The 68357-nt window shown below is 63.7% G+C and overlaps 2 protein-coding genes across 4 annotated transcripts; one reads left to right on the forward strand and one right to left on the reverse strand.

The window, feature by feature from the left end:
- The first annotated feature begins 241 nt into the window (after positions 1–241).
- Positions 242–15026, forward strand: NR1D1 (nuclear receptor subfamily 1 group D member 1). 2 transcript variants are annotated; one of them, XM_030541316.1, is made up of 8 exons: positions 242–1299; positions 7000–7332; positions 7694–7782; positions 8851–8995; positions 9781–10153; positions 10803–10988; positions 11494–11704; positions 12154–15026. In XM_030541316.1, the coding sequence occupies exons 1-8, from the start codon at positions 833–835 to the stop codon at positions 12351–12353; spliced, it is 2004 nt and encodes a 667-aa protein (XP_030397176.1). In that variant the 5' UTR covers positions 242–832; the 3' UTR covers positions 12354–15026. The 2 variants fall into 2 exon arrangements, with proteins under 2 accessions (XP_030397176.1, XP_030397177.1); XM_030541317.1 differs by having other exon boundaries at positions 1180–1299; positions 9525–10153.
- Positions 15027–20046: 5020 nt separating this feature from the next.
- Positions 20047–39757, reverse strand: THRA (thyroid hormone receptor alpha). Of its 2 annotated transcripts, XM_030541319.1 has the most exons (9): positions 39669–39757; positions 31072–31321; positions 27890–27951; positions 26225–26325; positions 25584–25731; positions 25056–25261; positions 23447–23593; positions 22919–23177; positions 20047–20809 (listed from the first exon to the last, which is right to left on the reverse strand). In XM_030541319.1, exons 2-9 carry the CDS (start codon positions 31122–31124, stop codon positions 20559–20561), a joined length of 1227 nt encoding a protein of 408 aa, XP_030397179.1. In that variant the 5' UTR covers positions 31125–31321; positions 39669–39757; the 3' UTR covers positions 20047–20558. The 2 variants fall into 2 exon arrangements, with proteins under 2 accessions (XP_030397179.1, XP_030397178.1); XM_030541318.1 differs by lacking the exons at positions 31072–31321; positions 39669–39757 and having other exon boundaries at positions 27890–28150.
- Between the last annotated feature and the right edge of the window lie 28600 nt (positions 39758–68357).

The raw sequence follows: 68357 nt of genomic DNA on the forward strand, positions 1-68357 counted from the left end.
AATTCCACCCAGGACAGGGAAAGGTCCGAGGGCTCGGGGAGGGGGGGCACGTTGGCACTCAGGGACCCCAGAGAGTCCTGTCCTGTGATTCAGGAACCTACAGAAGGAGCAAATCAGAGAACTGCTGGGTCCTGACCCTTCAAGGACTGTAGCAATGACGATTATTATCCACAGCAGGACCGTTTCATCAGCTGGACAACAAACAACTTGTTCTTCAGGTGCTAGCCCTTATTTCCCAAGGACCGGCCTGTTGAAATGTGCCAAAGAACCAAAGGAACAACCGTTAACGCTCCCTGACCTACATCAGCGCTGCAGCGGTGTTAGCCTGGCATTGCTACGTGGCACGGCACACCTACTGCAGTGGCAGCACAGCACACACAGCACTGGGGGGAATCCAAATCTGGGGCGGGGGGAGGGGTCCCTCGTTTGAAAGCGTCATGAGGAATCTGTCCCATTTTCTTTTGCATTTCACCAGAGCAGGCTGGTCAATTTCAAGTTGAGGCTAGAGCTCATTTTGCTTGTAATTGTGCCTTTGGCAAACCGGGGGTGGGGGGGGGAAGGGTGTCCCCTAAACTACCTGAGTCCTGTTCCTTGCCGGGGGGGGGGCTATTTGGACAGGTGAGCTGGGATGGCCGGGGGGGGGACTGTGTGGACGGGGGAGCCCCGCAAAATCTCCCCACTGCAAACTCTTTTATTTCGCCTTTTTCACGCCCCTAGCATTTGCAAAGCGCAGCTCTGCACACCGCCTTAAGCCCTCACGTTTCGAAGTCGCAGGCTCGGTTAATCTCTCCCGGGAGGCAGCCGAAGGCGGACTCACTCCCCAGGAATTCACATGCTCCAGCCGCACACGCGCCTGCAACGCAGGGCTCCAGGGCACGGCCCTGGGAACTACAAGTCCCGCCAGCCACCGGGCTGGGCAGGCGCCCTGGCCGCCCGCTTCACGCGCCCGCTGCTCGCCGAAAGTGTGTCACTGGGGCACGAGGCTCTCCCCGGGAATCACATGGTGGATGCTCCGGAGCCGCGTGCTGGAGACTGCGCAGCTGCGGCGGCTCCCAGGCAAAGAGGCTGGAGCCGGAGCCCTGGCAGAGTAAAGTATTGCAGAGGAGGGAGAGGCGGCGGCACGCAGAGCTCCCGTCCTGCCCGCGCCCCCAGCCCTGAGCAGAGGCAGCGCAGCGACCCAGCGCAGGCTCTGCCGGCCAGCCAGGGGCTTCCCCCGCTCCCGGGAGGGAGGTTCTCAGCCAGGCTTGCAGGCCAGCGCGCCGCTAAGGATGGCAGCTCCGGACTCCAACAACAACACAGGTACTTTGCCCTTCTGGCTGCCGTGTTCTCCCCCGAAGTGGGGGTGATGCCTGGATCCTCCCCCCCTGCAGCGTGTGGGCGCCCCGACCAGCCCCCGGTTCCTCCTGCCTGCAGGGGGTGAGGGTTCCCGGGTCCCCCACTTCTCTGCTCCGTCCTGGCCCGAGCGGTGTATTGGGGGTGGGAACCCGGTCTGCCCACCCCGAAGTGCTCTGGGGCCCCCCGGAGATGGGGAGTTGGCGGCGCTGGGAGCCCCTCTGCACGCAGTTGGGGGGGTTCCCACGCTCCCTTGAGCTGCTCTAGTGGGGGAGTGGGAGGGGCTCGGTCTGATCTCTCTGGGTGGAGCGGATTGGGAGGGGAGCCCCGGGCCCCGCTGGGTGGGGAGGGGGTTTAGGGTTCGGGTTCCCAAGCTACTGACGCTGTTTATGGGACGCGGACGGGGAGGGGGCAGGAGGGGGCTCCCGGATCGGTCCCTGGAACCCCGGTCACGGGTAGCAGCGCAGCACCCCCGGTCTGGGACAACGGTTAATCCGAGCAGGGAGCAGCTCCGGCTTCCTCGCTACTCTGGTGTCAGGGGAGACCCCCACCCCCATGCCCGGCTCCGGTCCAGGGGGTGCTGGCTGGACGGAGGTAGGGGGTCAGTGGGGGTCATTCATCGCCCCCACTTCAGAAGCAGTCAGGTGGCCGCTACTGGCTCCACAGCTTCCACCAGCTCCCGTGACCCCAGTAGAGGGGGGCGAGTTACTCCCCACTTTTCCCTGGGGTGACATCCCAGCCCCCCTTGTCACCCTTCCCAGGGCTGCAGCGCCCCGGCCCCCCACTTGTCACCCTTCCCAGGGCTGCGCCCCCCCTTGTCACCCTTCCCAGGGCTGCAGCGCCCCGGCCCCCCCCTTGTCACCCTTCCCAGGGCTGCAGCGCCCCGGCCCCCCCCTTGTCACCCTTCCCAGGGCTGCGCCCCCCCTTGTCACCCCTCCCCGGGCTGCAGCACCCAACCCCCCCTTGTCACCCTTCCCAGGGCTGCAGCGCCCAGGCCCTCCCCTTGTCACCCCTCCCCGGGCTGCAGCCCCCGCCGCCCCTCCCCCCGGGGCTCCCCCTGCCTCACGTGTCCCCCGCTCCGGCTCTGCCACGTGCGGACTTTGTTTTCCTCCCTTTCCCGCCCCGCCCCCTCCCATTGGTCGCCTCCCCCGCACGCCCCGCCCCGTGGCTCCCGTGACGTCGCACCAGGAAGACTGGCGCCGCGTCTCCCCGCCCTTTTAAAAGTAAAAGGAAGCAGCCGCGCGGGGCGGTGACGCCATTGCTGTGGCAACGAGCGGCGGCCAATAGCGCGGCGGGGGCGGAGCAAAGCGTGATGGGCAGGGCCTGGGGGCGGAGTAGCCACGTGCGGCCGGACACGTGGAGCGGGGACGTGAGGCCGCCAGAGTCCGAGCGCGGGAGCCCCGGCGGGCTGAGCCCCTCCCTAGCAGGACCGCCCCCGCCCAGCCCCCGCCCTCCCGGCCTAGCACGAGTCCCCCCAGCACAGCCTCTGCCCCCACCCAGTCTGAGCCCCCCCCCCAGCAGGACCCCTGGCCTAGCCCCTGCCCCCCAGTCTGAGCCCTGGCCTAGCCCCTGCCCCCACCCCCACCCAGTCTGAGCGCCCCCCAGTCTGAGCCCTGGCCTAGCCCCTGCCCCCACCCAGTCTGAGCGCCCCCCAGTCTGAGCCCTGGCCTAGCCCCTGCCCCCACCCAGTCTGAGCGCCACCCAGTCTGAGCCCTGGCCTAGCCCCTGCCCCCACCCAGTCTGAGCCCTGGCCTAGCCCCTGCCCCCACCCAGTCTGAACGCCCCCCAGTCTGAGCCCTGGCCTAGCCCCTGCCCCCACCCAGTCTGAGCCCTGGCCTAGCCCCTGCCCCCACCCAGTCTGAGCGCCCCCCAGTCTGAGCCCTGGCCTAGCCCCTGCCCCCACCCAGTCTGAGCCCTGGCCTAGCCCCTGCCCCCACCCAGTCTGAGCGCCCCCCAGTCTGAGCCCTGGCCTAGCCCCTGCCCCCACCCAGTCTGAGTGCCCCCCAGTCTGAGCCCTTGCCTAGCCCCTGCGCCCCCCGGCTGAGCCTCCTTCCCCCCAGTGGGACCCCCAGCCGAGTCCTTGGGATGTTGTGCCAGGGTTGAAATAAGAACTAGATAAGTTCTGGGGGGACAGGTCCGTCAGTGGCTATTAGTCAGGGATGCAGCCCCATGCTGTGGGTGTCCCTAGCCTCTGACTGCCGGACACTGGGACTGGACAGCACAGGGTGGATCACTTGATGTTTGCCTGTTTTGTTCATTCCCTCTGAAGCACATGGTGTTGGCCACTGTCAGTGGACAGGGCACTGGGCTAGATGGACCACTACACCCCTCTCTCTTATCTGGCTCCCATCGCTAGCCTCTGGGTGCTCCACATTTTTGGATGTAGTTATGCTGAGTGGGGGCAGGTCAGGGCTACTTTCCCTAGCATAGGGATGGGATCTAGAACAGAGCGGTTAAGGGACTTGCCCAAGGTTACATATGAGTCTGGGAGAGCAGGGAATTGAACCTGGGTCTCTGAAGTCCTAGGCTACGATCCTGAGCCCTGCATGCTCCTTACACTCTGCCCTAGAGCCAGGCTCCGTGTGCTGCCCCTAGACGAGGCTCCGGGAGGGAGTTTTGCCCCACAGGAAGGGTTGAATAAAAATTGGAGTGCAAAGCGATTGCCATGGTGACTTTGTCACCCTGGAGGATGACCCTCTGAGGCTGGCTGCTGCTGTGGGTGTGTGTACCAGCTGTGCCCTGTGGGGAGGGGGACACATGGCCCCAAGAGCGTGTGTGATAATAGCGCAGGCCACGTGTCGAGATGCTCCTGACTCATCTGCAGGAGGCTGGTATCCTCAGCAGTCCTGCAGCCTGGGCGGGCAGCGAGATTTCACCCCCCCCGCCGCCCGTGTGCCTCCCACATGCCCCTTTGGACAGGTACCAGTCTCATCCGCAGAGCCCTTCCAGAGGCCAGAGGCAGCCTGGGGAGAGCTGGCTTTTGGGTGTGGTGAGGGAAGTGGTTGGGGTTTTGTGACCTACTTCCAGAGCTCCATTTCCCAATCTGTTCTATTTAAAGACAACGAAACAAATGCACCAAAGCTGACGCTGCAGCTTGAGAATGACTGGAGCGAGGGGAGGGATTGGCGGCTGGCGTTGCAGACATTGCTCGTCCCTACACATACACGGCACCCTCTGCCTCAGCCAGGATTCCCCACCCCGCCCTGCTCCCTTCTTGAATTCAAAGCCTTCCCGATTACGCCTCGTTTTAAAAAAAAACAAATGATTTGTAATTTTACCACCTCGTCCCTCCTTCAACGCCAGCCAGTGCTGAGGAGTCTCAGTGCAGTTCATAGGGGGCTCTGGTTTTCCTCCGTGCTCTCTATTTATAGCTTTTGGTAGCTCTTTTCCCACTGGAAAAATCCTGGCAGGAGATAGGTCTCCCCCTTGATCCAGCGTCTCCTTCTCTTCCTACATGCCGAGAAGCAGCAAGGGGCAGAGGTGTGTGTTTGGGTGCTGCAGGGAACAGCACCCAGCTAGGGGCACAGTTTCTTTCCCCCTTGCGTGGTAGGGAGCAGGGCTGGCTGCGTTGTTGCCTCAGCACTTGGCAGGAGTCAGTTTTCTCCCTCGGTTTGGGCTAGGTGCACACTGGCATACCTTGACTTGCATACCCACTGACACCAGCTGAGGGGCAGAGCCGGCCTGCTGGCTTTAAAACCCGCTGGCCTCACCTGGCACTCCCGGGCTTTCAACAGCGGTTAAGTGGACGTTTCCCCGGTGAGCGTTTAGTGACTTAACCCCTGGCATTAGCCTCTCTCGTGCAAACGCCGCGTGTGTGGGTGGCTCGTACGCCTTCCCGGGTGGATGAGAGGAGAGTTCAGTGAGCCAGACCTGGGTCCTGGCTGCGTTCCTAGGGTCAGGAGCGGCAGTTGTTGAGCTGGAGGGAATAATGACCAACGGGGATGAGACCTGGTGCAAAAGCAGATCACACATGTGATCCTCCCTGCTTGTTTGTGATCAGTTTTGCAATGATCCTGTTTTTGCAGGAGGCTTCCTGGTCTCCATAGTATTCGTGGCTTGGCAGACGCAGGGCACGGAGTTCCACTGTCTTATCACTGCACTTTTTCCTCTTAAGTGGTTTGGGTTTTCCCCAGTAACCCCCCCCCCTCCGCCCCCAGTGCTGCTGGCTGTGACACCTGCTCCCATCCCTGCCTCCCAGGGCCCTCTTGGCTGAGCTCCCAGTGCCCAAGATCTGGTCCCTTGGCCGCCTGCCTGCCCCAGTGCTTCAAACCTTTCCCTTGTGTGGCTGGGGGCCCAGCTAAGCCTCCTTCCCCAGCCCGCAGATGTAGGTCAGTGGCAGCTGGAGCATTTCAAAGCTCCAAGGGGAAAGAAATGGGGGAGCAGGGGGAGGAGGAAGCCATGACAGACGTGGGTTATTGCACATCACTGGCGGTGTCTGCAAACCTGGCTGCCTGGAAGGGCCCAGAAAGGGTAGCCAGATCTTCGGGGGTGGGGGGATATGTGTGTGTGTGGGGGGGGCGTGGATGGACAGATGGACACACACACACGTACACACTCTATGCATATATAGCCCCCCATGCATGCCCCACGTACCCCTCCTGCACTCAGACATGCACCCACCCTCTGTCCAGCCCCCTGCGCGCACCCACCAGCCGAAACGTCAAGGGCTGTTTTTCTGGGCGTGTTATTGACTGAGCAGCGTAACCCTGAGGGGAGGGGCTGCATTTCCCGTGCTCCCCATCTCCCCTGGCTGCTCCCCCCCCGCACTGCCGCTGCCTGACCTTGGCATGCCTGCTGCAATGCTGCGTTTTTCTACCTGTGCGCTCAGCAGTCGCTGCAGCCTCCGCAGTGCAGAGAGGGGAGCTGCAGCTAAGGGACCGGCAGGCAGAACCCGGGGGCGGGGAGGGCTTCCCTAGCACAGAGACGGGTGGGGTCAAGAGAGCGTCTGCCCCAGGGAGGGCTCCAGGGTGCATCCCGAGGGGAAGGGGGAGCAGTAACACTAGACTGGTCGAGGCTCAGAAGAGATTCCTGCAGGGGACCAGGTGCCCCCAGCAGCAGTCCTGCTGCTCTGTCTGTCACGGTGCTAACGGATTCCAGGTTCCCCCCACTGGGCCCCTCGCCCAAGCGCCGTCGGGGCCTGTCTCAGCCACCCTGGGGCTCCCTGGCAGGCTGGCTGCGAAATCCCCAATCTCCTGGGAAGGAGGGCTGGCCACGAGGCCAGCTGGGCTTTATCTGCCATTGGTTCGCTCCAGGGGCCCAATCCCGTGGCCTCTCCATGCCTGACTTTCTCCATGGGAGTGTGTGGGAGAGACAGGAGGGGTGTTATGGCTGGGGACTGGCCCCCTCGGGGTGGGGGAAGGCAGGCCCAGAGCAGGGGTAGCAGAGACAGGGGCATAGAAATCTCACCCTCCCCTCGCTGTGCTGTGATTACCTGTCCCAGAGACCTGCCAAACTCCTTTCATGCATGGGCCACCGCACAGCCGTCGGGTGGGAGCAGTGTTTGGTCGCGGCTGGGCTGCACTGAAGCTGGTGCCCCCTAGATGGGAAAGGCCTCGTGTCCCATTCCTCCCCCGCCTCCTGAGCTGTCTTGTCTGGGGAGGCCCCCCCAGCACTCACCTCGAGGGGGTGGCGTTGCCCTGGTCTCAGCCTTTCTCTCTGTCTCCCCAGGTGGCGTGATCAGCTACATCGGCTCCAGCGGCTCCTCGCCCAGCCGCACGAGCCCCGTCTCCCTGTGCAGCGACAGCTCCAACGGCAGCTTCCAGTCCGGCTCGCAGGCCTTCCCCTCCTACTTCCCGCCCTCGCCCACTGGCTCCCTGACCCACGACTCGCGGCCCTACAGCGCTGGGCTGCAGGGCTCGCGGGAGGATGGCTCCCCTTCCTCGTCATCCTCCTCTTCCTCCTCCTCGTACGGCTCCTCCGGGACCTCCCCTGGGGGCCTGCAGGTCGCCATGGACGATGGGAGGCGCATCTCTCCCAGCAAGACCACCAGCAACATAACCAGTGAGTGCTGGAGGCGGGGTGGGCACTGGGTGTGCGGAGACTGGGAATGGTGGGGGTAGCTGTGGCTGGGCACTGGGGTACCTGTGGTGCCCTCCATCCCTGGCTGGAACTCAGTCTGCCCTTGCAGGGTCCTCCCCGGACCCCATGTCCTCCCCAGCATGGCCGGCCACACACCTGCTGGGGATGCCGTGCCCACACGAGAGCTCCCCCGTCTGAGCAGCGGTGGGCACAGCAGCTACACTGGCGCCAGGACAGCTGCCCACCACGCAGGAAGGGAGACATCCTGGCTGCCCCCGGGGCTGGCTCCTGGGCAGGGCTGGGTGCCGCAGCCCCTCACCTGGGTGTCTCTTTCCCCTACCAGAGCTGAACGGGATGGTTCTGCTTTGCAAAGTGTGTGGAGATGTCGCCTCAGGCTTCCACTATGGGGTCCATGCCTGCGAGGGCTGCAAGGTAAGGGGGCGGGATGGGACAGGGCAGGGGGAGCTGTGGCGACAGGGGCCAGAAGCGCTGCCGGGGGCTTCTGCTGTTCCAGCCCGAGTGGCTCAATCTGGGGAGGGAGTGGGACCAGTGCCCTAGCACCTTGTTAATGTGTCACCACCCCCGTTTGCCCCTCCAGCCAGCCAAGGGACTCGGGCACAGTTGGCACTGTCACACCTCCCCAGATGAGGCCTAACTATTCCCAAGTGGCTAATGATTTTGGGGGCCCTGAAGTGGCCGGGATTTCACAATACCATCTGGCCTCTTTGGGAGCCTGACTGGAGATGCCTTATAGTCACAAGCCACTTGTGAAAATGTCCAGTCACTGGCCTTTCACGGGATTTATCGTTGGCTATTTCTATCCTCGAACTTTCATTGCCTCCCTTCAAACTTGGCTTCATCTTCTCCTTCCCCTTCTCTCCCCCCTGTTCTCGGTGGGGCCCAGAAAACAGCCCGTGTTGGATGTTTGGGGTCAGGTGCTTGCTTTCTCCCAGAACATTGGGGCGTTTGGGTGCTGCTGTGGGAGAACGAGCCTGTCGTTGGCTCCTGCGTAACTCGCCAACATCTGTGACTGAACAGAAACGTTCACTGCTGGAGCATGCCAGTGCTCGACCCTGAATGATTATTGTTCTTGGGTCAGGACGATGACCGGGGGGCGTGGGATGGAATCGGCGGCTTCTCAGGAATTCTAGGCAGGGCTCTGGCGACTGGGCAGCACTTGGCTTGTTCATAGTAAGCCTGGCACTGAAGGTAGCTTTAGCTGAAGGAAACAATTGTCTGGATTTTTTTTTCCCTTGAGTTTTGTCATTTCTGCTGGCCGCAAACAATTTCTCAAATACGACCCGGTGGCAGGTCAGCGTGGAGGAGCATGTGGCAGCCCCCAGGGCAGAGCTCCATCACGGAGGCGGGGCCTTGCATCTCACAACCTTTTCTATCATCCGCCTTCCTTGCTGTGTGAGATTGCCTGGCTCTGCCTTCCCCCGGCTCACCCCGTCTCTCTCTCTCTCTCTCTCTCTCTCTCTCTCTCTCTTTCTGTCTCAGGGTTTCTTCCGACGCAGCATTCAGCAAAACATCCAGTACAAAAAGTGCCTGAAAAACGAGAACTGCTCCATCATCCGAATCAACCGGAACCGGTGCCAGCAGTGCCGCTTCAAGAAATGCCTGTCGGTCGGCATGTCCCGGGACGGTGAGTTCCCACTCAGCATGGGGGAGTTGGGGGGAGCAGGGAAGGCTCTCCCCGGCACTGTGGTGTCCTCCCCTCCCCCTTCCATAATGGCATGTCCATAGCAGTGTCTGGCTTCTACGCACTGTTCAAATCACACATCTTCCACACCCCTTTATTCGTGGTGCCTGAGAGGCTGCGATCAGGGATCGGGGCCCTGTTGCACTAGGGGCTGCACGTCCATGAAATCCCTGCTTCAAAGGGCCCGTGCTGTCAGCCAGGAGGTCACTGTTAATTCCCCTGTTTTATGGGGCATGTGGCTGGCCCCATGGATGCTGAGTTGGGCCAGGGCGTGTGTCAGTGGCTGCGAGGGGGGGTGGATTGGGGAGATCAGCTTGCCCTGCTGCCGTGGGGTGCATGGTGGTCTGGAGACACCTGGGTCGCTCAGCGCAGCTGTGGAGAGTGGGGGGCATCTGCTGGTGTCTGGGCTCCCCGGGTCAGGCTCTGTTCTGCCCCCTCCTAGATGCTAATGCCCCCCCCCCCGTTTCTGCAGCCGTGCGTTTCGGGCGCATCCCCAAGCGTGAGAAGCAGCGGATGCTGGCGGAGATGCAGAGTGCTATGAATAACATGGCCAACAACCAGCTGAGTGGGCAGTGCCCGCTGGAAGGCTCCCCGCTGGGGCACCCCCAGCCTGCCAACCCGCTGCCGTGCCATCAGCCCCAGCAGCAGCTCCCCGGCTCCCCGCCGCAGCAGCAGCCGCCCTGCTTCTCCCAGTTCCCCCAGCAGCTGACGCCCCCCCGCTCCCCCAGCCCCACGGAGGCCATGGACGACGTCATCTCACAGGTGACCAAGGCGCACAGGGAGATCTTCATCTATGCCCATGACAAGCTGGGCACGGCGCTGCCACGGCCGTGCGACAACAACGCCCTCAACTGGGAGAACCAGCGCTGTGCCAACAGCTACCAGGGCAACAGCCTCTATCGCCACAACAACAACCACCTGCCCCATCCCGACGCCTCCCGCTTCCCCGCCTGGCACTCCAGCTCCCCCAGCACCTGCAACCAGAACAACAGGAACAGCCACCGGCTCTGCCCCACCGGCTACCCCTCCTTGGCCCAGGAGGCCGAGACCCCGGCAGCCCAGGGCTGCCCATGGCAAAGGGGCACCAAGGACATCCTGCTGGTGAGTGCCAGAGCCCCACGCGGGTATTTCCAGCTGGGAGCCCCCCCGACGCCTCAGGGTATTTTTAGCCTCTAATCACTAGTAATTGTCTTGTCTCTGAGGCCAGAACATCAGAGCCGTCCAGTCCCTCGCAGGGCAGAGTTGAGGTGGCTTGGTGGGGGGCAGAAGGGGATGTGGCATTTAGGCCCCCGAGTCACTGGTTTTTCTCTCTTTAAGAGAGGGAGGAGTTATGCAGGGATTGGCTCCTGCTGGGTCCCAGTATCAGGGATCTGGTGCAGTTGAGGAGATGGATCTGGTGCAGTCAGGGAGGCTGGGTCCCAGAGGCTGGGATCTGGTGCAGTCAGGGAGGCTGGGTCCCAGAGGCTGGGATCTGGTGCAGTTGAGGAAATGGATCTGGTGCAGTCAGGGAGGCTGGGTCCCAGAGGCTGGGATCTGGTGCAGTCAGGGAGGCTGGGTCCCAGAGGCTGGGATCTGGTGCAGTCAGGGAGGCTGGGTCCCAGAGGCTGGGATCTGGTGCAGTTGAGGAAATGGATCTGGTGCAGTGAGGGAGGCTGGGATCTGGTGCAGTGGCCCCGGTACAAGGAATGGGGCTGTCTGGGGCTGGGAACCAGCCCTCTTGCTCTGTATCTGAGGTTGCTCCCCGCCCCAGGCATGCCCCATGAATGCGCACCCGCACGGCAGGAGCGGCCACACCGTCCAGGAGATCTGGGAGGATTTCTCGTTGAGCTTCACGCCTGCCGTCCGGGAGGTGGTGGAGTTTGCCAAGCACATACCAGGCTTCAAGGACCTGTCGCAGCACGACCAAGTGGCCCTGCTCAAAGCCGGCACCTTCGAGGTAGGTCCGGGGCCTTCGCTTCTCCTGCCAGCTGCCCTCACTGGCAGTGCTCAGTTCACAGGGGGTCCTCGGTGCCGCCAGCCCCCTTGGGGGGGTATTGCCCTGTGGGCGTTAGCAGTGGCTGGGCTGCAGGGGCGCAACTGGGGGAGCCTGTTTCAAAGCAGCCCATGAAACTACAGCCTTGGGGTCTGCCCCAAAGCCGGTTACTGGCCAAGAGCTGCTCCCTCCGTCTCCCCCCACCCAATCTCCTGTAATGGGACCCTCTCCTTAGGAGAGGGGGGCAGCTCCACTGGGCCTTCGTTCCCGTGGCCACCCCTCTGGCCCACCAGGAGGGCAGCGCCGCCTTGCCAGGTCTGTGCCAGGCTATGGCAGCCGTGCCCTTGGTCCCTGCCCCCTCCACTCGCAGGTGCCTGGTCCGTGGCCCTGCCCGGCTGGCAGTCAGGAGCCCCGTGGCCGGCAGGGTGCACAGGCCAGGCCGTCACCGCTCTCGTCTGCCCCGCGCCAGGTGCTGATGGTGCGGTTCGCCCCCCTGTTCAACGTGAAGGAGCAGACGGTGATGTTCATGAGCCGCACGACCTACAGCCTGGGGGAGCTGTGGGGGATGGGCATGGGCGACCTGCTCAGCTCCATGTTCGAGTTCAGCGAGAAGCTCGGCTCCCTGGAGCTGACCGAGGAGGAGCTGGGCCTCTTCACCGCCGTCGTGCTGGTCTCGGCAGGTGGGTCGCGAGCCCCCGACTGAGCTACAGGGCAGGGGGAGGGTGTGTGACCCGGGCCTCCACTGCCTGCGCTGGGGGAGCAGGATCTGGAAGCAGAGATCTGAATGGTGCCAGGAGGCTGCGATCTCAGGCTGGAGATCTGGCGCAGAAGGGGAGGCTGGGATCTGGTGCAGGGATCTGGTGGGGCAGGGGAGGCAGGGATCTGGTGCAGGGATCTGGTGGGGCAGGGGAGGCAGGGATCTGGTGGGGCAGGGGAGGCAGGGATCTGGTGCAGGAATCTGGTGCGGCAGGGGAGGCAGGGATCTGGTGTGGCAGGGGAGGCAGGGATCTGGTGCAGGAATCTGGTGCGGCAGGGGAGGCAGGGATCTGGTGCGGCAGGGGAAGCTGGGCCGCGGGCTGCTGGCGTTCTCCCCCAGCTCACGGTATGTTTCCCCCGCCCCGCGGGACAGACCGCTCTGGCATGGAGAACACGGCGTCAGTGGAGCAGCTGCAGGAGACCCTGATCCGTGCCCTGCGCGCGCTGATCCTCAAGAACCACCCCACGGAGACCTCACGCTTCACCAAGCTGCTGCTCAAGCTGCCCGACCTGCGCACCCTGAACAACATGCATTCGGAGAAGCTGCTGTCCTTCCGCATCGATGCCCAGTAGGGGCCCCCCGGCCCCCGCCCCGGGACCCTCCGCCGAGAAACCCACCAGACTCTCATTGCTGTTGCTGATTCAGCCAAGACAGAGCCCCCGGGGCAGCCCCCCCTGTAAATAGTGATCTGTGTATATTGGAGTCGTGTTCTCGATCGCTGCTGCCCCCCGTGGAGGGCTGGAGCCCAGCTCTGTCTGAGCCACACGGGAAATAATATATTGAAACCAATGCCTTGGCCTGGACCGTCCCTTCCTGAGTGAGCCGGGCCCCCTGCTCCTGCCCTGGGTCGAGGGCACCCCGCCTGCTGCTCACTGCGAAGGGGGAGGGGAGAGCTGGATGCCTGGGTCCTGCATTCTACAGGGAGAGGACACGTGGGTGGCAGGGCTCGTGTGGGGGGAGCCCCCGAGGGCTCCTGGGCTCTAGCCACAGCTGGGAGGGCCAGTGGCCAGAGCCGAGTGGAGCAGGAGCTGGGAGCCCTGGGCTCTGTTCCCAGTCACTTGCCGAGCTGGGGAGTTCCCTGGGGGGGCCAGGCCCTGCAGCAACTCTAGCCTAGTGACCGGCCTTGCCCCAGCTGTCGGCTTCAGCATCGTGAACACCGGCCCAGGGCACATGGCTGGCTGCTGCAGAGCGCCCGAGGCACCCTTCCTGTCCCCCAGGGCATGGGGCTCACTGGCTGCAGGGACAGGTTATCCTGCCTACACCCTCCCGGACCCAACTCACGCCACGTGCTGGGGAGGACTCTGGATTCAGCCTGGGCCCTGGTTTCCTCAGATGCAAGTGGCTGATCCTGAGGGAGGGTGGGGGGTGCAGATTCACAGAGGGAGGGGTCTGGCTGTGCCCTCAGCTGTGTGTGTGTCCATCCCCGCAGTCAAAGGCAGAGCTGCAGTCACTGCGTCAGGGCGGCCCAGGACCAAAGTGTTGTTCTAAATGCGCAGATGCGCCCCGCCGCCTGCCCCAGCAGCGCAGGCCCGTTCTGCCAGGTGCCTGCTGCCCTCAGGGCAAGCTGCAGTGCCCCTTGGCCTCGTTACCACCACCCGACTCATAGCCCCAGCCTAGAAACGCGCCCCCCTGCCTCAATTTGGCTCAGGTATCCCCTGGGGGGGATGCCCCGCTGCCCCTCAGCTCTCACCCCAAATTCTGCAGCCTCCTGTGGTGACGGGGTGCCTACCCCTGCCCTCGCGGCTGGACACAGAAATCAGAGGCCAGCGGGGCAGTGGGGGTGGGGGTGGTTGTTTTTCATCATATATTTATTACATAAATATATAGTAAAATAGACCAGCAACAATTACCATAAAAATATCTTTCTTTAAAATCCTGACCAAAAACACAAAGGGTTTAAAATCGCACGTCACAGACACTGTGATTGTCATGTACAGCAGCAGCTCTCTGCCGCCCAGCCCCCTCCCTCGTGGGGCACGGGGGAGAGTAAGGAGGGTGGTCTCACCTCCCTGTTCCCCAAGCCCCCGTCCCCCCAATGCACAGAGACCCATACGCCGACATACATTCAGTAACTCCTGCCACTGCCCTTCCACGCTGCCACAGCTGCGAGAGCCACAATGCATAGTACATGGGGTGGGGGGGAGGCCCCCCCTCGATAACTGGACACAGTAGGGAAGGACCCCTCCCCCCCAGAGCGCCAAGCGAGTTCACTGTCTCTAGAGATGGGCTGGATTTGAAGCTGCTCCCCATTCCCCCTGCAATGCTGCTGGGGGGGTGGGCGGGCGGGAGGGAGGTACCAGGTCCAGAAGCTAGGAGGTATGTGCTTGGTGACCAAATACTCGGGGGGGGGGGGCCCACAGGCTGCCTCTGGCAGGGAGCTGGGGAGGCGGGGGTGTCATAGCACAGCCTGCCCGATGGGGGAGCTGGGCTGGGGGGCCTCTGGGAGCAGAGACGGGGGAGATAGCATCACTGGACGTGCAACTGCAACAGAGACCAACAGATATGAGACGGAGCCACCCCGGGGGAGCAGCTGGACCCCAGCCACAAACGGGGTGTAACGCGAGGGTGGGGCCCCACTGTGCACGCGCGTGTGTGTGCGTGCCCGGTGTGTGTGCGCGCGCAGGTGGCTGGCACTGAACCTGTCCCCCAGGAGTGAAGTCGGGGCCCCCACTGCTGGGGGTCGTTTTACACAAGACAAGCCCCCTGCCCCCCCAACATGTCTGAGCCCTGAATGCCTGAGGCTCCCTCCGAGCAATTATTGTGGGGGGTGGCCTGGAGGCCCCCCTGGGGAATGGATTTGTCTGAAGACTCCTGCAGACTCTCCGCTCCTTTGAAATGGTGGGAAGAGGGGAGGTTGTGGGGGTAGGGGTGGTTTTAGCTAGTGTACCCCCCCAGGCCGAGCCCCCCTCCCAGGCTGGCTGGCTGTGGGGCTGAAGCACAGCTCCTGAGGGGGGGAGCATGGGGGCATGATTGTCCTCTCTGCACCCCCAAGGAGCTGCCCTGCCTGAGCCCTGGGGCTGGGGGGGGTCTCAGCGGGGGCGCAGGGATACATAGGTGTAGCACAAACACTACAGCGTGCAGCACCCCCCGCTGTATACACACACCTGCTCACACCCGCCAGCCTCGCACACCCGAGCCCCAAGGAGATCGACGCTGGCTGGCCAAGGGGAGCAGGCCACGGCGGGTGGTGGAGGGGCTGGGGCAGCCGACGGGGCACCCGGCCGGGAAAGTTGCGATGAGAAGAGAAGAAATGGCACAGAGCAGCGAGTGTGTCAGGTTAGCGGTCAGATGCATGTGCAATCAGACACACGTGTCCAGACCTGGGCGCACACATGCACTCAGGCTTACACACGCAAACTCTCAGATGCACGTTTATTTGCACAAATGGGCATGTGCAAAGATGCACACCACACGTGCAAACAGGTGTGCACACACACACGGTTTGCAATAGGGACCAGGCCAGGGGCCCAGCCCTTCCACCACCCTAAGCAGGACCCTGTCAAGGCCCTGCCCTTTGCCCCCCGAGGGTCTGGACACTGTTTCCTTGAGCAGTGGGGACACCGGCTCCCCCTGTCCCCTAGGCCTTCGGCACCACCTCCACCAGGGTCAGGCCACAGAAGCAGGCCAGAACCGTGCAACCTGCTGTGCTCATGGGCACAGGGAGCCCTAGGCCTATGCCAGGCTAGCGGGAGTGGGGGAAGGGGCTGGCTGAGGGGGTCTCATACCAGGGGAGGGGCAGGGTGGGCCAAATTTAGAGCCTCCCTCGACTGCTACCTGTGGGCAGCCAGGCCCTTCCAGCTCTGTGCATTAGTGTTTGGGCATCAGGCTTGGCTGAAGGCCCTGGCAGCTGGCACAGCCCCCGGCCAGGGACCTGGTCACCCTGCAGACACCCCCGTAGCCTCCTCCCCTCCCCGCGCTCAGAGACCAAAACAACCGGCAGGATGGCAGGGACAGGGGAGGCTGAAGATTTCTGATCCTCCCCCACCAAACCCTATTTCCTAGACAAGCTGCTCAGCAGAGCTGAGGTAAGCAAGGCAGCGTGTTTCCTCAGGGTGGGGACTTCACAGTTTTCCTAGGAGCTTAAGACATTGTGCACCAACAGTGCAAGGAGACGAGGTCTCTCTCTCACACACACACACACACACAGAGCAATCAGCAGCCCGGTTGTCACTGAACTGACATGCCCAATGCCGGAGCCTGCATGGAGCAAGCAGCTGCAGAGCGTGGCAGGGGAAGGGGCATGGGGCGGCAGGGACGGCGGAGCAGCACCCACGCTGGGCTGTGTGTCATGGGGGGACAGTGGGGTGGGGGAACAGTCGCTATCTGTCCCCCCAAAACACCCACTCCTAAGCACTACCCCACAGCGTTCCTGCCATCAGGAACTCGCTGACTGCAGCTTGAATGGGGGAGTGGGGGGCCTGGGAGGGGCAGGAGAGCTTGCAGGAGTCCCAACTTCTCCATGGGTTTATAGGGAGGCCCCAGAATCAGAACCACCTCCCCAACGTTGGGGGGTTTGGATCAGAACCAGCCTTTCGCCTGGGCTTTGCAGAAATCAAAACCAGCCCCGACTTGACCCATTTTTAGCCCCCTTCCTCCGGCCCAGACCAGGAACAGGTGAAGATGCTGCGCCTGTCACCAGCCTTGCGCCAGCCGCTCGGTGCCGAGCTGGAGCACTGACGGGGGGAAGAGACTGCCGGGTTCTGAAGCCAATTGCCAGCCCCAAGCATTCAAACAGGAGCTGTTTTATTAACTCATCCAATTTACATCCCTTTTCCTTGCCCTCCAAGCTGCACTCGCTTCCTGGTTTCTAGCCTTTCTCGGCAACCACCAGAGAGAAAAATCTTTTTTTTTTGTTTTTAAATGAAAGCTGAAGTTTCCCCCAACCCCATGACTCCGGGAGCTGGGGCTTTACAAAAAGCATCACCCAGCGGGAGGAGAGCTGGCAATGCTGAGTAATGAGCCAAGACGCTGCAGCTCACACACCCAGGGGAAGGCGGGACAGATTACAGAAAGCTGGGGAAACGTGCTCCTTCCTATATTTACAGAATAGGCCACGGCTCCAAGCAGGTGGCACGCACGCCTGGGCCCAGGTTTCCCACGGAGCCCATGACACTGGGTGCGTGTTGGGTGCTCAGATTGTTTGAAAACCTGGGCCCTTTGTGGATGCTGGGCCCTCGCATCTCCATCTCTTCCAAACACGGGTTGCTCCAGGAATATACTGCAACAGGCGAGGCTAATACCAAAGGGGGCTCCAAACTCCCGCCCCCAAATCAGCTCCTTCCATGGCTGCCGCTGGCTCCCGCACCCTGGTCACAACGCTAACGGGACGGCCCCTCGGCCTACGCCCACCAAGTCCGGGGTCACGGCGGTGGCTGGGCTCCTGTCCAGCACCCCAAGCATGACGTTGGCCAAGCGCTATCCGACCAAACCAACCACAAAAGGTTTGTGTGTTTTTTTTTAAATAACCCGTAAAAAGATTTTTTTTAATTAAAAAAATTTATATATATAATTATATATATATATATATATATTAGCTTAAATCGGAGCGGCGTTACCCCTGCAGTGGCTCTCCTCACCCGGGCCCGAACCTTAAACGGTACATTCAGAATAAGCCGATCCCCCGCCCCCGATCCCTGTTGGCCTCTCGACTGAGGTAAGAAAAAGAAAAGTCACGCTCTAAACCGAGTAAGAAAAAGCTTAAAAACTAACTCCCCCCACTGGATATCGACGTAGATGGACAGATACAAATACCGGCGCACATCATCGGCTGGGGGTTTGCTGACAGACAGCTGGGGAAACGGGGGGGCGTGGGGGGGTGTCAAAGCGTGGCTGACTACCAGTAAGTGCCTCCTACAGGCAGGGGTGAGTGAGTGCAGCTTCTCCGCACAAGGAGTGAAATTGAGAAGTCCAGAAAGCCTGACGCCCTTTGGGCCTTAGATCTGCTCCCCGGCGGTTTAAATTCCTTTACGATTGTTTCCCCCTGCACCAAGGAAAGAAAAGGAGCAGAAAGGGAGGAGCCAGGCGGGCTGCAGCCCACGGGCCGGCTAAGTGCAGAGGCACAGGCAGCTCCTTGCTCCAAGCACCGCTTTGCTCTCGGCTGAGGCTCAGTTCTGCTGGTTCAGCTTTAAGGATGGGTGGTGCCGGCGGCCCCCCCCCCCATGGCTGCTGTCAGGCTGCGGGTGTGGGCAGGGTGGGTTATTCCATTGCCTCGGGTCTAGCCCCCAAACGGCAGTGCCGTGAACTCGCCCGCGCTGGGGAAGCTGTGTCGGCCAACGCAGGGTTAAACACACGGTCCCGGCCAAGCCGTGATGGGAGACGCGTGGGTGGCTCCCCGGGGCTGAGCCGGGTCGAAACAGGCCTGCCACTCGGATGTGACATGCCTCCTATGGCTCGTGCTTTCCCAGTGCGGGTGGGCCCCGGGCTAGGGCCGTGAGAGGTGACGGTGGGCGAGAGGGATCTCCGGGCGCAGCAGGGAGTGTGCACACCCCACCCCGGTGATCACGGGGCCCTGGCTGTTGGAAGAATCAGGGCGGGGGCTGGGAGAGGGATCAGGGCGGATAGACAACCATAAAGAGACCCCGGGCCCCGTACAATGCAACTGCCCCGGCTTGGCCTGTCCCTAGCTCCCCCCCACGCCTAGAAAGGGCAGACGCCTCAGCTCGGACTCCCGGCCCCTGTGCCCAATAAGTGCCATGTTCCAGGGCTCCCCAATGCCCCCTGCCTCATGGAGAATCAAGGCTTTGAGGTGGTGAGGCCAGCTAGGCACTGGGATGGCAGCGCCAGCTGGGACGGCATAGCCGGGGGACAGGACAGCCCACGCTGCAGGCCAATACCGGGCAGACGACGGACAGCGTTAGTGCAGTGAGCGGTGGCAGGGAGGGGGCTGTCCTGTGGAAAGCGCGTGCCCATTAAAAGTGTGGGCCCCATGGGGAGCGGCATGGGTGGGGCTCAACGCACATCCTCCCTGGCTCCTTGCTGAGCGAGGGGTTCTCCTGGGGGCACATGACCAGAGCAGATGTTCCCTGCCCTGGGGGTATCAGAGACAGACAGGCCACTGGAGGGGCAGGGGCAGGGACCTGGGCAGAGGGAGCCGCCCAGGCAGAGTTGGTTGGAAAATAAGGAGCTTCCCCAAAGAAAATGACAACTTTTTGGCAAAATATTAAAACCGGAAATATTTCCATTCAAAATGGCACTGCACTGCCTGATGGGAGTTGTAGTTCAGATGTCTCATGTTCCCATTCTCCTTTGGGGCTGGTTTCTTGTGCTGGACTCCATCCCACAGTGACTTTCCTTGGGCAGGGGGTGCCCCATGGGAGATGGAGTCCAACCAGAGTCCATCCAATAGAGATGAATGGGAGCTCAAGGCCCCCCCAACCACAACTCCCAGGAGGCACAACGGCACCATTTTGAATTCAGCTCTTTCGGTTTTCTGGTGTTTGTTCCGTCAACAAAGCATCACAACTTTCCACAGGCAGCAGACTCTGCATGGAAAACCAAATTGTCCCACGAGAGCCAGTTTAGAGCCAATGTTTTCGACCAGCTCTTATCTTCCCCCTGCCCCCTTTCAGCACAGCCCCCAACCCCTGTGGGCTGGAGCCTCTCTCCCATGCCCACTGCTGCCTCGCCTTCGGGAAAGTGTTGGAACTACGGCCCTTGGCAGGCGCCTGCACTGGGGGAGAGGTGGGTGTGCTGGGGGGGTTGGGGTATCAGGACAGACCTGCCCGCCCCATCCAGCCTAAGAGGTAGATGGGCCAAAGTGGCGGGTTCTTGGGGGGGGAGGGGAGGCGGGGAGAGGGCAAGCGACCTGACAGCCCAACCTCGGAGCCCCAATTCTGCAGTGTAGCAGGGAGCTGACATTCTCCGGTGGTCCTATCCTGCAACCCTGGCATGGGGGTCAGCTGGCACCCTGGCTTCGCGCCCTGTAGTTCGATGGGAAATCGAGGCACCCCTGGGAATCTAACCAGCGACTTCCCGCTGGAGTTGCGTCTTTTAATAAAAAAAAAGTGCATTTGTCATTTACGCTCGGCTCCATGGCCCGAACCCCTCCTCTAACCTCACCTCTAACCTCTCCCTGTGCCCGGGTTCTCTCCTCTAATAATTTAATAGTTTTTCTCTTCTCAAAGTGCAGTTAGTTAATATTTTAGCCTCTCAGGGAGGGAATAAATGCTAAAAAGAACAAAAACAAAATCACCTAAGGAAATAATAAAGGAAACAAACACTCTGACGTCTGGGACTGTCCTGTGCAAACAAACAAAATTCATAACGTCCGTGGAACGAGAGAGGTTTATTTGGGGGGAGCCGTGAGGTGCCAGCTGAGCCCAGTGCCAGGGAGGTGATGGGACGGAGAATTCTATGAGTGGGGGGGTTCTTCCTGCAGTTGGGTTGAAACCAGGGCTATGTATCCACCCCCCCAGCATCCCGATAACTGAGGGGTTCAGAGGAAAGGAGATCCAGGTTCCACTTATCCTCCCCCGCTACTCCAAATCCAACTCCTGCGCCCCCCACCCCCAAAAGCTCATGTTTTGTGTGGTTTTTGAAAAGTGTTGCCCCTTCCCCCCATCCCGACAGCAGCCCCCCCCATGGTCCCACCCCCTCCGCGGGGGTGGTGGTGGTGGTGTCGGCGCTGCTGGGTGACACCCACGCGGCAATATTTAGAAAAACAAACCAAAACGAAAAAGAACCAAGTAAAACGTGTCCAGGAGGGGCTGGGGGCGGGGCTCTCGTCCGAGTCCTGGCCCCGCCCCTTGCCCCCTCCCCTCCCCTCCCCTCCCCCCGCCCTAGACTTCCTGATCCTCAAAGACCTCGAGGAAGAGGGGTGGGAACAGCTCGGTGGGGCACTCCACCTTCATGTGCAGGAAGCGGCTGGCGTGGCAGGCGCCGATCATGCGCAGGTCGGTCACCTTCATCAGCAGCTTGGGCCAGAAGTGGGGAATGTTGTGTTTGCGATAGTTGATGTAGTGTTCGAACGCCAGCAGGTAGGTCTCCTGGCACTTCTCGATCTTCTCCACCCGCAACAGCCCGGTGCGGTCTGCGGGCGGGACGGGCGGGCGTCAGCGGGGGCCGGGGGCAACGCAGCCTCCGCCCGAGGGGCTAGCCCCACGGCTGCCCTCCGTGCCTATCGCTAGCTATCCGCACCCTCCATCCAACCCCGCATCGCATCGAGTCCCCTCCATCCAACCCCGCATCGCATCGAGTCCCCTCTACCCACCCCTCCCCACCGCTAGCTACCTGCCGCCTCCATCCAACCCGCATCGCATTGAGTCCCCTCTACCCACCCCTCCCCACCGCTAGCTACCTGCTGCCTCCATCCAACCCGCATCGCATCGTGCCCCCTTCTACTCACCCCTCCCCACCGCTAGCTACCTGCCGCCTCCATCCAACCCCGCATCGCATCGAGTCCCCTCCATCCAACCCCGCATCGCATCGAGTCCCCTCTACCCACCCCTCCCCATCGCTAGCTACCTGCCGCCTCCATCCAACCCCTGCTCCGCATTGAGTCCCCTCTACCCACCCCTCCCCATCGCTAGCTACCTGCCGCCTCCATCCAACCCCGCATCGCATCGAGTCCCCTCTACCCACCCCTCCCCATCGCTAGCTACCTGCCGCCTCCATCCAACCCCGCATCGCATCAAGTCCCCTCTACCCACCCCTCCCCACCGCTAGCTACCTGCCACCTCCATCCAACCCCGCATCGCATCGAGTCCCCTCTACCCACCCCTCCCCACCGCTAGCTACCTGCCACCTCCATCCAACCCGCATCGCATCGTGCCCCCTTCCACCCACCCTCCCTCCCCATTGCTAGCTACCTGCCCCCTCCCTCCAGCTATCCGCCCCCTCCCTCCAACCCCTGCATCGCATCGAGTCCCCTCTACCCACCCCTCCCCACCGCTAGCTGCCTGCCGCCTCCATCCAACCCCGCATCGCATCGAGTCCCCTCCGTCCAACCCCGCATCGCATCGAGTCCCCTCTACCCATCCTTCCCCACCGCTAGCTACCTGCCACCTCCATCCAACCTGCATCGCATCGTGCCCCCTTCTACCCACCCTCCCTCCCCATTGCTAGCTACCTGCCCCCTCCCTCCAACCCCTGCTCCGCATTGAGTCCCCTCTATTCACCCCTCCCCACCGCTAGCTACCTGCCACCTCCATCCAACCTGCATCGCATCGAGCCCCCTTCTACCCACCCTCCCTCCGCATTGCTAGCTACCTGGCCCCTCCCTCCAGCTATCCGCCCCCTCCCTCCAACCCCTGCATCACATCGAGTCCCCTCTACCCACCCCTCCCCACCAGTAGCTACCTGCCGCCTCCATCCAACCCGCATCGCATCGTGCCCCCTTCCACCCACCCTCCCTCCCCATTGCTAGCTACCCGCCCCCTCCCTCCAACCCCTGCTCCGCATCGAGCCCCCTCTATCCACCCCTCCCTCCCCATTGCTAGCTACCCGCCCCCTCCCTCCAACCCCTGCTCTGCATCGAGTCCCCTCTACTCACCCCTCCCCATCGCTAGCTACCCGCCCCCTCCATCCAACCCCCCCACCGCATCCCGCCCCCTCTGTCTATCTCTCCCTCCCCACCTCTTCCCTTGTGCTCCTCCAACCCCCCCAATGACCTACCTACCCATCGCCCCCCCTTTCTGGCTATTCAGTCCCATTATTACTCCTGTACCCCTCCACCCCATAAATACTCCTTTATCCGTTCATCTCCACAACTACTCACTATCTACCCCTCCCTGCCCCCCACTTCTCCCTGCCCCCATCTAGCCCCACCATGACCCTCCGTCTCCAGCTCTCTCTGAAACCCGAGCAACAGCTCTGGCTCTGGGCTCCCTGGGGGCTTTGTCTCCTGCGCCCCAGGCCTCTCCCCTGGCACTCTTAGTGGGCACCAGCAGTGGGCGCTTCACCCTCCCTACAGACCCTGAGCTGGTGCATCCCCGCTGCGAGCACATGGGGACCCCAGCAAGGGAAGCTGATGGGGGGAGGGAGGCTGTGGAGATCTCAGCTGAGCTCACAGGGGAGGAAGGAACCGCCCCCTACCCCCATGGGCAGCATCGGCCATGTGGCCTGGTGCATGATGGGAATATCCCTCCCCAGCAGCAGGGCCCAGTGGGTGAGGGGGCGGCCGCCCCCCGCTGGCCCTTACCTGAGGACATGAGCAGCACGGCTTGGAGCAGCGCCACCTCCGTGTCGTCCAGGTTGAAGGCGGAGAGCGACTTGCCCAGGTCGAAGATGGCGTCGGACACCACGCCCAGCCCGCCGTTCTTCAGCTGCTCCCGCTTGACAGCCATCTCGCCGCTCAGCGTCAGCGTCTCGCTCTCGGGGTCATAGCGCACGGCCGCCCGCAGCGACATGATCTCCATGCAGCAGCCCTTCAGCAGGATGATCTGGTCCTCGCAAGGCAGCTGCCGGGGAGGAGCCAGGGTCAGACACGGGCTCGGCTGCCCCATGCTCCGCCCACTTCCCCCTTAGACTCCGCCCCCGGGCCCTGCCCCTCCCCCTCTCCCTCTCCCCCTGCTTTTAACCCCCTCTCAGTCCTAGGGTCTTTGTCTCCCAACCTGTCTCCCCTCCCCCGCCGACCACCCTCCCCCCTCCCCCTGCTTCTAACTCCCCTCTCTGCCCCCCAAACCATCTCCCCTCCTCTGCCGACCACCGTCCCCCTGCCCCTGCCTACCTCTGAAAACATGGGCAGTTTTTTGGCAAAGTCCACCACGCGGGTGATGGCCGGGGTAATGATTTTTGTAAACTCGCTGAACGCCTCCAGGTCGACCTTGTCCCCGTCGGGCATGGAGGCCATGGGTGATTGGCCAATGTCCTCGGGCTGTGGGGAAGGCCGGGACAGCCTGTCAGGGAGCCGGCCCGCCCAGCGCGCTGCCTGGACCCCTGTCCCCAGCCTCCTCCCCGTGTGAGCTCCCACTGCCCCCACCCTGGAAGAGGGGAAGGGGCTCAGGGCTCCTCCTCTTGGGCCCCAGGCAGGCTGGGGGGAGAGCAGCCTTGTGGCCAGGTCAGGGGAGAGGCGAGGGGGGGCAGGGTAAGAGAGGGAGCCGTTCGGCCAGGGCACAGAGCTGGTCAGTGAACCCAGGAGTCCTGGCACCCTCTCCCATGGCACTAAGGGGCTGTGGCCAGGAGAGGGAGCCCCCTCAGCAGACACACCCTGGCTGGCGCGGGAGGGGGCTGTGGGACACCCGTCTCCCCACTCAGAGATGTGCCCTTCACTCACCCACACGAGGCAGCATTAACCCCTTGGCAGCTGGAGGGGCTGGTGGTGAGGCAGGACCTGGGCACGCACGAGCCTTTTGGAGGGGGGCTGGGTTTTCTCCTGCTTGCTCCCTGGGGGACCCATCGTTCTCCTGTGCTGCAGGTTCTGGGGTTAGCCTCTGCCCACCCCGTCTGCGCTCCAGCGAGACCCCTGGGCACTGCCCCGCAGCCAGCACCAGAGCCTGAATGGAACTGGGCTCGTACTCCAGGGTGTTGTTGGGGAGAGAACCCAGGAGTCCTAGCTCCCAGCCCCCACTCCCAAGCCACCGGACCCAGCCTAGGTCAGCAGAGTCGGGAGGGTGCCCCCATCTGGGAGCACTTTTGGTGACAGATGTCTAAAATGAGTTTGCTGAGTCTCAGCCCACTTCCCAACGGCTGCATCCTGAGACCTCCCCTCTAACCTGACTGACCCAAATCAGCTCCTGGGCTCAGCAAAGGCTGAGTAGGGCACAGAGCCGGAGCGTCGCCCTGCCCCCATGATGGAGGATGGATGGGTCACAGGCGCCTCGCAGAGCCAGGGGGCGAGGACGGGCTCAGGTTAGTGCTCTATGATTTGTCACCCATTTGGAGAGGACAGTGTTGTGCCACCAGATTTCTAATGGGCCCATCACCATGGTCTCTAGGCTCTGAGTCCAACGTAGAGGGACGGCACTCCCACACCAGAAGGGGAGCAGGATGGGTCCCACACATGGGCTGCACAGGCCACAGAGCACAGGAGTGGGATCAAAGTGTCCCCCACAAACTGCCAGCCCCTTGCAGCAGTGTGACGGCTCTGGGCACCAGGGAGGGCCGTGTGCTCGAGTGGGCATTGCACAGCGGGCCAGGGCCCGTGAGCACGTGAACGTGCGTGTGCGTGACTGTGGCTTGCACGCCTGTGAGGGAGCATATGGGCAGGGCTTGCCCGTGGTGCAGTTGCGAGTCCGTGCTCCAGGACCGTGGCTTGCCCCCAGGGTGCGCAGGCGGAGAGGCAGGGCGTGTGCGCTGCGGGCAGGGCGGGGCGAGGCGGGACAGGGCGGGGCGCTCACCAGGAATTTCCGCTTCTGTTTCCAGTGGCTGCCCTGGGCGTTGGTGCTGCGATGCGCCTCCGTCACCACGTGGATCAGCTCCCACTCCTCGGTGCTGGGCTCCGGGCGGTGCTGCAGGGTCTTGATCATTTCCTCCTTGCGCCGCCGCTCCCGGTTCTCCTCGATCAGCTTCCGCTTGGCTACCCGCTTGGAGTCATCCAGCACCACTGGGGGCAGCACACAGAGGGGGTGTGAATACATGTCACTGTCTCACACGTGCAAGCCCACCCCTCCGGCGTTAACCCCTTGCTGCCCTTGCGGCTGCCCCCCGGCTTGTGGCTGGAAGAGGGGGGCCAGCAGTGGAGGTGGGTCTGGGGTCCCCTTCCCCGGCAGGCACCGCCCTGGGGAAACGGCCCCCAGACAGGCCTGTAAGCAGGGACTGCAGTGGCTGCTCCAATACCGAGCGAGTAAGCCTGGCCATGCACTGCCCCCCCCGGCCCTTGGCCCCGGGACCCCCCAGCCGCTGGCTGCCCCCCTCCCCCCGCTTACAATCCATGGCCATGCCCACGGCGATGCATTTCTTGAAGCGGCAGAGCTGGCACTGGTTGCGGGTGATCTTGTCGATGACACAGCTGCCATCGTACTTGCAGGAGTAGGTCGGGTGCAGGTTCTTCTGGATGGTCCGTCGGAAAAAACCCTGCGGGGAGCAGGACGGGTCCCAGTGAGAGACAGCCCTGAACCCATCCACCCACTCCCCTGGAAAGGCAGGTGCAGAGGGAGTCCCAGTGCAGCCCCACAGGCTCCCAAACAGGCTCAGGGCTGGTATTGCGGGGATGACTCTCCCGGCACAGGGGTGCAGCCACCTCTGGGGTGCAGCACGGCAAGAGTTACGTGGCAGGTTAGAACAGGAAGTGACGGAGGAGCCTGTGACCTCTTCCAACCTCACCACAGCTCCCCTGCCCCAGAGGGGAGAGCGCCCCCGTGAGCCTCCCGCAGCACTGCGCCCCCTAGCTCGGTGATAGGAAGGCGCCCCCTACTGAGCCCCCCCAGAGGTCTCCCCTCCCCATTGAGAGCAGGCTGAGCTGGAGAGCTCCCACGGCCTGGCTGTGCCCTAGACACCAGGCACCTGCCTTGCCGGCTTGGGGAGCCCGCTGGCCCGCAGGTGTGGGGGCGGCCGGGCTGCGTCTCACCTTGCAGCCCTCGCAGGTGATGCAGCGGTAGTGGTACCCAGTCGCCTTGTCACCGCACACAACACATTGTTCATCTTTGTCCAGGTAACTAGGGATGTACCCTGGGGAGAAGGGAGCCCGGAGGTTACAGCCCTGCGGAGCCGGCGCTCGGGGGAGAAGGGAGCCCAGAGGTTACAGCCCTGCGGAGCCGGCGCTCGGGGGAGAAGGGAGCCCGGAGGTTACAGCCCTGCGGAGCCGGCGCTCGGGGGAGAAGGGAGCCCGGAGGTTACAGCCCTGCGAAGCCGGCGCTCGGGGGAGAGAGGGAGCCCCATGGCTTGCAGGAAGCGGGTGCTGTGGCAGAGGAGTCTCCTGGCCCGGGACAGCCCCAGGGGTGTCAGGGACCCAGGACCTGTGCCTGCAGGCAGGTGCCCCGGGGGGCGGCACATTCACTCAGCCAGACACCAGACGAGACTGTTCTGCTCCGTGCTGCAGCCCCAGGGCTCAGAGACTGGGGCCAGGCAGCATACAGGCAGGGAAGGACGCGAGTGGGGCAGGGTGTCACAGAGAATCGGGGCGAGCGCCGAGCAGCAGGCAGAGCTGAGGGCAGGCAGGCCCAGGGTGCAGAGCAGAGGCAATGCAGGCGTGTCCACCGGCTGCAGAGGAGCCAGCCAGCCAAAGCATGTTGTGCTCGGCACGGCTGGGGACACAGAGAGAGATGCCCCCTGGGTTCGAGGGCACCTTGTTCTGCCAGGTGGGGACGCAAGCGGGCAGAGGGGGCAGCTCAGGGGGGACCGGGTGCGGCTGGCGGTGCTGGGAGCAGTCAGGGTCTTGCATGGAAAATGCTGGACTCTGCAACCCAGGAACTTGACTCAGGAAACACAGATGTAGATGGGCACAGCGCCACCCTAAGCAGCCCGTGCCCTCCAATGCCGTCCTCTCCAGCAGCCCCTCCACACTCCCCCCACGCCCACCAGCCCCTCCAAGCTCCTAAAAGCATCCAGCCCTGCTCCCATCTGCCCAGGGAGCTCTGTCAGCCCTGTCCCTGGGACAGGCCCCCCCATCACAGAGGTCGTGTTGTTTGCTGAGCCAGTGGGTTTATCTCCCGCCCGCAGGGCCCCACTGTCCAGCCTGCTGGAGCCGATACCCTGAGCTGCACTGGCCCAACCTCCCTGGGACTCGGAGCTGGGCCCACCCCTGCAAGCCAGGCCCTGACCTGACCCCGAGCCCCTCCCTAGGGCGCTGTAGGGACGGATCTCTTGGGGTGGGGGCACTGAGCAGGGCAGGACCCTGCGTCCTCCTGGCCTGGACGCCAAGTGCCCTGGGAAGGGGGCACTAACCCGCCTGTGGTGCCCTCCCAGCCTAGGCCAGGGCCCAGTGACAACGCCAAGAAGAAAACAGCTGCATGCCTGACCCATCAGCTGGGGCACAAGACAATGCCCTGGGGTGCTCGCAGCCTGTTCTGGGGCCAGGGGGACGGAACAGGCCCAGGGGGAGTGGGGAGTGGGAATGGACAGGCCTGGCCTGGGGCTCGGGGGGGATGGAACAGACCGGGGGGCAGTGGGGAGGGGGAATGGTCAGGCCTGGCCCGGGGCTTGGGGGGGGGCGGAACAGGCCTGGGGGGCAGTGGGGAGGGGGAATGGACAGGCCTGGCCCGGGGGCTGGCGGGGGACGGGCCAAACACGGTACCTGACATGCTGCTCTTCACCGAACATTGGCTGCTCTTTCTTTTGCGTTTCCCATCCAGCCACCTGCAGCAGAGCGAGAACAAGACCCGGTTAGTGGCTGCAGCGACGCCTCCCCCCGACGGGAGCTCCCCCGACAGGCAGGTGGCCCCTCCTGTCCCCATTGCACGGTCGGGCAAGCCGAGGCCCCGGGCAGCGACCCACAGGCCAGCCCCAGCTCAGGCTGCAGGTGCCAAGGGGCTGGCCAGGGGCAGCGACAGCCCGTTATCTGGGAGAGCAGGGGAGATAAGAGGGCCTGGGAGGGCCAGGGGGAGGCTCTGAGCGCCCCCCCCGCTTCCCTGCTCTGGGCCTCCTCCTCCCACCCACTGACTGACCTCCACCAGCCCTATAAGCCTGACACCACCCCGTCCCTCTAACCCCAACCCCGCCCGCCCCCCCAGCCCTGTATCTCCAATCCCGTCCCTCCAACCCCTGATGCCATGGCCCTCTAATCCGGACCCCATCCCTCCCCACTATGTAACCCTGTCACTACCCCCACCAGGCCTCTAACCTGATCCCGTTCCCCCCACCACTCCCAGCACAATCTCACGCTCTCCACACCCTCAGAGTCTCAACGAACAGGAATCCAAGGGTTGGACTCAGATGCCCCAGGCCAGTGAGATCGGGGGGGGGGGGGCGCGGGTGAAGTGGGGACAGGGGCGTGGAAGCTGGCCCCCCAGCAGTGGCACCCAACCTGGCCAGTTCAGGGCAGGGGCGCTGATCCGCCTGCCGGCTGCAGAGGGGACCCGCATGCCCTTCCTTCCCCAGGGCAGCCGAGCTCAGAGGGGTTTGCTGCAGGGACCCCCCAGGAACCCCCAGCAGAGGCGACGGGAAAGTGGCCGTGCAAACCACAAGGTGGCGCCGTGACGTGCCACGAATGAAAGAGCCCCCGGCTGGATCCAGAGGCTGAGCCGGGGGCAAGAGGGGGGGTTGGCAGAGCCCGGGGAGGGGAGGAGGGAGGACAGAGCCTCCTCCCCAGCCCGGGGCCCGATCTTGCAGGAAGAGCAGCACAGAGCCTCCTCCCCAGCCCGGGGCCCGATCTTGCAGGAAGAGCAGCACAGAGCCCCCTCCCCAGCCTGGGGCCCGATCCTGCAGGGAGAGCAGTGCCAGGGAAGGGGGCACACAGGCAGCGACCCAGGCGGGCTGCACCACAAAAGGGGATTCTCCTGCCTGAGGCCCAGAGCTGCCCAGCGGATCCAAGGGTGACCCTGCCTTGGCCCAGCTCCCAGTGTGAGGTGGGGGGAGCCACGTGCTCTCCTGGGGAATTGGCCCCAGCCCTGCCTGGGCTCACACAGCTTGTTTACCAGCTGGGCACTGCCAGGGGCTGGGGCCCTCGCAGGGGCTGCTGGGTCATCAGGGGACAGGAGCATTCAGGGTAACGGGCTTCCTCCTGCCCTGCCTGACATGGAGACTGCTCCCAGGTCAAACAGGGGCAAGCTCCTCCGTCAGCAAGGCAGGGAACCCAGGAGTCCTGGCTCCCAGTTCCTCCCCCCCCAACCACTAGACCCCACTCCCCTCTCAGAGCTAGAGAGAGAGTTCTGGCTCCAACCACTGGACCCCACTCCCCTCCTGGAGCTGGGGACAGAAGCCAGGAGAGCTGTGGGGAGCCAGCACTAACCATGAGTCAGCACTGTCCCCCGAGCACCCTGCCTCCCTTGGTGGGGGACCCTTTATCCCTCCTGACAGGAGCAGTAAATCACAGGCAACCTGATCCCGTGGCTCATGCCAGCCCCTCCAGAAGAGGCAGGGTGGAAAGTCCCGGCCCCATGTGACTACACAGGACTGGGCAGTGCTATGGAGCATGTGTCGGTGCTGGCTCTGGCCCCCACCTCCCCCGCCCTGAGACACCCCCACAGCGGGCCAGGGCCTCCAGCCAACGCTCCCCTGACCTGTCCCAGGGCCCCCCCAGCAGGGGGCGGAACAGGTAAATGCCCCGGGGGCTGGGTTTCCATGGAGTGACACTGCCACCCGATGGCCAGGTGCACCAATCACAGGTGCGCATCTCTGGCCCACACACCTTGGGCTCTGCTCTTGGCCACAGATAGGGATGTGCAGGGAGACCTTGAACGTTACCTCCCTCCCCTGTGCCTCAGTTTCCCCCTCTGTAGGAGGGCACATATCTCTGGGGTAGGTGCTGGACGGGGGTAGTCATAATCTGGGGAAGATTCATACTTGTGGCCTTTCCACCCCAAAGATTTTTACAACTAGGGATCGCCGCCACCCTCCACCCCCATCCCAAACGCAGCAGGCTCTGGGGTGGATCATGGCAAGAGACACACAGCAACACTGCACAGCCAGTTAGGACAAGGAGTGACAGCAGAGATCATCTGAGCCAGTGCTGGGCAAGGCCACCTGCACCCCAAGCCATGGGGGACAGGCAGGGCACCTGTGCCAGGAAACCAGAGCGAGAGGCTGTGCAAACGCAGGGCAGACACCTGCTGCTGCCCTGAACCCAGCGGGGCCCAGACGGTGCCCGCGCTGGAGAATGGACCTGTTCTCTGGCCCCCTCTCTGCCCAGCCCGGGCGGGTAGTGCAGGAAACAGGGACGGCTGGCACTGACTCTTTGCAGCACGTACGGGCACGCCCATCTTCACCAGGGTACGTGCTCGTGCAAACTCCATCTCTCACACCCACCCCCCTGCTGCCCCAGCTCTGCGTGGAGGGGAGGGGACTGCTGACTCACCCAGAGAGCCCCACGTGAGACCACACGTGAATTCAGAGATGTCCAGCCACAAAGGGACCAGCACGGGCAGGAGGCTGCAGCCAGCCTGGCCTGGACAGCCCCTCCTCGATGCTGAGTCCTGCCAACCCCTCCCCCAAGGGCTGAACTCCTCCACCCAGCACCCCCAACCCCGGGGGCAGTGCCAATCCGCAGGCATGAAAAGTCAGGGGTGGGAATCAGGACGAGTCCAGCTCAGCCGCCCACTGGGGCCCGTTGGAACCTGGGACCATCAGCTCAGCAGCTCAAGCTGAAGGGAGAACTCCATCAGCCAGCAACAGAAGTAGGTTGTTGTCCCCTTAGAAGACGGACCACTAGGGAAGCTTGCCCTAGGCCAGGGCAGGTCACAGCTGCCTTGGACAGAGAGAGGAGAGGCTGGGGATGGGGTGCAGGAAGGGGGTGTGACACGGGGCTCCCCCAGCCCTTACCGGGTTTCCTCTGGCTCCGACAGGCAGTCCAGGGTGCTGAGCTTCTGTTCCATTCACCGCAATTCCATCCAGGAGCGCTCACGAGAGACCAAGGTGGGCTCCGCCCCCAGGTGCTCAGCACCGCGGCCGCCACGGCAGACGGGGGGCGCCGGGGGGTGTCTATGGCGCACTCCCCATGGCGCCTGGCTCAGCGCCCGCTGGCGGAGACCATCCCCGGGGGGGGATGGGCGCCGATCCCACAAGAGAGACCCTACAAAAACAAACGGCCTTGAAATGGCAGCTCCGGGACCCAACTCTGGCAGAGAGCAGGGACTCACTCCCTCCCAGAGGTGGTGGAAGAACCCCTGTTACCAAGCTGTGCTGGGGCTCCAACCCCCCACACTTCCCCTCCCCCCATTGTGGGGCTCAGCCTTGCCCGGAAGGGCCCCCTCTAGCGGGGAGCCCAGGCTCCGTCCCCCCCCAGCCGATGGCCAGCGAGGGGCCAGGGGTGTTTGTGCCCCATGGGGGGGGATGGGAAGAGGCCTGGTTCTGCTCTGTGAAGGATGGAAGCCATGGGTGGGGGTGAATGGGGTCCCCTCAGCCCCACTGCAAATCCCTGTCCCCCAGGCAACGCCCCTGCCCTCCCCCCAGCTATCACAATGACCTGATGGCAGATAAAGGGGGGTCCAGGCGAGACAGACAGTCAGACACAGGGGAGGGGGTTGCTGGAATCCCCCAGGGGCTCTCAGCCCTGGGCTCCCCCTGGCTCAGAGCCTCCCAGGCACACACCTTCCCCCCCAGCCCTCCCCAGCCAGGAGCCCGCCCTCTTCCTCTTCCCCTGGCGACAGCAGCTGAGGGTACCCAGAGGTTAACAAGCAGTTGGATGCCCTCCCGCAGCCTGGCACACAACAAGGCCCCTCTCCCGTGCAACCCCCCCACTTCACACAGCCCCCTCCCCCAGCTTCCCCTCCCCGCGCCCCCCTGCCCTCCCATCCAAACATAAGGATTTCTGCAGACAGCCTGGCACGGGGCCAAGCTAAGCAGACGCATCAAAGGGCAGCGGAGAAGCGGGGTCCCAGCAGGGCCCCCCGAGGAAGGAAGTGCCGGGAGGTGGGGGCAGGCGAGCCGTGTCCTTGGCTGACCCCTGGCAGGGTCTCGGCTCGGTGCGTGACGGCTGGGCACGCAGCGCACGTGGGGGAACAATCGTGCTCCGGGGTCAGCTGAGGACAAGAGTCTGGCGCTCTCGGCTTCCCGGCAGACCCAGTGGAGGCGCGGCTGCCCTGGGGGGCACATGGCCCCACTGCAGCGACATGGGGGCCTGGGCGGAGGGGGCTTGAGATGGCAAGTGGCGGGGCCTGCCGGACATCAGGGCTCACACAGAATTGTGGGGGTGGGGGAAGAGGCTTTGGCTTGGCACATCTGTCGAGCGCAGGAGTCTGCAGGTCGGGGGTGTGCACAAGAGTTTGCACTAGCATGCGTGCAGCATCCGGACTGGCACGCCCGTGCCACCAGGGCCGGCTTTAGGAAGTGCGGGGCCCAATTCGAACAGTTTTGGCAGGGCCCCTGCAGGGATGACTTCAAAAAAATGTAAAAAACACGGGCTTGTACTCACCGAGCAGTGCTCCGAGTCTTCGGCGGCACTTCAGCGGCAGGTCCTTCACTCACTCCAGGTCTTCGGCGGCACTGAAGGACCCGCCGCAGAAATGCCACCGAAGACCCAGAGCAAGCGAAGGACCCGCCGCTGAAGTGCTGCTGAAGACCCAGAACGCTGCCAGGTGAGTAAAAATTAAAAAGGCACCTCTAGCCAGGGAAGGGATTCTCACTGGGCGCGGGGCCCTCTTAGGCGTGGGGCCTGATTCGGGGGAATTGGTGGAATAGGCCTAAAGCCGGCCCTGTGTGCCACGCTGCGCACGAGGGGGCAGGCCTGTACCTGGCAGAACACAGCTCTGTGCAGAGGTGTGTGCGCAAGGGGGCAGCCTCGTGCGAGAGCAGGCGCACACGTGTCCCAGGAGGCAGAGGGGAGGAAAACATGTCCCGAGAGCCGGGGGGTGGGGGCATGCACACTTGCCCTGAGTGCTGGGGGTCACACGTGTCCGGGGAGCATGCACCAGTCACAAGCACCACTGCTAGAGAGCGACAGCACCTTTGCCTCCTGGCCTGTGTGACACGGCCCTGATCTGCCCCCATCCCCAAAAGCACCGGGCACCCCAGAACAGCTCCAGCTGTTACAGCCATGGCGGGAGGCCATGGGGCAGGGGAGCATGGGGGGCCTGGGCATGCGGGATTAGGAGAGGTGGGGGCACCATGCAGCTCCCAAGAGCCGCTGAAGATGCTCGGCCTTCAGGCTCCTGCACCGGGCAGATCGGGGGACACGGCCAGAATGTGGAGACTCCAGCCCACGGGGTTCCAATCCGGATCCGACGGCCCCAGAGCCGTTCCCAGCCCCAGAGCTGTTCAGCACCACACTCGTCCGGCTGGCCTCGCCTTGGCTGGTTCCCCGTCCGCCCTCACTGATGACCCAGCCCAGCGTCCCGCTGCACTCAGGGGCCTTGTCTCCCTCCAACAGGAAGAGAGGAGCCTGTGAGAAAAATCACAGGAGAGAGGTCCCCCAAAGCAGGGGAATGCTCTGCCCTGGGCTTGTGGGCTGGAACCAAGCAGGACGGGCACAGACAGGAAGGGGGGTGAGAGCAGCTGTGCCAAGGCACCACTCGCTTCCCACAGCGCCCAGAGCCTCAGGTAACGGGGGAAACTAAGGCACGGAAGGGAAGGGACTGGCAGAGGCAGTACTAGAACCCAGGGATCCTGGCTCCTAACCCCCCTCCCCGCCCGCCCCACCTTTCTAGACCCCAAGCCCCCACTCGCCTTCCAGAACCAGGAGCAGAACCCAGGAGTCCTGATAGGCGCCCGCTCTAGCCACTAGTTCATGGTGCCTCTCAGGGCTATGGTAGGTGCAGCTTTGAGTGGAGGGGGAAATCCCTTGCAACACAGCACCCACCCCCCCATGCCTCGCCTTACTGTGCTGCAAGGGCTTATGGGTGATATGCAAATGAAGCACCCGCCCCAGAGACTTGGGGGCTGGGGGGGGGGAGGGCACCGGCTCTGGGCAGTGCCAGGCCCACCTGTGGCCCAGCACCTCCCCTGGCAGGCAGGTGGATCCCTACAGTGGGTGCTCCCCAGGGCACCAGCGGGTGGGATGAGCCAAGGACACTCTCAGGGATTCCCTGGGTGCCAGCCAAGGCCGGTCATGCTCTCGGCCCCAGCACTGAGCAGAGCGGTGCGTCTCCATGGCTGATGGGCACTGCGGGGAGGGGGTGGGGCGGCTTTCCCAGCCAGAGAGAAGCAAGAGGGGCTGGGGACAGGGCCCCAGAGCCAGAAACTTCCTGCTCTCACTCCTGGCAAGTGCCCCAGGGCTGCGAGCGAGTGAGCAAGTTAAAGCACTGACCTGGGAGCCAGGACGCCTGGGTTCTATCCCAGGTCTGGGAGGGAGGTTAGGTCTAGTGGTTAGAACCAGGGGGCTGGGAGCCAGGACGCCTGGGTTCTATCCCAGGACTGGGAGGGAGGTTAGGTCTAGTGGTTAGAACCAGGGGGCTGGGAGCCAGGACGCCTGGGTTCTATCCCAGGTCTGGGAGGGAGGTTAGGTCTAGTGGTTAGAACCAGGGGGCTGGGAGCCAGGACGCCTGGGTTCTCTCTTCAGGTCTGTCACCAGCCTGGTGCGTGACCTCAGGGCAGACCCGTCCCCTTGCTGTGCCTCAGTTTCCCCATCTGTACTCTGGGGCTCTGACATGACAGTGAGTGAAGGGCAATGAACACAGGAGTGGAATGGAGGCTTTTTTTGGGAGGGGAGCACACAGACAAGCAAGTGTGTGTCAGTGTCTGTGCACACATGAGCGTGCAAGCAGGTATGTGAATGTGCCTGGCTGTTTTCAGCCAGCACCCGCCTCTGCCCCCACAGCTCTGGGTATGCAGCCCTGCTCTGCAGCTGAGAGAACTGCATCTGGTCCTTGCAGCAACAGGGGCTGGCAGGTGAGGCATGCAGCCCCACGGCACCCTGCCAGCCGATGCCCCCCAAGAGCCCAGAGCTGAGTATGGGCCTGGCAGAACACCCTAGTGCCCGCTGACAGCCAGCGCCCACGGGTGTGCAGAGCTCTGGGGGGATCCCTGCAGTAGGTGCGACGACATTAAGCCCCCTACCCGCCCTGGCCAGGAGAGCAGGGACGGGTGGTGGATCAGCTCCACACACCACCCTGCCCTGGCTATCCAGAGAACAGCCTGCCGTGTGCCAGGGCTCAGCCCTGCTCCCGCGGTGCTGCACGGTGTGACAATCCCCCGGCCCCCGGGATTCCCCCAGCCTGGACGGAGCTGAGACCAGAGGCGTCAGGCACTGGGCTGCAGAGGTGGCAAGGCCCCATGGCTGGAGTCTGGGGCTGCTGGCCAGAGGAGGGATGGACTAGGGGTTCAAGGACACCACCCATTTCTGCCCCGCTATCAGCCTGGGGCAGCCAAGAGCCCACGTGTGGGGGAGACTGGGACCTGGCCGGGCACTGAGAAGGGACGAACAAACCAGGCCTTCTCTGGCAACCTTGGACCCCCAGATCCCAGCACTCCTGGCTTGCTGTGTGGCCCACTGCGCAGATAGGGAAACTGAGGCACTGAGCAGCAGCGAGGTGCTCCGGCTCACACAGAGCCAGAAATGAAACCCCAGGAGTCCTGACTTCCAGGCCCCTCCCAGAGCTGGGATAGGACCCAGAGTCCCAACTGCAAGCTCTAACCATCACACCACACTGCCAGCGCACACTCTGTACAGAGCACAGCATGGCCCTGGCTAGCCCTGGGCCCAGGGTGCCCATCCAGGAGGCCTCCCTTCTCAGCAGCACCCGCGACATGTCTGGGCAAGCAGGACTCACACACCAGGGCCAGTGGCTGGCGCGAAGCAGGAACAAAAATGCTCTCCAGAGGCCTTTTGCACTGAGCCCTGGGCAGCACAGGGCACAAGCCCCTGCCTCGCCTGGAGCCAACGCTACTCAGGCTTCTGTGTGCCCAGACCCTGCGGGCACAGAGGCATTTGCAGGGCACAATCCATCTCCATGGCGCGGCTGGAGGCCTCTGGGGCAAGCCCAGGCCAGAGCCTGCCACTTTGCCAAGCTCAGCGCCCAGGGAGAAGGCAGGGGCTGGGGCACACAGGGAGTCAGCTTTCGCTGGGACCCAGGAGTCCGAGTCAGACACCTCCCCCGCTGACACAGCAGGGTTTGGAATGGGGAGAAAGGTGCCTGTCACACTTCTCCTTTTCCCCTACCCTCACTTCCTTGCAGGGAAAGACGCTGCCGAGCAGCTGGGGGGTGGGGGAGGTGGGCTGAACCCCTGGACGGTGTCAGCACTGCGCTGGGGGGCAGCAGGGCTCCTGGGGTCCAGACCGAGCACTCTCCCCCTCCCCCTCCGGCCCCGTAGGACTCTGACCTGCACAGGCCTCCGCGCTCCCAGGCGTCGCGAGATGACTCAGAAGAAACGAAGAGTGTCCTCACACCACGCAGGCTGGGGCCTGACCCAGCTGCCCTCCCAACCCAGGCTAAAAGTGGGTGGGCCACAGGGCAGAGCCCTTCCCCCCAGCACCACTTGCAGGTCATCATTAAGCTCTCCACCATCTACAGGAGCGCTCTCAAACCAAAGAACTTCCCTGTCACATAGGCACTGCTCCCTGCCAGCTCAAATGCGACTACCTCTGGGGTGGAGCAAAGCAGCCAGGCAACAGCCACACAGCAACACCTTACAACAGCAGTTTAGGACAGGAAGTGAAGAGGAAACCTTCCCCTACTCAGAGCTCCAGATCCTCACACCTGGCACCCGAAGGGCTGGGCACAATATAACCACTCACAAAGCAGTGGCAGCCCCGGGGAGAGGAAGGCTCAGGGGCGGCTTCAAGGCCATTGCTAAGGCTGGCGGGGAGCAGGGGGGATGGTGCAGAGGAGCTGGGCCACCTGCGGGAGACCCTGCCACCCCGATCTGCCCCCCAGCCATGGAGGCTGGTGGAGCAGCTGACACAGAGCCCAGCTTTGTTGTTGCATCTCCCGGGGCAACTAATCCCTGCACCTGTGGCCGGGCCGGAGGGTTTCCAGCCCCTGACCATAGGACCGCGCCGCCCCTCACTTCCCCCAGGCACATGCCCTGCCTGGCCCAGGCACAGAGCCCAGCTCCACAGCCAAAAGGGCCTCGCAGAGCCGCCCCGCGTGGGATCAGACAGAGCCGGGACACGAACGGGGGAACCCAGACCATCAGAGGAGACATTAAAGAGGGGAAAGCCTGCAGGGCGAATGGAACTGCATGAGGCAGAGCGGGGAGAGATGGGGAGCCCCTCCACAGCACACCCCCAGTCCCTCCAGCCTGGCAACCCCCAGTCCCTCCACCTCATGCCCCAGTCCCTCCAGCCTGGCAACCCCCACCCCCTAGTCCCTCCAGCCTGGTAACCTCCAGTCCCTCCACTTCATGCCCCCAGTCCATCTAATCTGGTTACCCCCCACACACCCCCAGCCATGCCACCTGATGCTCCTGGCTCATTCAGCCTGATAACCCCCATCCCCCAGTCCCTCCAGCCTGGTAACCCCCAGTCCCTCCACCTCATGACCCTGGCCCATCTAATCTGGTTACCCCCCCATCCCACCACCACTCATGCCACCTCACGCCCCGGCTCACCCACCCTGGTGACCCCCACCCCCCAGTCCCTCCACCTCACACCCCACCCCCAGTCCCTGTGCTGATTCAGCCCATGGGCCCGTCTCCCCATCTCAAGTCAGACACGTCTGCTCTCCGGCCCCAACCTCCTGCCTGTGCCATGGCCCCTGGGGGAAGGTGCCCCCGCAGCAGCTGAAGACGCAGCCTGGGGCACCAGGAAGGGCCCTCCACGCAGCCCAGTGGAGACCCAGCAGCAAGGGCCAGCAACCTTGGCACAAAGCATCCCCCGCCCTCGGGGCCATGGGGTCAAGACCTGAGCGAGACGAGCTTGATGGGCCTCAGCCCGGACGCAGCTCCAAACGGACCCGGGCCGGAGCCCCTGGAGCAGGGGGCAGGTCCCATGCAGGGAGGGGGCTAGCAGGGTGCCATGGGAGTGCCCTGCCATGGACCCAGCCCAGGCCAGGCCTGGCTCAGCACTGGCCCATTCCAAAGGTGGGACCCCTGAGGGGTGCCAGGCCCCTGCACCAGGGGTTGCTCTCTGCAGACCCTGGGGCTCTCTGGCTGCTAACAGTGCCCCAGTCCCAGCCCGGAGCTGAGGGCCCAGCAAACGAGCCCTGAGCGGGCCGGGGGGGTGTCTGTTGCTGCGCAGGAGATGACACAACCCAGCCGAGCGGTTATGAAATGCCAGGCGCTAACCTGGGTGCAGGGGAGCAGGGGCCTCTGCTGGGGATGGGGCAGGCCCAGGCTCTCTGCAAGCAGGGCCCAGTGGCTGGCGTGGGGGCTGCGGCCGGCCCATGGCTCCGCAGGGTGATACAGAGAGTCCCCCACAGCCTGGCATGACAGAGCAGCCAGCCCCTTTCCTGGGCGGCACGGCACCCTCTGCCGGCCAGAGGCAGCACGCGGCCCTGCGGCCCCTTAACACCCGGCAGGGAGCCGGGCTGGTGATGGGGGCTGTGGGCCCTATGCCCCGCATGCTGCCACTCGCCACCTGCTCAAAAGGGACCCCCGGCTTCCCTATCCATGCACTCCATGGGCCCTCGGCAGGCCCCAATCCCAGCTGCCTCCAAGGGGAGCTCAGCCACCCCCCAACATATCCTCCACCCCACCTCACTGAGACACCCCGCCCCCCCGGCTCCATTGCCCCAGGTGCTCAGAGGGGGAAGGAGTGGCCCAGCCAGGCGAGGCCAGGCCGGGCGGAGCCCCACACCCAACAGCCGCGGCCGGGGAGCGCCGGGGAACATTCCACTCCCCAGGCGAGCCGGGTCGGCAGCGTTTCCATAGCATCCTCCATGACAGCGCCCGCCTCGGGGCACCGCGCCCGCCTCGGGGCGCCAGGCCCGCTGCCAAGGCGGGGTCTCTGCCCCACCCCCGCCCTCCAGCCGTCTGGTTCCCAGAGGCGCGTCGGCGTCTCACCCTGGGGTGTGCGTTTCCCAGAGCAGGGACGGGGCATGCCCACCCCCAACATCCTGCCCCATACTGGAGGGGTCATAATCCATACCCTGTTGGGTTCCAGACACCAGAATGGGGCCAGGCACGGAGAGGGATTCCCTTAGGGGAACAGGGCTGAGATCCCACCCAACTCACCACACATGTGGGCACCTGTGCAGGAACCAAGTCCCCCCAGCCCTGGGGGCAGAAGTCCCCAGGGCCCATTCCCACGAGCACCACATTGCCCTTTAAATCCAGCTGCCGGTCCCAGGGCCACCACCAGCCGCGGGGTTATCTGTGCAGCGACTACACGGCCCGGGACAGAACCCCGTCCCCAAAGGGCTGGGGTGCAAGGAGCGACTCCACAGGCGGGCAGGCAGCAGCAGCAGGTCTTTATCCTAGATGCAGACCAGCCACTAGAGGGTGACCTGACACACACCACCAGCCCAGCGCCCCCCGGCACCCACTCAGGGGACAGACGCCAACAGCACTTGGCCATTTGGGGAAGGTAACAGAAAGTGACTCACAGTTGTAGGTGACACCAGGGGGGTAGGGGGGGGACGGGGACAGGGCGTGGCTGCTTCACGCCCCTCCTCTTCCTCCACTTCGATCCCTCCTGCAAAGAAGGCGACAGCAAGGTCAGGCGAGAGAGCAGGGCAGCGACGGGAGCTATTCCCATATACCGGGGTGAGGTTCAGGGGCCAATCCCCATGCCCGCTGCTCTGCCCAGGGCATGGGTGCAGAGTGGTTGTCCTCCCTGGGGCTTCGATCAACCCCTCTCTTAGCTGTCCCTGACTGGGGAAGAGCTGGGAGCCCAGCGGCCGGCTAACCCCCCAGCAGAGCCCCGCTGGGCTCTGGGGCACTGCTGGGGGGCAGGGGGAGATGAGGAAGCTGGGCCTCTCTCGCCTCCATTGCCTTTCCTCCCGCCCCGCCAGCTGTGGGGGTGGCTTTGGGCAACGTGCCCAGCATGCGCTGGGAGGCCCTCCAATGGGCACCTGTTCCTCGCCCCCCTGCCTGCAAGCTGGTGCCCGCCCGCTCGTCCCCAACAGCGCAAGGTGTGGAAAAGCCCTGGCACGATTTGGGCATCTCCCACCCTGCCCTAACGCTGCGCTCGGTTCGAGGGGGGACCCAGCATCCCCCCCTGCAGAGAAACCCACCCCGGGGTGCCCGCCTCTGGGCGGAGGGCTGGACTCACCAGCGGCCTCTGCTGAAAGCTGCTGGCTCGGTGCAAGGACAGCCGGGAAAGTAGGTCAAGTTTGTCTTGGCCAAGGGAGAGAGTCTGTGTGCAGACTTATAACATGGCAATCACTGCCTCGCCGGGCCCTGGGGAGAGCCAGCCTGGGGGGCAGGGAGAGGGTCTCATTTCTGAGCTTTAGCATCCCCTCTTCTCTGAAAGCACCAGCCCAAGATGGAGCAGCGGGGATGGCCCTGGTGAGACAAAGGCAGAGAGCTCCCCAGATGCTGCTGGGAGAGGCACTGGGCCCCTCGAGTCAGAGCTAGCCCTAGTGTGGCACTGCACTAGGGGGCCCTGGGCTGCAGGGAGGGGGGCAGAGGGGTGCTCTCCCAGCTGCATGGGGCTGTCTCTCAGCTGGGATCACAACAGTGGTACCTACTGACAGATCACAGGGGCTCTCCCCAAGAGGCAGAGCGTGAACCCTGGCGTCTGGGCCCATTTCCAGCTCGGGAGATTCCCAGCTGCCTCCCTCAACCCCGCCCTGCCATCCCAGCTCCCGTGCTACCCCCTTGGCGTTGGCTGTGGGTGCCCCTCCCCAGAGCAGGCTGCATGGCGGCGGCAGGAGAAGCTAAGCTCTCTGAAGTGGCTGTGGCTGGTTGGCATGGAGCCCGTGGGCGGAGGATGCATTGGGGGGGAGAGAGATCCCATCACCCCACCGCCGCCTGCCCTGCCCAGGCTCCATCGCTCCCACGCCCCCCTCATCGCCCCTGCCCCAGAGGGGTCACTGGGCACCTTCAGGGCAGGGCAGAGCCACCGACAGGTGATGCCAAAAGCCCTTATGGAACAGGACCGTGAGTGTCACAGGCTCCTATAGAATTCCATTTCCAAAGGCCCCTATAGCGCTTCAGAGAGACCCCCAGGACAGAGGGAATTCTACAAGGGCAGGATCAAACCCCCATGGCAGGAGGGGTTCATCCCGGGATGTTCTCTAGGGCCCTGCCAGTGATGCGGCTCCCATAACGCCCCCAGCGTCCTCCACCCCGCGCTGCAGTCAGGGAAAGTGAGGCAGACGGAGGGGGTCACACAGAGGGTGACCAAGGGAACCCAGGCATCCTGATGCCCAGGCCGGTACTCTGATCCTAAGTCTGACTCCAATATGGCCCTAGGTAAAGTAAGACTTGGCTCGTGCCCAGGCGGGTTCAGACCCTGCCATGGGTCCCAGCCGCGAAGTCTGGGGCACTAGCGGGTATGGGGGGGTGTCCATGCCCAGCTAGAAATGCCCTCCCCCTCCAATCCCCTGGGCTGCCACACGGACCCCTTCCATCGGCACGGGAAATGCCAACTCATCACTCCCAATCTGAGCCCTCAGCCCTGTCCCTGCCACCCAAGCTGCCAGCCCCTGGTACCACCGGGCCACCTGCCAGCAGCATCACACTGTGCCAGACTCTGGAGCCTGCCGCACTCCCCACTCACTGAAGAGTGGGAGACGCTGGAGGCTGCTGGGTGAGTCACCACGACCAGCTCCCAGCCGGGCAGGAACGGGGCAAGTCGGGGCTGTGGGGCAGCGGCAGGGCTGTCTGGGAGCCAGGACTCCTGGGTTCTACAAGGGCAAAGGTTTTCCCTGCTTCCCAGTGACTGAGGCCTTCCCCAAACCACACCCTGTCTGCTGTAACCACTATGCTACATTTTCTCTTACATCACCTGCCCTGCAACCCTGCAAATCATCCCTGATCCCAGGAAACCCCCGCAGGGCTCCCTACTGCCCCCCACACCTCTCTCTCAGCAGGGTCTCCACTTGAATGGCACTCGGTGCAGGCCCCCAATGCAATACTTGCAACTGGGGGATTATTTGGCCATTTGCAGTCCCCACACCTCACAGGAGAAGTCCCGGGGCTGGTGCGTCCCCAGACTCTCCCCCTGGCAGCCCACAGCTTCCGGCATTGCACAATCGGGCTGAGTCAGTCACTGGCACGTCCCATCCCAGACACTGAGCAGAACAACCCTTCCCCAGCCGGGCCCATGCCGATCCCCTACAAACACACGGCCTGTGCAGATCCCTCCCCATACTGCCCTGCGCTCCCCCCTGCCGGGATCCCCCCCCATTGCCCCCGCATGCACTCTCCATCTCACTCCCAGCCTGGCCTTGGGGCACAACCTGGGCCCACTCCTCTCCCTGCCACCAGCATCAACACAGACTCGCCCAAGGCCTCATCCCGCGCATGGGGCTGGGTGCCCGCCCGCGGCTCTGCCCTCCCAGTGCCAGGCTCTCCAGGGAGCCACCCGTCCCGCTGAGCCCACAGGCAGAGAGCAGCCCAGCTCCTGGCACTGAACGCCGTGGCGGGCGTGAGGGGGAGACAGGGTGGGCATGGCCAGCGTGGGAGAGGCTCTGAGGGCGTGTGGGCAGGGGCAGGGCCGAGCGCGTGCAAGGCAGACGGTGCCAATTCACTCTCCATGGACGCGCCCTCCCGACCCTGTGTTTATATAGACACAGCACTTTGCAGAGCTGTGCGGCGTGGGCGGTTAGAGCCGGGGGGGGGGGGAGGGAGCCAGGGCTCTTAGGTTCTATCCTTGCCTCTCCTCCTGCCCCTCCATGAATCCTCGGAGGCAAGCGCTGCCCTGCTGGGCCAGCGAACGCAGCAGGTTTGAGGCCCAGGGTGAGCTGTGCTCTGGGCATCCGGTATTTGGGGCACACAGTCCCCCCAGGCGGGGGGGCACACTGGGCCCCGGACAGCGCCCCTGTAGCTCCCTCCCACCCGGGCTGCTGGGCCACTCCCTGCTCCAGGCCGGCTCTTGGCTGCGCCCCGCCCCAGGCAGCGCCCACAGGCTGCAGTGTAAATACAGCCCGGGCGAGGGGCTGCGCTGGGTTTATTCCATCAGGGATCAGCCGTACTAACACTTCCAAGTATAGGCACTGGCGGGAAGCCAAGGACACAGGATCCGCGGCCTTCAGGGGCCGGCTCCAGCCCCCATGCTGCGAGTCTCCCGCTACCCACTCGCTGAGACCCCCACCCCGCCAAGCTCTGGCGTGCAGAGCTGCCCCGCAGGAGGGGAGGGTGCAGCGCTGGCAGCCACCGGCTCCGTACCGCCCCCATCACCAGCTAATCACCCCACCCTGGGTCGGCCACAGTGCTGCGAATGGAACCCAGGAGTCCTGGCTCCCAGGCCTGTGCTCAGATCGCTGGCGCCAGCCCCCCTCTCTCTCTGGGGGTGAGGGGTTATACCTGGGTAGCACTCTCTGCCCCACACTTTGCAGGCCACTGCTGCTCCTCAGAGGTGGCTGCATTTTGGTAGAGCTGCAATTCCCACGGCTCAGGCACTGGAATGACCTGGGAGCCGGTAGAAACAACGCAGGCTCTGGGATCCCCAGGGGTATGCAGAGAAACCCCCACATCCAAACCTGTACTGGACCAGCATTCCTCTGCTGGGATCAAGGCTTTATAGGCAGGGACTGTTTAACTCTTACAGCCCCCAACCTGCAGACGGGGAAACTGAGGCACAGAGCAGGAATGTTCCACCAAAAGCTTAGTGTGTGCAGACATGATCTCTCCAGCCCAGGCGGGTCTCGCCTGTCTAAGGAATGTTCTAGCCGCGTCTCTGACATGCTCCCAGGGGAGGCAGCCCGACCCCACTGCACAGGCCTGAGTCAGTTCTGGGGAGAGCCTGAGATTCGCAGCCATTCACAGCACCAGCTGTGGCCTCTGGAGTCGCTGGGCCCGGCTCCCCACACCCGGTGAGAGCCCCGCACGCCTCCGGGGGCTCCACAATCAGGGGCCACTTCTGACATTTCAAGGACAGCTGCCAAGGCCGGGTCAGAGCCGGCCGGAAGCGAGGAGACTCCAGCTCCAGCCAGGGCCTGCGGCAGCCTCCGGTGCACAGAACCCAGCTCTGAGGGCATGAAGAGAACGAACGTGGGGCAGAAAAATCAGCAGCATTTCTCAATGCCGCCTCCCCCCACACCAGCCAGACACCCAGCTCCCCCCTGCCAGCACCAGCCAGACACCCAGCTCCCCCCTGCCAGCACCAGCCAGACACCCAGCACCTCCCCTCTGCCCCAGCCAGACACTCAGCTCCACCCTCCGGCACCGGCCAGACATCCAGTGCCTCCCTCTATCCCACCAGACACCCAGCGCCTCCCCCAACTCCGCCAGACACCCAGCTCCCCCCCACCAGCACCAGCCAGACACTCAGCACCTCCCCCGTACCCCAGCCAGACACCCAGCTCCCCCCTCCGGCACCGGCCAGACATCCAGTGCCTCCCTCTATCCCACCAGACACCCAGCGCCTCCCCCAACTCCGCCAGACACCCAGCTCCCCCCCACCAGCACCAGCCAGACACCCAGCACCTCCCCCGTACCCCAGCCAGACACCCAGCTCCCCCCTCCGGCACCGGCCAGACATCCAGTGCCTCCCTCTATCCCACCAGACACCCAGCTCCCCCCCACCAGCACCAGCCAGACACCCAGCTCCCCCCCGCCAGCACCAGCCAGACACCCAGCTCCCCCCCGCCAGCACCAGCCAGACACCCAGCTCCCCCCCGCCAGCACCAGCCAGACACCCAGCACCTCCCCTGTACCCCAGCCAGACACCCAGCTCCCCCCCGCCAGCACCAGCCAGACACCCAGCTCCCCCCCGCCAGCACCAGCCAGACACCCAGCACCTCCCCCCTGCCCCAGCCAGACACCCAGCTCCCCGCACAGGACCAGCCAGACACCCAGCGCCTCCTCCCCTCACCAGCCAGACACTCAGCTCCACCCCCAGCACCAGCCAGACATCCAGCGCCTTCCCCCTCCACACACCAGCCAGACACCCGCTGCACCCACCTCTCCTCACACCACCCTCCCCATGCTGCCCACAGCCCCCCTGATGCTGGGGGGTGCCGCACCATGCGGATCTGGTGGGATTCAGTGATGCTAACAGCGGGCATGGAAAGTCCAGCCCAAAGAATAAGCCGCCCTGCCCGCACTCAGCCCTAGCCAACTCTCTGTATGACACTGGGCAACTCCCTTGCTCACCTGCCCTCCCTCTGCCTCAGTTTCCCCACCTGGGTGTGCCACTGGCAAAGGGCCATGGGCCTGGCACCCAGCACAGGCAAGCCACTCACTGCTCCTGGCAGAGCCATGCAGCTGGCCGGGCCCCACCCAAGGGCCATGACCTGGGCAGGGGCACAGGTGCGAAATGCTCCATATGCTGTGACTGACAATGAACGAGACGGCTTAGGACGAAAGCCGGTGCTGAGCCTGGCTAAGCTGCACTAACGGTGACGGCTAATTAACGGCCTCGGAAGAGCCCGCCTCAGCAGCGCCAGTGGCCCAGCAGTGGGGGAGGAGCTCGGGGGCACTGGGGGGGCTGCCCCATCAGTGCAGCTCAGCTTGGGGCTCCTCCCCCTCGTCCCTGTCCCCTCACCCACCCAAGCTGCTCCTGCCCCAGCAGGTCAATTCCCTCCCTACACAGTACTCTGCCAGCCAGGGTTCACCCCCTGCGGCTGCGGCTTGGGGGCCCAGTGACTCCCGCAGCCCACCTGGAGGTGAGCCAGCGTCTGCGCCCGGCACAGGGCAGGGAGGGCACAGAGCGAGAGGCAACGGAACTTCTCCAATCTGCTGGGCCCCATCCACAGCTCCCCCCGTGGCCACCGACCCCACTCATGTCATTGGGCTGTCCCCCAGCCAGCTCCGCCCCACTGCCAGCCATGCTGGGCTAGAGCCCCCTCACCCCACGAGTCCTGCCAGGTCGGTACAGGCCTCCAGGGAAGCTGGCCTCTCCCAGCTTTGTCTTAGAGACTCACATGCCCCCCCCCCAACACTGGCATGCTACGCCCAGCACACTGGGCACCCTGCCCCCGAGTCTGCATGCACAGACCCCATCCCTCAGCACTCTGCCCCCCCAGCCTGCATGCACAGACCCCATCCCCCAGCACCCTGCCCCCCAGCTTGCATGCACAGACTCCATCCCTCAGCACACCGGGCACCCTGCCCCCCCAGCCTGCATGCACAGACTCCATCCCCCAGCACCCTGCCCCCCAGCTTGCATGCACAGACTCCATCCCTCAGCACACCGGGCACCCTGCCCCCCCAGCCTGCATGCACAGACCCCATCCCTCAGCACCCTGCCCCCCAGCCTGCATGCACAGACCCCATCCCCCAGCACCCTGCCCCCCAGCCTGCATACACAGACTCCATCCCTCAGCACGCCAGTCACCTTGCCTCCCAGCCTGCATGCACAGACCCCATCCCCCAGCACACTGGGCACCCTGCCCTCCCAGCCTGCATGCATAGACCCCATCTCCCAGAACCCTGCCCCCCAGCCTGCATGCACAGACCCCATTACCCAGCACCATGCCCCCCAGCCTGCAAGCACAGACCCCATCCCCCAGCACACCGGGCACCCTGCCCCCGAGCCTGCATGCATAGACCCCATCCCCTAGCACCCTGCCCCGCAGCCCGCATGTATAGACCCCATCCCCCAGCACGCTGGGCACCCTGCCCTCCAGCCTGCATGCTTAGACCCCATTCCCCAGCACATCAGGCACCCTGCCCCTCAGCACATTGAGCACCCTGCCCCCCAGCCTGCATGCACAGACCCCATCCCCCAGCACACCAGGTACCCCATCCCTCAGCATGATGGGCACACCCTGCCCCACCCTCACCCCCGAACATATCCACTTCCTAACACAGGGCCCTAAATACACCCCCTCCATCTAAAGACCCTAACGCAGACCCAAACTCTCACCTCCCCATGACATTCCCCCTCCCCAGCACCCGGGCTCAGGGGACCAGACAGGCCACTAACGCATTGGTGGGGAGGGGACTGCCTCAGATGCCCATTCCCCTGGCTGGTACCCGAAGGGCAGCCCGAGCTCAGCCGGGGAGCCTCTGCCAGCCCTGCGTCCGCAGGGCCACGGGCACTGGGACAGCTCAGAGCAGCTGGGATCCCTGCCAACCAGGAGGATGACCAGCTGAGGGGGCAATGGGCCATAGACACCGGGCTCCCCCACGGGCAACAGCTCTGCCACTGCCTGAAGGACAACAGGTCCCTCCGCACCAGGATCCCGCCGCAGGGTGACTCAGCCAGACACTGGGCCAGGCCTGGCCAGACCCAGCCAGGCTGTGGGCACCAAGCCAGGTCCTGCCTTCCCCACGGGTAGTGGGGCCCCCCACCGGTCACCTGTGGAGAGCAGAACTCGAACCTCAGCCTCGGGCACAAGTGAAAGAAACTGGCCAAGCCTCAGCCCAGCAACCCCCTCCAAATGCCCACCCTGCAAGCGCCATGGCATGGCAGTCGGCTCAGTCACGGGCTGTGGGTCGGGAGCGAGAGGCCTTGGCAGAGCTGGGGAAAAGGGGGAGCCCAGGACTGGGCGAGCAAGGGGCTGCAGAGATGGGGAAAAGGAGGGAGTCAAAGCCAAATCAGCAGGTGTTCCTCTCGCACCCAGAGCTGTTGGGGACCCGCCCCCACACATACCCCAGGGTGGGGGGGCCAGGGCAAGAGCCAGCCCCAGAAGGGCCCAGCCCATCCATGCGCCCTAGTTTCCCGGGCACGGATCAGAAAACGTTTAATTGGCCAAAGTGCCCGCCAGCGGGGGAAGAGAGCGCTCTGCAGCAGCAGCCAACATCCAGCACCTGTCACTGGCCCCATCAGAGCCCCGCAAACCCGCCGGGACCAGCGGGCAGCGCTGGGGCCTGACCAGCAGCTCTCCACCAGCGCCCACAGCGTACGCTTGGCTGGCAGCCCGGGGAAATGACTGTAACAGCTTCCGAGCCGCACTCCCTCCCCCTCCTCAGCCCCCGGGGTCCTCGCTTTCTTGTGCATGGGCAGGAACCTGCATCTGCACCCGCACATCTGTGCAACGGCACGTTCACACCCAGCAGCCAGCTGGGCACGGGCAGATTCCTGGGAACTGGCTCTGCAGGGGCATGGGGGAGGCTTACGCCAGCGACTGACACAACCCACAACACACACACTGCCCCCCGCCAAGGGGAGCTCCAGCTTTGTGGCCCAGTCAGTGCTGGGCGTCTCTGCCAGCCAGTACCCGCAGTGAGGCAGGATTTCTGCTGCCCACAACTGCCCCGTGAGGAAGGGGCTAAAACCCAACCAACTCATTCCTCGTCAGGGCCCCACAGCGCTGGCATCCAGCTAGTCCCCAATCACCTAACCCAGAGCCTCCTCCCAGCTCCCTGCCCTGGCCCAGCCCAGCAGGGATTTTACTGCTGAGCTGGGCAAAAAGAGGCGGGTTTTATGGGGCTGAAAAACAACCGGTGGGCAAAGTCCAGGGCCGGGCGGGACTCCAGTTAGGCCGGTGACTGCAGCGGAGAGGCGGGTTTGGGGATGCTGCATGGGCACAGAGCACTGCAGGACCCAGCAAGAGAAAACCCTAAGCCTCAGCTAGGGAGGGGGATCCAGGGGCTGGGGACGGGAGCCAGGGGGAGCTGGTTGCTGGGGGGATGGTGCCCCAGACAGTGAGCAGACAGATGTTTCTGCCCACAATAAACGCTGCAGCTGCTAATGGCTCAGAGGGCTGCAGATCAGGACTGAGGGGCACCAGCAGAGCCACCCACACATGCATGGGATCCTGGGGCAGGGAACGGGCTGGCAGAGCTGTCCCGCCACAGATGTGGCGAGGTGCCAGGCGTGCAAACAGCTCCTGGCGCGGGCTGCACACGGGCTCAGCCGGCCCCTCAGGGATGTGGGACGCAAGGCCTGGAGCGGCTGGGGCAAACAGACCTTGGGGGATGGGGAAAGAGGAGCTATGAGGTGGGGCGGGGCAGAGACAGGAAATGGGGCAATGTGGGGAGGGCAGGGTGCTGGGTCAGGGGGATTTGATCCATGCACCTCCCTAGGGCAGTGGTAGGGGCTTGATGCCTTGGCGAGGGGACAAGGAGACTCCCTGCCGGCATCCTGAGGCGCCCAGCTTAGAGGCACTAACCAGGCCTGGGGGTGGGGGTAGCCTCGGGGCCTCCCCGTTGGCTGGCATCTTGCTACCAGCACCGTGGAGCGGGATGTCTGAGAATGACGTTCAAGGGGGTGGCACAGATTGAGTATGGCTACGCCAATGTTCCCAGGCCTGGCATGGAGCCCCGCAAGTGGGTCATTCCTCCAAAGGGGCGCAGAGCGGTGCTGGGGGCTAGGTGGAGTTCATCCCTGCTTGGGGCTGATTTAATCGGGAGATGCCCGTGCCAAGGCCTGGCGCGTGCTCGCAGCTGGCGGGACCTCTGCAAGCTGATTAACCAACATCATTAACAGCTGGTGGAGAGGGGCCGGGCATGGGCGTGTCACTGAGTGCGTGTACAATGAGCATACCTGTGGGTGCAGATGCAGTCATGTACGTGTGTGTGTGGATTAAAAGGCACAGATAGGTACATGCACATGGCTGTGGATGTGTGTGCATGGACACAACGCATGGAATGCATGGACGTTTGCACACGTGTGTGAGGCTACATCTGTGGGAGTGTCTTTGAGCAGGTCTGTGCCTGAGTGTCATCTATCCATCCGGGGGTGCACACCTAAATTTACCTGTGCACACAAGTGATGTGTGCTCTCTCTCCACCTGGGTGTGCACATCAGTGTGCGTGCACGCAACATCCCTGGCTGGGCCTGCACACACCAGTGTGCGCGTGTGCACACACCATCCCTGGCTGGGCGCGTCCTGTCCCTGGCTGGGCGTGCACACCAGCATGTGCGCGTGCATGCACTGTCCCTGGCTGGGCTTGCACACCCCAGTGTGCGTGCATGCACCATCCCTGGCTGGGCGCGCACTGGGCGTGCACACTCTGTCCCTGGCTGGGCGTGCACACCAGCATGTGTGCGTGCATTCACTGTCCCTGGCTGGGCATGCGTATCCCATAGGTTTGCACACCAGCATGTGTGCGTGCACGCACGTCCCTGCCCGGGTGGGCATGTACCCGGAGGTGCACACACCAGTGGCTGGCTGGGGACAGCCAGCACATGATTACATGCAGCTGGAATCCCAAGCATTTGGTGGCAGCAGCTGGGCTGCTTGGAGTCAGGTTTGGAAGGAGGATGCCATGCGGATGACATAATAGAGACATGGGACCCAGCCTACCCCATGGCAGGGAGAAGACACCCGCAGCCACCCCCACACCGGGGCTGGGGTGACAACGGCGCTGCGGCTCCTGCAGCTCTGACTGCGCCGGGGCAAGGCGTTTCAGCCAGAGCACGCGGCCTCAGCCTCTGTTCCATGGGAGGCGACGTTCTGGCATTACAACCCCCCCTCCCCGCACAAAGACAGGCCGGGATCTACCTGGCAACAGAACAAACTATTGTGAAATCAACTCGCTGCCAGCACGCCCCTGTGTAATGAACTCACAGAAAGCCAGGCTACCCGTCCCGCCACCACCCTGCCAGGGCTGACCTGCACAGGGACGGAAGGGGTCAGTTCCAGGCTTGAGGGGGCGGGAAGGGCGTGCTGGGGGGAATCGATCTCTTGAGAGTCAGTGTCAGGTGTAAAAGTGTGTGTGCAACCGAGAAAAAACATTCAAAGCAAAGGATGACACTAAAACTTGCCAACAGGGGCCCGTGATAGCTAGTGAATGCAACATTTGGAACTGTTTATGTAGCGGGTGACATAAAATACACAGTATTGAAATCACACACACACGCGCGCCTCTCTTCCCCCTCCCCGCATGGAGATCTCCCGCTTCCTCACAGCTTGTGAGATTCTGCCTGACAAGCCAATCTCCCACACCCAGAAAAACAGGAAAATTAACTTTTCTAGACAACTTTTTTTTTCTGTCCTGGGACTTTGATTTCAAGACAGTTATAAACAGCTCATTGTTGGGTGTGTGGTGCAGCAGAGAGCCGAGAGAGCAGCTTGGCCCTGCAGGCATGAGAAGTGTTGGGGGGTTTAAATCCAATCACGGATGGTTAGACGATTTAACATTTGATGCTTGGTATGTCGCCTTTTGTTTTCAAAAGGATCCCAAGGCAGAGCAGCCACTTCTGGGACGAGAGGCAGCAAACCACACGCAGGGGACTCCTGGAACACGGGGGTCACCACTCACTTGGCCCAGCACCGCTAGGATGGTGCCTCTGGCTAAAAGCGCAGGACTCCTGGGGTCTATTCTCAGCTTTGAGAGGGGAGTGGGGTCTAGTGGTCAGAGAAGGGAAACTGGAAGACAGGACTCCTGGGTGCTAGTCCCAGCTCTGCCCTTGGCTTGCTGTGTCCCTGTCCTCACTCGGTGCCTCAGTTTCCCCACCTCCCATGGTTGTTGCAAAGTTTTGCCAACCTCAGAGGGGAAGCGTGAGAGGTCATTGACAGGAAGGGAAGCTCTGACCAAGGAGGCTGGAACAAACACTGGCTTTACGAGAAACACCACAGGACGCTGAACGCCGCCGGGGAGGGTCTGACTCAGGGTGGGTGAAAGTGCGAAAACCCCTCCTGTTTCACAACCATAGCCAGAGAGAGCTGTGCACCCCCTCTCTTGCACCATCGCTGTGAAATCACCTTCCCCCCGGTCGGATGGCCAACCTACCCCTGGGGGCAGGGAGCAGGGCTCAAAGCCTGGGGCCTTCCCCAAGAGACGGAAACCTGCATCCTGGGCCGGAGAGGGCTGGGGCCGAAAACACGTGGTAACCTACGTCAGTGCCCAGGGAGCAAACCCAGCTAACACCCCGAGTGACAAGGCTGCCCTGCGACCCTGCACATAGGGGCCAGGGGAGGGACCGCAGCGGAGAAAAGAGGGGTCAGCACCCTCCGGGGACACAACTGATGGGGCACTGGGGAGGTGAGGGGGAGGGAGGCAAAGATGGGTCAGTCGCCAATGTTTCCTGACACCTGCCAAGGTGGGCAGGCAGGAGGTGCTGACTCCAGGGCCTGGACAGGTTGGGGGATGGGCAGAATTGCTTCTGCTCCAGAGACTAGCAAGACTTTTGGCAAACAACCCCAAGGGGCTTGCGAGCAGGCAGCTCCCCAGGGAGCCCAGCCCGGCGTAGCTGAGATCTCACTGGATTCCAAGACACCCGATTGGCTGGGGACGCATGAGTTGGCACCCTGGGGGAACCAATCAGCATCTGGGATCCCCCTCTCCCATCCCTCTGCCCCACACAGCACAGGCCTAGCCACCAGGGGGCAGCAGCCTGTGTGGCCCCCCAGGCCCCGCAGGGCAAGCCCTGGCCCTCCTGGCTCAGGCCCTTGGCTCATCGAGCCCAAGGAGTCCCCCTCCAGCCTGCAGCTGGAGAGGAGGGGGCCGGCACCGGAAGGGTTAAACCAACATGCCAAGTGCCATCCTGGCCACTGCTGGGGGAGCAGGGGAGAGCCTGGGGCAGGATCGGGCTCTCCAGCTCCCCTTGCTCGCTGACGGAGGAATGCCGGGGACAGGGTCCCGGCACAGGGCTGCCGGCGGGTCCTGTGCCCGGGAGGAGGGGGTGTTCTGGGCAGGAAGGCAGCCTCGCGGCCCCGAACTGGGAGTTCCTGCCACCTGCTTCCGATTGCGGTTCGCCCGGGGAATCCCCGGCTCCCACTGGCCCACTGCCACCCCGGCGCCGCACTCGCCCGCCTTGTGCACAACCCTCCCCCGGCCGGCCGAGCAGGCAGGGGGCTCCTGGAACACGGGGGGCTCACTCGGCCCAGCGCACCGGCTTGGGCTCCCCACTGGGCCTGCCAGCTTGCGAAGCCCATCGGGGCCTAGCGGCTGGGGGTGCCGTGCCGGCTCTCTCTGCTCTGAGCGCCCCACTCCCATCCCATGAGCTACCAGGCTCCTCCCCACTCCCTGGCATCCAGCATGCAAAGAGCAACCTGGGGCTCAGCTCTCCCTGCCCCCATCACAGTCGGTCCCCTGCGCTCAGAGCATGAAGGGCTGAACGAACCAGGGAGACTGAACAGCCCCCACCCCACTCCACAGGCCCCCCCATCCAGGGCCGAGAGCAGATTCCCATGCATGCGACCCTAATGCCTGCGCCCTGCGATCCTGCCACCAAGGGGCCTCAGGAGGGGACTAATTTTTGCCCCCATTCCCCAGCTGCACAAGGATCCGGGGGCAGCAAAGTGCCCATGGGCCAGGTTGACGGCATCTGCTTCTCTGCCCCATGTCACGGGGGGAGATGACTTTAAAATGACTCTGAGCCACCAGCAGCATCAAATATCTGGTCCCGTGCATGAGATGCCTGGGTCCTATTCCTGGCTCGACGAGTAAGCGGCAAGAGGAGTTCAGTGATTATATCAGGGCACCAGCACTCTGGACTCCTGGGTCCCATATCTAGCTTTGGCAGAGCAGGGAGGCAGGTGGTCAGAGCAGGTGGACTGAGGGGAGAGTCAAGACTCCTGGGTTCCATTCCCAGTTCTACCACCACCTTGCCCAGGGACCTTGGGCAAGTCACACAAACTGCTATCCTATGTCTTCGCATAGCGCCCATCACCATGGCGTCTGACCTCTCCGTGCCTTGATTTTTCCTTCTACAAAACAGAGCCGGTGACCCTGCCCTGCACCCACAGAGGTGCCTGGATGAAGGCTGTTGTCACTGGCAGGTACCCAATGGCCCGATCCCTGAACCCAAGTGGCGTCTGGGCAGCCCCCATAGGATGCCCCAGAGGGGCAGACAGAGGTTGCAGCTTGGTCTCAGGTGGGCTGGGGAGCTGCAGCACCCACGCTGCTGTTTGCAGACAGCTCCTTGCCCACCTCGCGGCAGTGACACTGGGGCAGCCTGTTTGGGGTCACGCACCGGGGCTGAAAAAAGCAGCACAGAGGCTCGAGCCGGAGACCGTCCCCCCGGCTGGGTCTTGGAGCCCGGGCTCCAGCCTCAACAGGGTCGTCACCCTGCAGCGTGAAGCCTGAGTCAGAAGCGCCGAGCTGGGCCTGGTTCCAGGTCGATCCTCCACTGCACCGAGCCGGGAGCCTCACCGGAGCCGTTCTCCCCAGCCTGCCTGGCCGGCGCTTCAGCTGAGGTTTGCTCCAGCGCTCACACGCTCCCCTCTCCTCCCCCGGGAGCCGAGCACGTCTGCTAACACGGCCCTGCATGGTCCAGCCAGCCAGCCTGAACCCTGCCCCCCTCCAGAGAGGGCCAAGGATGGGGCTGGGCCGGCCGGGGCGCACTCTGGGGACCTTGCACACCGAGCTGGCTGCGGGGCCCTGGCAGGAAGTTGCACGGCGCAGGCAGAGCCGGAGAGCAGGAGAACGAGCCAGCTGCACGCGAAGGGGGAGGGCGGCTGCTTCAACAGGTTCTTGGCCCTGCTCCTCCCTGAGCACGGCGCTGTCTTTGGCACAGCCCTCGGCCGGCACCTTCCTTCCGCGGAGCGCCAGGAACAGCTGCTACCCAGGCTGCCGACGCCCCCCAGGAGGGGCTGGCCGGGCAGCACCATCCCCCCTGTGGGGACACCAGGGCACAGAGCAGGGCTGCACGGTGACTTGGCCAGCACTAGACCCCACATTGGCTGGCTCCTGGCCCCCACTGGGCTAGGAAACGCCCCCCTCCCCCCGAGCTGGGAATAGAACCCAGGAGTCCTGACCCCTCAACCCCCACCCCAACCACGACACCCCCGAACCCAGGGGTCCAGACAACTCCTTTGCTGCTCCAGCCACTAGCCAGGGCTTCCTCCCCTCCCAGCCTTGCTCCACCAGAGCTTACACGGCGTCCTGGAGACCCCAGCCCATAGCACTGCTGGGGGGTGGGGGGCAGAAAGCCACAGGAGAGCTAGGCTGTGTCCCCAGTTTTGAATTCCAGGCATCCTTGCAGCCAGAATCCAGCCAGGCCAAGGAACTTCCCAGTGTCAGGGCCAAGGGCCTGTCCCGGCTCTGCCTCCCCGGGGGGCTGCTGTGGGATTGCAATGTCAGCACTTCCCAGGAGGGTGGCGACCCACATTCCAAGGCTCCTCCCAGCTGCCTGTGTCTAGCGCAGACACAGGGGTGGACAGGCCCTCCCCCCCCCCCGCACAGGAGTACTCAGAGGTGCAGCCACTTGGGAGTCCCCTGGCCCCGAGCATAGAGGGGAGAGCGGCTGACGCCACCAGAGCGTGATCCCTAAGCTGAGGCTGTCCCCTGACCCCCCTACCAAGGTGCCAGAGGATGATGCCTGTATTTGGGGGTTGCCCCTACATTCTGAGTCCCCCCCGGGAGGCCCCCTCCTCTGCCACTTCCTGCGTACAGGGCAGAAGGGATGAGCAGGGGAAATCAAACCCTGCCCTGCCTGTCTTAGCTGTTCCTTGCCTGCTCTGCTGCAGCTCGCCATGAGGTGGGCACACCGTGGGCACGCACACATCTGCTCATCCATGCATGTGTGCATGAAGGAACACACACGCATCTCTACACGAACCCCTGTGCGTTCCTACTACACAGGTGGGGACGCATATGAATGTATGTGTCGGTGCACACGCTCCTGAGTCTGTGTGCATGCCAGGATGTGCCTGTGCACACAGGGGCACGGATTAACCCTTGCACACACAGGGGGGAACGGATTTGTGTCTGCCTGTCCAGAGGCCGCGTGATGGCACGGGGATCCATGCGCGTCCATGAGGCCAGGGTGGGCTGCAGACGTACGGATGGATCCACGTGTGCACGAATCCATGTCCGCGGCTGCATGCATGTGTGCAGCACATGCACCCGCACGCACGTCGTTTGTCTACTGCAGGGACTTTTGCCAAGTGGGGGGGGGAGAAGAATCCATTAAAGAAACCTCCAGCTCTCGGCGAGTTCCCCACCCTGAGAAACACCCTGGGGCCCAGGAGAAAAATTAAAAAACCTCTAGAAGCTGACGGGGAGAGGGGAGGTGCAGTGGGGCGGGGGGGGGGTCCTGCAAACCAGTTCCACAAGCCGCTGGCGCGGGCCTGCTCTCAGCTCCACAGCAGGGAAGGAAATGAAATCCCTGCGCCCCCCTCCCTCCCCCAGCTCTCCCCCATCCCAGGATGCCCTGTGACAGGCTGGGCAGGCGCTGTGCTCAGGCAGGGGCACACAACAGCCCCCCCCATCCCGTGCATTACACCTAGGCAGGGATCCACCCCCAGATCTCCCCATTTGCAGCCAGTTCCTACCATATGCCTCGCCCCTGTGCGGGCAATCCAAGGCCACGGGGCGGGAGAAGGGGAGGAAGCAGGCCATGGAGAGGGCAGCTCTGAGGGCTGGCGCAGCCAAAGGTCATGCCAGGCGAGTCGGAAAAGCTGGCACAGGGTTTGCCCCATAGCCATCACTGCTGTGAGGTGCCTGCTCACAAGCCATACAGGCTGAGGATTCCCTCGGCGGCTCCGCTCGGCCCAGGGAGTAGACAAGGTGGCAGGGCCTCGGAGCAGAATAGAGGTCAGGAACGTTTGATGCAGCGTGGCCACAAGCCAGGGGGAGCCGGGGCCCGCTAGGCACCACGAAGCAGAGAGCTCAGCTGCCTGCGCAGATGCCTGCACACCCCTCCTCGGCGACACCAGCGTACCATGCAAACCCCAGCGTACCATGCAAACCCCAGGGCGCCTAACCCAGGGGGCAGCTAGATTTCTCAGTGCCTCTGTTCCCCAACCGTACAGTGGGGAAAACCCGTTTTCTCCCACCGTGAGTTCTTCAGGGCAAGGCCTGTCTGGCCAGCGCCTGGCCTGATGGGGCCCCGACCTCGGTCACAGAGCCTGGGCAGTGCCCAGCACGACAGGGCCACAATCCCAGTTGCTGCATTTGGGCAGCACTCGGCACAACAGGGCCCCAATCTCGGTCACTGCATCTGGGCAGCGCCTGGCACGAGGGGCCCTGACTTCAGTCATTGCGTCTGGGCAGTGCCCGGCCCGATGGGGCCCGGATCTCGGTCACTGTGTGTCCAGGCAGCGCCCGGCCCGACGGGGCCCCGATCTCGGCCACTGCGGCTGGGCAGCGCCCGGCCCGACGGGGCCCCGATCTCGGCCACTGCGGCTGGGCAGCGCCCGGCCCGACGGGGCCCCGATCTCGGCCACTGCGGCTGGGCAGCGCCCGGCCCGACGGGGCCCCGATCTCGGCCACTGCGGCTGGGCAGCGCCCGGCCCGACGGGGCCCCGATCTCGGCCACTGCGGCTGGGCAGCGCCCGGCCCGACGGGGCCCCGATCTCGGCCACTGCGGCTGGGCAGCGCCCGGCCCGACGGGGCCCCGCTCTCGGCCACTGCGGCTGGGCAGCGCCCGGCCCGACGGGGCCCCGATCTCGGCCACTGCGGCTGGGCAGCGCCCGGCCCGACGGGGCCACGATCTCGGCCACTGCGGCTGGGCAGCGCCCGGCCCGACGGGGCCACGATCTCGACCACTGCGGCTGGGCAGCCCCCAGACCAACAGTGCCCCATACTCGGTCACTGCGGCTGGGCAGCGCCCAGCCTGACGGGGCCAGATCTCGATCACTGCGTCTGGGCAGCGCCGGGCCCGATAGGGCCCCGATCTCGGTCACTGCGTCTGGGCAGCCCCCGGCCCGATGGGGCCTGATCTCAGTACCTGCGTCTGGGGAGCTCCCGGCCCGACAGGGCCCCGATCTCGGTCACTGCGTCTGGGCAGCGCGTGACCCAATAGGGCCCCGATCTCGGTTACTGTGTCTGGGCAGCGTCTGGCCTGACGGGCCCCCGATCTCGATTACTGTGTGTCTAGCACAAGGTCTCCAAGCAAACCAGCCGATGGGGCCCTGATCTCAGTTACTGCGTCTGGGCAGCCCCCAGCCCAACAGGGCCCCGATCTCGGTCACTGCGCCCGGCCCGACGGACCCCAATCTTGGTCATTGCATCTGGGCAGTACCTGGCCCGACGGGGCCCCGATCTCGGTCACTGCATCTGGGCAGCGCCCAGCCCGACGGGCCCCAATCTCGGTTACTGTGTCACTAGCCAGCACCTGGCACGACAGGGCCCCGATATCAGTTACTGTGTCTGGGCAGCGCCTGGCACGACAGGGTCCCGATCTCGGTCACTGCGTCTGGGCAGCGCGTGACCCGATAGGGCCCCGATCTCGGTTACTGTGTGTCTAGCCAGCGCCTGGCACGACAGGGCCCCGATCTCGGTTACTGTGTCTGGGCAGCGCCTGGCACGACAGGGCCCCGATCTCGGTTACTGTGTCTGGGCAGCGCCTGGCACGACAGGGCCCCGATCTCGGTCACTGCGTCTGGGCAGCGCCTGGCATGACAGGGCCCTGATCTCGGTCACTGCGTCTGGGCAGCGCCTGGCATGACAGGGCCCTGATCTCGGTTACTGTGTCTGGGCAGCGCCTGGCACGACAGGGCCCCGATCTCGGTTACTGTGTCTGGGCAGCGCCTGGCACGACAGGGCCCCGATCTCGGTTACTGTGTCTGGGCAGCGCCTGGCACGACAGGGCCCCGATCTCGGTTACTGTGTCTGGGCAGCGCCTGGCATGACAGGGCCCTGATCTCGGTTACTGTGTCTGGGCAGCGCCTGGCATGACAGGGCCCTTATCTCGGTTACTGTGTCTGGGCAGCGCCTGGCACGACAGGGCCCCGATCTCGGTTACTGTGTCTGGGCAGCGCCTGGCACGACAGGGCCCCGATCTCGGTTACTGTGTCTGGGCAGCGCCTGGCATGACAGGGCCCTGATCTCGGTTACTGTGTCTGGGCAGCGCCCGGCACGAGGGGCCCTGATCTCGGTTACTGTGTCTGGGCAGCGCCCGGCACGAGGGGCCCTGATCTCGGTTACTGTGTCTGGGCAGCGGCCGGCACGAGGGGCCCTGATCTCGGTTACTGTGTCTGGGCAGCGCCCGGCACGAGGGGCCCCGATCTCGGTTACTGTGTCTGGGCAGCGCCCGGCACGAGGGGCCCCGATCTCAGTTACTGTGTCTGGGCAGCGCCCGGCACGACAGGGCCCCGATCTCGGTTACTGTGTCTGGGCAGCGCCCGGCACGACAGGGCCCCGATCTCGGTTACTGTGTCTGGGCAGCGCCTGGCATGACAGGGCCCCGATCTCGGTTACTGTGTCTGGGCAGCGCCTGGCATGACAGGGCCCCGATCTCGGTTACTGTGTCTGGGCAGCGCCCGGCACGAGGGGCCCTGATCTCAGTTACTGTGTCTGGGCAGCACCCGGCATGAGGGGCCCTGATCTCGGTCACTGTGTCTGGGCAGCGCGTGACCCAATAGGGCCCCATCTTGGTTACTGTGTGTCTAGCCAGCGCCTGGCACGACAGGGCCCCGATCTCGGTTACTGTGTCTGGGCAGCGCCTGGCACGACAGGGCCCCGATCTCGGTTACTGTGTCTGGGCAGCGCCTGGCACGACAGGGCCCCGATCTCGGTTACTGTGTCTGGGCAGCGCCCGGCACGAGGGGCCCTGATCTTGGTCACTGTGTCTGGGCAGCGCGTGACCCAATAGGGCCCCATCTTGGTTACTGTGTGTCTAGCCAGCGCCTGGCACGACAGGGCCCCGATCTCGGTTACTGTGTCTGGGCAGCGCCTGGCACGACAGGGCCCCGATCTCGGTTACTGTGTCTGGGCAGCGCCTGGCACGACAGGGCCCCGATCTCGGTTACTGTGTCTGGGCAGCGCCTGGCACGACAGGGCCCCGATCTTGGTTACTGTGTCTGGGCAGCGCCTGGCACGACAGGGCCCCGATCTCGGTTACTGTGTCTGGGCAGCGCCTGGCACGACAGGGCCCCGATCTCGGTTACTGTGTCTGGGCAGCGCCTGGCACGACAGGGCCCCGATCTCGGTTACTGTGTCTGGGCAGCGCCTGGCACGACAGGGCCCCGATCTCGGTTACTGTATCTGGGCAGCGCCCGGCACGAGGGGCCCTGATCTTGGTCACTGCGTCTGGGCAGCGCGTGACCCGATAGGGCCCCATCTCGGTTACTGTGTCTGGGCAGCGCCTGGCACAACAGGGCCCCAATCTCGGTTACTGTGTCTGGGCAGCGCCTGGCATGACAGGGCCCCGATCTTGGTCACTGCGCCAGGGCAGCCCCCAACCCGACAGGGCCCTGCTCACTGTTGGGGCCTTTTGGCGCTACCAGGTTATAAACTACTATGACGTCTTCTCTAACAGCAGCTGCCCTTCATCTTCTACCAATGACCACAGAACTAGCCAGCTCCCCACACACCCCCCCAATCGCCAGAGGTGGCCTCCAGCTGACAGGACAGGACAGTCAGCTGGGTTTCCTGAGAGCTCTAGCACAGCCATTAATTGTGTATGTGGCAACGGACACAGTGACAAGGGGAAGGCAAGGAAAGCAGGGGAGGGACCGGGGGATGGTGGGGGAGGGACCGCAGGGTGGAGACAGCTGCAAACAGGGTGCTTTGCTGAGCAGCTCCAGATTAGAGCATCAGACCCTGCCCTCCCCTTGGCCACACGCTCCTTCCAGCCCACAGGCGACTGTGTCCCTGGCCTGACCTCCCACCCTGCCCCTGCTAGCCCCCTCCGGGGTCACCCAGCATGTTCTGCTGGGGAGCCCGAGTAAGTCATCCCATACTTCTGGGGGTGGCAGCAGTGCCATGCCTGGCCGAGCCCAGTCCGCTCACCAGAGCAGGCCCGTTCACATGCTGAAGGGACGTCCCGGTGTCACAGGTCACCTGCCCCCCAGCCTAAACCAGCTCCCACAACCACAAAATCGCTGCCAAACATGAAATGCATTCCTGACACCGCGTGCCAAGTCTAGCGAGGGAGTGGGGCCAGGCAGGCAGAGCGCCCTCCGCAGGTTCCCCAGGAGCAGCGCACGTGCGAAGCCGGGCCAGCTGCCCAGCGCAGGACGAAGCTGGCTGAAGTCTGATAGGGTCCCTGTTTTCTGAGGGTAGGGAGTGACGCTCAGTCCAGCAGGCCGGGGCCAGGGAATGGCTGGGGGCACGCTACAGAGGGCCTGACCTTGCATGTGTCCCCACAGCACTCAGCTCCATGCCGGATTGGGCCCCCATATTACCCCTACCCCCGGAGCCTGCTGGCCACGGCTGTCACCCTCCTTTACGCAGACTTGGCCGCTGACACCACGGCTGTCGCTGCTACGCCCGTGCCGCCCGTCTGGAGCCTCCCTGGGCCGGGGAGGGGAACCCCACTGCACGGGTCCTCAAAGCCCGGCAGTACGTCCCACTCCACCCCACTGATCCCCGGCCACAAGTGGGGGGCGGCGGGTGGGGGGGAAGGGGAACACTGCTCGCCTCTACCCCTCCCTGCCACCAAAGAGGAGCTGCAAGTTCAATCCGTCTGGCTCTGCCGGAAAAGGGCCGTGGCAGCATAACGGAAACCCACGCAGCCCCCCTAGGACCCCCCTGACTTGTGATCAGCCAGCCACATGCCAAATGGCCCTGGTTTTTAAGAAAATATTTACCCATATTTTCCTCCCCGCTCCGCCCCCCCTCCCCAACTCACCCCCTTGCTCCAGCAGCCCCCCAACATCCTCCCCCCTGCAACAGTCGATCACACACAGGTCCTGGCCCCCTTGCGCCCCACCCCACCCTCTTTAAAAGCAAAATACCATTGCTTGGCAGTAGAAAGCTGGGGATATTCCAAGTCAGTACCGCAATGAGCGAGAGGGTGTCCCCCCAAAACCGGATTCACTCGCCCCCCAACAGCCCCTGTGCTGCTAACAACTCCTGCCCGGGCTGGGCTGGCAAGCGGGAGGTGGTGCCATCCTTGCAGGGGAGATGAAAGGCACTTGGCGTGTCTGGGGGAGCCAGCCCCAGCGCCCGGGGTCCGGCGTGCCAGAGGCCAGGCTGGCACCGCGCAGGGCGAGCCATGCACACAGTAAACAAACCCAGGTTTTAAAGGGCTGGCGCTGTCTGGCAGCGTGTCTGTCTGGCCCCTCCAGCTAGGCCAGCGCTCTCCATTTGCGGGAGAGGAAAATATAGGTTAATGCCAGCACGGGGGGCCGGGGGATTAAAGCTGGGTGTCAGGAAGGAACCAGAGCGACCGAGGGATCCGGGCTTCGGGCCGGGGGGTGAATTAGTACGAAACACAACACGGTGCAAAATCCAAAATCCAAGGGTGTGCGTGCGTGTATTTGGGGGGCGGGGGTGTTAATTGCCCCGTCCCCAGCTCGTGCCATGGCACTGACAGGGCCCGGGGCAGCCGGGAAAGGGGGCAACAGAGAGCCCAGAAAACCGGACAGCACATGGGGGGGGGGCAGAAGGGGCACTGGCTTGGGGACGGGGAGGGCAGTCCCCCCCGAGCAGGGGAGAAGAGCCCTGCTGTCCGGCTGGGAGAGGCAGGAGGGCGTGGGGGGCTCAGCCTGTGACTCTGCAGTTTAATCCCTGCAATGCACGGACCCCCCCCCGCACAGACACCCCCGTGCAATGCTCCCCCCAGATCCTGCCCTGCACCCCCCAGTGCCTTACCTCGGCGGGGCTGCTCCTCCCCTGCCCCCGGCAGGAAGCGGCGGCGGCTCGGCCCGGCTGCGGGGGCCCGGGCGGCCCCGGGCCGGTGGCTGCGCGCGGGGCCGAGTCTGTAAATCCGGGGCTGGGAGCGCGGCTCTGGCTGCGTGTCCCCGGGAGCGGGCTGCGGAGCGCGGCGCGGCCAGGCTCCGCCCCGCCCCGCCGGCTCCTGCCGCGGCCCCAGCCCCCTTCGCCGGCGAAAGGCCGCTCCCTGCCGGCCGCCCGGCTCGCTGCGCCCGGCCCCCCGCCCCGCTCCGCCCCTGCGCCCCCCTGCCCCAAAACCCTGCTCCAGCCCCCTCACCCCATTCCCTGCACCCCGTCACCTGTATCCCCGTCCCATTCCCTGCCCCCCAAACCCTGCACCCCCTCACCCCATCCCCAGCACCCTCACCCCATTCCCTGCACCTCCCCACCCCATTCCCTGTGCCCCAGGCCCAGCCCCTGTGCCCCCCATTCCCTGCGCCCCCATACCCTGCCCCAGCCCCCTGCACCCCCAGCCCCTGCTCCCCCCACCCCATTCTCTGCACCCCAGACCCAGCACCCCGCAGCCCCTGCCCCAGTGACCCCACTCCATTCCCCTGCACCCCCATTCCCCTGCTGTGTCCCCCCGTTCCCTGCTTCTCGGGCCAAATCCCCTGCCCCAAGCCCCTGCACCCCGACCCTATTCCTCTGCTCTGCCCCCCCATTTCCTGCTCTTCAGGCCCACACACACCATTTCCCTGCACCCCCCAATCCCATTCCCCTTCATCCCCAGCCTTCCCCAGGCCCCAGCCCTACATCCCCAGCAACCCCCATTTCCCTGCACCCCCCAACCCTGGCCCTCCTCCCAGCCTCTCTGCCCCCACCACACCTCAATGCACCCACCATGTGCTCCAGGACGCAAACAACCCAGTTATTGTACCGCATTAACCAATGTGGTCTAGTGGAGTAGCCTGAATGCAGGACTCTTGGTCCTACTCCCAGCACCTTCCCTGATGCCTGCCTCTACGTGCCTCAGTTTCTCCATTTATCAAACGTGGCTATTTCCCAAGTGAATGTGTGGTGCCTGTGCAGTGCTGCCCTCTACTGGCGGCAATAAGAGTTGCTCCACTGCATGCCATGGTCCCTTTACTGTGTGTTCTCGTCTGTCTGTCTGTTGTCTGGCATCTTGTACTCTTTGGGAGAGAGGCCAACCCTTTGGTCTGTGTTCGTACAGCACCTAGCACCACGGGGCCTGGTGCGGGATGGGGGCTCTCAGCTGTTGCTGCTAATTGGATAATAACCATGAACGTCCCATATGGCTTATAGCTGAATGGAGATTCTCAGGGCTCCAAGCGCGGTGCCTGGGAGATCTATCCCTTGCTGAGTGTAGACACTGGCTGGGCCGAGATTTTTTGCAGCTCCTGGGGTGTAGTCAAGATTAGCTAATGTTTATGATTCCCTTTGAAGACAGGAAGCATGCAGGTTAATTTTCATTAATGAGACTAAAGAACATCATGTAAAGCAGAAACCTTCATAATGGGGAGATCGGGGCTGGGAGGAGAAGGAGCTAAGCTGCCAGGCTGGCCAACCCTGCCGTGTGTGCCACTGAACACCGACTTCTTTCCCTCTCTAATCGTCAGCTTTGCCAGCGGCCCTTGCTGGAGAAGCCCAGCCAAATTGAACGCAAAGTGATCACTGGCCTATAGGTTCCTAATATGTCCCCTGGCAGGTTCTCTCCCTGCTGTGGAAATCTATAGGATGGTTAAAAGAATACACAAAAAACCACACCCACCCTACTGTAGAAAGGATTAAATTCAGTAGGTTGTTTGTCATTTCTGTAGGACCCCATCAAAAGATTATGGAGCCCAGTGGTTTCCCCCTTGGGAAATCCCGTTGGATTGTTCATGAGGAGACGCCAGAGCTTGGAGTTCTGAGGAGTCTCCCTTGGAGGGTTGTGCTGGGCTCTGCACATACACCAAACGGGAGACAGTCGTGGCAGCACAGAGTTTGCAGCCTAAGGGCAAGTCGAGGCAGCAGGTGGATCCAGACCGAGTGCCAGAGAAGTACCAGCAAACGCTGGGACAATATCAGCAGTATGACCTAGCTGAATTCCGGCTCTGGTTAGCCACCACCTAAATCCTTGGCACTAGCTAAATGTTATTTCTCCACTGGTCCAGTGTCTCCTGGTGGCCACAGAGTGGGGACTGCTATTGGTGAGGTGGAAAGGCCTGGGGAGGTTGGCCCAGAGGGCAGGGGCTCTCCTGCCAGCAGCAGGCAGGCAGACTTCAAGGAAGCTGGGGCTAGATAGGTGGAGGGGTGCAGAGACAGAAGAGGGCAGATGCTTGTCTCAGTTACACCAGGGAAAATCCAGAGCCTTCTCTGGGCTCACGATTTCCCCTAGTATAATGGAGAGAAGAACCTGCCCTGCAAGCCATGAAACTGGCTGGACAGTTTAGAAACGTGGGGCAGGCTGGGACCAGACAAGAGTAATTTCATACACGTGCACAGAGAGATAGACACATGAGGTGTGCAAACACACAGCTGCAGAGACACACGCTGGAGCATGCAAAGCACATGCCTGCTCACACCTGGGCATGCAGGCACACACAAATGCCCCAAGATGTAGAGATGTAGGTGGCATGCAAACACACGTGTTCACATGTGCAGAGATAAGTGCACTGCTGTATGCGAACACACACCATGCACACACAGGCCTCTGCATGCACAGCCAGAGACAGACACATACCCACGCACAGAGAAGCAGCCCCTCGCCCCACAGCCATGCACATAAATCAGCTGGGGATAAACGCGCGCCAGGAGGAGAAGCCGGGATCAGAGCCCAGCGCTCTGGGGAGAGCGATGATCTCAGAGGGGAGCAATGACAATCCCCTTGTTGTGGTGAAGATGTTGGCTCCCCTGCCCCCCCCGGGCGTACCCACAGGCTGGGCGGGGGAAGATTGCACAGGGTCAGAGGTATTAGTGTGCATCCTGCCTGCCAGCCCCATGGCTGGGGAGGAGGGGACTGGCTCATAGAGGGTCCACACTGGGCTACCAACTGCTATGCCCCCAATTGAGTCTAGGTTAGAGGCTCTCATTGGCCGCGCGGGTGGCGTTCAGCTTTTATGAGGCCAAGGCTCTGCTAAGCTGTAACGCTCAGGCCCCCAGCCCACCACCATCAGAGGGGCTTTGTGCCTCCATTGCGTGAGACGGGGCGTTTTACCATTCCAAAGCCCCCGCTGCGGCGTCAGCTGAACACAGCCCCTTCCTCTCCTCCCAGACTGAACTGCCACCCAGCGTTGCCCTATGCGGTTAAAGAGGCGCCGTGCCCCACCCCAGAAGTGGCTGCATTTGGGGGCTGGGTGCAGCAATCCACGGCTGTTTCCTGTATGCGGGTGTCTGGGCCAGCACGTAACCGACCAGCATGGGAAGGACATTAAAAGGTGATGCCCTGAGACACACAGCACTGATCCCCTTTCCCTGCACCCCAAACCATTCCCAGCTCTGGCTCCCATCCCTTCCTAGCAGCTGCTGTCTCCAAAACTGCACAGGTCCGGCATGCGGCCCTGAGGAAGGCCAGTCTGCGGGTGGGCAGAGAGATGGGCGCACCTCAGAAGCAGGTGTCCTGTGCACAGGCTGTGGGGACACATGGCTCCTCCGCAGGCTCCTCCAGGCTCAGATCTTGTTCAGGAGGGAGGGGAAGGGCAGGCAGGTTGTGTGGGTGCGTGCAGGGCAAGGGAAGGCGGCACCGAGTACAGGGCAGCAAACCTTCGGCAAGCTGGTGAATATCACGACAAAGGGGTTTGCTGGGACTTGGGGAATGTTTTTCCTCCAGTAAAGGTTCGGCCCAATGGTGAATATTATAATGGGGCAGGGGGAGATTGGGTTTGAGGGGATCTGCAGCACCTGGGGTATGGAGATTGCAGGGCTGACATAGCCAGGAACGGGGGTCAGACTCGAGGGGCATGGGAGGAGAGGCAAGGCTGATACAGCAGGGGAGGGGGCTGCCCTGCCCTCCCTGTTCTGCAGCCCCAGGCCCCTCCCTGAGTGCCAGGCCAGGCTGAATTGTGGGGACGTGCCCGGCAAGGGAGAGGCTAACACAAGATTTGCAATCACCTGACTCGGAGAGACCAGAGCCCTGATTGCGAAGAGCCCTGTGTTTCCGGGGCCCCTGAGTCAGCAGCAATTCAGCCTTGGAGAGTGGAGGTGGAGAGGCGGGTGAGGGAGAGCAAGAAGCTGTGCTGGAGACGGGGTCCCCGTAACCAGGGGTCCCTCACGGGCCCGCTGGGCTCTGGTCCCTCAGTGGTGCAGCAGCCTGGATGCCAATCGCCACCCACCCCACAGCCAGGGCAGCTGCACCTGCCCTTGGGCAGCTTCCCCCCACCCCTGCTACCTGCCTCCCCGCTCAGCCCAGCCAGGGAAGCGACAGAGGCCCAGGGGCCAGCACTCACTGCAGCCAGCCTTAGGCCAGGTGTGTGTGTGGGGGGACGTTCCCAAAATCTGCATTCTTGGGCTCAGCCCCCCACCCCCCAGGGAGTGCTGACACCTCACCCCTAGCACTAGCTCTCCCCTCCTGGGGCAGGCAAATCTGCTTAGCAGACCCCCCCCCCAACACAGCTGTGCACCTCCCTCAACACCCCCAGACCCCCACCCCCTGGATCAGGGCATCCCAGGGGCAGCAGCATCTCAAGGGGCTGTCCCACACCCCACAGCACTGACACACTCGGGTCTCTTGGCTTTTATACCTTGTCTCCTCTCCCAGCAGGCCTTGCTTCAGCTCCTGGGCACTACAAGTCCCAGAATGCTTGCCCTTAAAGGGCCAGGGCCACCTCGTCACCTGGTGGATTGGCACGTGGGAGCGCACTCCAGGGACCCCGGTATGTAATGGGGGAGACCAGGAGGAGGTAATGAGGCCCTGCCTGGGAAGTTGGTTCACACCAGTGGGTGTCCCGCCACCCTCCCTCCCATGACTCACCACACAGGAGCAGGAGCTTGGCATGGAGCCTCTGCCAGAGAGCAGGTGGGGAGCCTGGCACCGTGTCACCCACAGGGCTGGTCTCTGCCGCCCATCCCCACCTGCCTGTGTGCAGGGGGTGCTGCCCCCGCCGGCCCAAAGAGTCCCCCTGGGAAGCGGGCTGAGGGTTCTCCTGGTCCAGCTGAGGGGGTCGGGCTCAGGGATTGCTAGCAATCCCCACCACCAGGTTGGCAGCTGGATGCTGGTACCCTCTTCTCCTGACAGGGGCTGTGGCGGCCCTCCAGCCCCCTCCCTGCCCTGGAGGCAGCAAGCCAGTGTGGGAGTGAGGCCGTGCAGCTTCCCCCCTGCGAGTCCTCGCTGTACCGTACACTTTATCCTCTGCAAATAATCTGCGTCTGCGGCAGCGTCTGGCTGCGATAAGGGACCAGCCGGGGCTGAGCTCATCCTTTGGGGAAGGGCCTGCTCAGCAAGGCAAGGGGGAGTCCGGTGTCCCCAGGGCTCCCCTAGCACGTACTGCCCTGCCCCCGCAGGACGTGGGCTGCCCCAATGAGCTTCATCCCAGCCCAGACCCTAGGTCTCCTCTCCGTGGATCGCAAAGGACTTTGTCTGCACCGGTGAGCTGAGCCCCCAGGCTGGGGCAGGATCATTAGCCCCATGTTAGAAGGGGGAAACTGAGACACGTGGTGGTGAAGGGACCACCCATACTCACATGGGAACAGAGCTGGGAATAGAACCCAGGAGTCCTGGTTCCCAGCACCCTCTCTGCTTGACACCCTCCCATAAGGGCAGGGATGAGAGAAAGATAATTCCCTCCTGACCACAGCCCTGCCCCTCAGCTCTGGCCCTGAAGCCTGTGGACTGGCACTCGCTGTCACTGCAAATTCACTCCTGAGGC

Source organism: Gopherus evgoodei, chromosome 23 (assembly GCF_007399415.2).
Source record: "Gopherus evgoodei ecotype Sinaloan lineage chromosome 23, rGopEvg1_v1.p, whole genome shotgun sequence".
Taxonomy (NCBI): domain Eukaryota; kingdom Metazoa; phylum Chordata; order Testudines; family Testudinidae; genus Gopherus; species Gopherus evgoodei.

Coding starts and splice junctions, on each gene's coding strand:
- THRA (XM_030541318.1), bottom strand. CDS start 28,049: ATGGGGACAGGAGGGGCCACCTGCCTGTCGGGGGAGCTCCCGTCGGGG. Junction 23,594..25,055: donor AACAGAAGCGGAAATTCCTG/GTGAGCGCCCCG, acceptor CCTTCCCCACAG/CCCGAGGACATTGGCCAATC. Junction 20,810..22,918: donor CGTGCTGCTCATGTCCTCAG/GTAAGGGCCAGC, acceptor TCCCGCCCGCAG/ACCGCACCGGGCTGTTGCGG.
- NR1D1 (XM_030541316.1), top strand. CDS start 833: ATGCTCCAGCCGCACACGCGCCTGCAACGCAGGGCTCCAGGGCACGGC. Junction 1,300..6,999: donor GGACTCCAACAACAACACAG/GTACTTTGCCCT, acceptor CTGTCTCCCCAG/GTGGCGTGATCAGCTACATC. Junction 10,989..11,493: donor TCAAAGCCGGCACCTTCGAG/GTAGGTCCGGGG, acceptor GCCCCGCGCCAG/GTGCTGATGGTGCGGTTCGC.